The sequence below is a fragment of the Magnolia sinica genome, chromosome 2, assembly GCF_029962835.1.
Source record: "Magnolia sinica isolate HGM2019 chromosome 2, MsV1, whole genome shotgun sequence".
Lineage (NCBI taxonomy): Eukaryota > Viridiplantae > Streptophyta > Magnoliopsida > Magnoliales > Magnoliaceae > Magnolia > Magnolia sinica.
This window is the reverse complement of record NC_080574.1, coordinates 126556144-126628232: the sequence shown is the minus strand read 5'-3', so window position 1 is coordinate 126628232 and position 72089 is coordinate 126556144. Positions and strand designations below refer to the sequence as shown.

Genomic DNA, 72089 nt, shown 5'->3' with positions numbered 1-72089 from the left:
TTTTTTTTTTTTGCATCTTTCGTCACTTCAATATTAAAAAGTATTTAAAAATTTTCAAATCCTATATCCCAAACCTTTAAAAGAAGACTTTTTTAACTTTTTTTTACATCATTTAAAATATTGCCTATGATGATTAAATCATCTATGTGAATAATACATATAATCATTTCTTTGTATAATGCTTTACAAAAGTGCATATATACATTAGTGAAAGAGGAAATAAAACTACTTGAAAGTATATATATATAAACCAAGTGGAAATAAACTCATATGTGCTTCGTATGGGCATAAAGTGTCGGAGTCGATACTATCATGATTGAGCTAACATTGTTCGCTCATGATCGAGGTGGTTGACTTTTTCTCTAAAGTTTATAATTAGTTAAGTGAATTATAACTTTTACATGAAGTTAGTATCACAATTCAATATTCAACATCTGTAGCAACCAATACAACATTAGTTTAATTTTTTCTTTTTTATGTCATTCTTTTAAAGTTAAAATTAATATAAAAAACTAATACTGAATGAGATATAAATGGGTCTATAAAACAATTTACATAACAAAATCTCGCAACTTTATTTATATACTATAATTATTAAACACACTTTATAAATGATCACATTCACCTTTCTCAAAATATACTTCATTAGATACATATGTGGCTTTCCCAGCTCCTACAATATTAATTGATGACACTAACTAGATATAACAAATCTTGACAAGTAATGGTGTAACACCCCGAATTTTTGCTATTTTGGATTGCTAAAAATCCTTAATTATATATATAACTAGCCACATCGTCACTTACTGACCCTTGACGCTCGAGGTGAGCTTATACATAGTTGGTACCGATAAAGAACCGTACAAATAAAATTAATCGATCATAGAAAACCAATGAATCCAACTGATCACTTAAATATCAAGTTTAGCCCTATGTTTTTTCACATAAGGCTTGACTGACCTACCACCGACTAATCAAACAATCGTTACTAAATTAGAGATCTACTCAAATCCGAGCTAACCATGAGTCGAACCTTAATTAATAAACCAAATCAACCCAGTTATTCTTTTAACCTAAAATCGACAGTTTAGAGTAATCATGATTGAATCACCATTCTTGCTAATTTCGAATAGGCCATACTATGAACTTGTTTAATTTAAACCTTAACAACTGCTAGAAATCTCCTTACCCAATTTATTACAGAAATGTCTCGATTACTCAAACAAGTTCTAGACTGCTCGTTAGTAGGCCACTTGTTCTGAAATTTTAGAGTAATATCTATCTCATTGAGCTTGTGGTCTACCGCAGACAATGGATTCAAACGACACCTTGAAACAGATGATTTGTGCCGCCCAGTAGGCACTTGTATCCCAAGTATTGATTAATTTAAAACAATAAATTAGGACATTTCAGCCATCAGATTTCATCTAAATTTACACTGAAAGCTGAAGATATTTCTATGCACTCGTCCATAAAATCTGAATCCCGATCGAGGAACGGTGACCGTTGACTACAAATCGGACCCTTACGATAAAACTCCACGTCTGTTTGCCGTCAAACTTTGCATAATCTTTCATCGAATCATGGGGCACCTATCTCATAAATTAAATGGGCCAGGGGGCCACCAGGACAACTCCAAAAGCCATCAGTGGGCCCCAAAGGGTCACATGAGGAAGTTATTAGCACCTAGGGCCAATTAGATAAAAGTTTAGGCTATAAAAGTCTTCAAATCTTTCTCTCTCTTACTCACACAACCATTTCCAACAACTAAGAGACAAAGAGAGAGGAGAGAGAAGAGAGTGTGAGAGAAAAATGGGGTTGTGAGAGGGAAAGGAGTTAGGAATTTGGGAATTCCACTCACCTACCTCCATCATTCGCTGGGAACCACGGTCCTACCGCCGTAGAGACGAGGTGTGGCTGATCTAAGGTAACAATCACAACCTCTCTTCTATTTCTCTTAAGCTAGGGTCGCAAGTCGTCAAACCATTCTAAGTGTAGACCATTATCTTTATGTGGCCAATTATCAATCCTAGGATGAAGTTAATGATTGTGGTTACTGAAATTGTTGCACATGTGTGATGTGTAGGAATTTCGTTAATGAATTCTCCTTGTAGTTTGCCTAAACATGCATAGGAAAATTAATGCTCAATTCCAAGTCAAATAGACTAGACTGAATTGAACATTGCCTTCCTCCCTTAATTTTTCTTCTTTTCATGAATGATTGAAGTTGGATCATCCCCAAATTTGATTGAACTTGGAAATTATGCTGCATGTTTGTCTATGCATCAGATTTTACTTGAATGTTCACTATTTGTTGCATGCATGACTGAATTTCCGCAAATAAGAGTAACATGTGATACTTTATTATTAGGAAATCTAACCCTATATGCATGCATGTCTAGTTACTACCATTAGGAGTAGTTCGCATTCCCTCTTTGGTACCTTGCAAACTATGTCATGATTAAATGCATGTTTCCTATTACTCACCTTCCTATGCACTCAATATGCCTTACCTCACATGAATTGATATGTTAGCTGTAATGCAGCCTGCATGTTCGTTAGAACGCCCAATAGATTAGAATTACCTGATTTGTTGCATATATCCGTTCCTATAGATGTATAGTTGATTTATTAGTATTATTAATTGACTGTGGTAATTTAGTTAATTGGGTTGGCCAACAAAATTACAAATATTTACAAGGGTAGCCCCATTGGATCGGCTGCCCTGTGCCAATCAGACCGATCCAGGCCGCAGATGGATAACTAACAGTAGTTAGACTATGTGGGATGCTTGCACCCAGTGCCGGTTGCGCTGTACTTCACTTGAGTCAGCCGAATTAGTCCACCAGTTAGCCAACCATGTATGGTCACACCTGCCTAAATTTGAAGCACCCCATACCCTTGAGAGGCCACTATTAACCGTTAATGATACGATCCCTAAGATTCATGAGCCGGATGTGATGGAATGGGACATCGTATCCGAGCTGTCAGCTTATGCTGGGATGACGAGCCTCCCCATAGTGACCAGTGAGCAACCAAGTCTCGGGAGCCAGGCATAGTGGAATGAGACACTGTGTCTGTGCTGTCGGCCTACGATGGGGTGACGAGCCTCCCCGCAGTGACCAGCGAGCACAGGAAGTGATAAGTCCTTGTTCGAATGAACCCTGTTAAATTACCCGACCGATGGTTCCGTGCGCGAGTACCGTTCGAACGACTAGGGCATTGATGAAATTGGGTGATGAGCCCTTTCCCTTATGGTGATTTAGTTATGTGAGAAGCCCGTAGCTCGAACCTGAGTGATCATACTCAGTGTTGGGTGACAACCCATACCGAGTTGATCCTTAAACCTTTAGATATCATGTCTTACCTTTGGAATTATTAATTTGTGAGACAAAATGATGATACCTAAATTTGGATTAAGGATCGTATGCTCAGAGCCACTACGGCTGCCTTGGGCCAAGTGATTTAGGTAAGGCTATTGATTAAATGGATGTGTTTCAACTTCTCCAATTTTGCTTGATGAACGGACTTAATTAAATACTCGGCTAACATGAATATTCACACATTGCATTAGTTAGGTTGGTGATTCGGCAGTTAAGCTCACATTAAGGGAGTGTTTGTCATTTGCGATCGTAAGATGGAGTCGCTTGAGAGAGTGTTGTTGGTGAGGGCATGCATCATTCTATAATACATGCATATTCACTAACAAGAGTAGTTAGGTATTGGTGTTTGTATACTTTTCATTAATTTTTCCTTTGGAATTGATATTTTGTATAACTCATTGCTAATGACACCCACTGAGTTGATCACTTACTCCTACTCTGGGATGATATTTTAAAAGACTAATAGACCCTTCTTTAGATGTAGGTGTCACGGACCTCAACGCGCTGGATGGGGCATGTATAGATGAGGAAGAGGACCTTTCCTACTTCCAGCTTTCGGGCGGATCCCCATAAACTGCACAGGATTTGTGATGGGCCGTTGGGGTGAGAGGATAGTTGCATACCATTTTTGGACTTTATATTTTGTATATTTTGCCAGACATTGGCCTCATACCTCCCGTATGATATTTCCTTGTTGGATTTGCACTTTCTTAGTCGTGTTTTATTTTAGTAGCTTAGCTATGGTTTGTGGTTTATGATCCATTTGATCTCTCTATTGCTCATTTTGTTTGATTTATACCCAAAATTACTAACTCTTAAGATATAAGTGACACCTAGGAACTTGGGAGTCGAGTATTGCTCGACTCCAAAAATTTGAGGTGTTACAAATGGTTAACATATTAAATTACCAATCATCTTTCGATAAACATATGGATCTATAAGTATTTCTCATTTATTTTTTGATAGCTTGTGATTGACTTTAAGTGGTGTCGTAATTGATTTTGATCATAACATACTAACTTTGAAAGAAGATTCAAACCAATTTTTTTTAAAGATATATATATATATATATATATATATATATATATATATATATATATATATATATATATATATATATATATATATATATATATATCCATCTCTTATCACTTCAATACTAAAAAAGTATTGAAGATCTCCCAAATCTTATATTTCAAACTTTTAAAAGAAGATTTTTTTAACTTTTTCATATTTTTTTGAATATTGCCTGTAATGATGAAATCATTTATGTGGACAATACATATAATCGTTCTCTTTGTATAGAACTTTATAAAAGTGCATACATTAGTGGAAGATGGAATAAAACTACTTGAAAAAAATCTCTAATATTTATAAACTAAGCTTTAGGTGCTTGTTTTAAGACATAAAGTGCCTTCTTAAGCTTGCACATGTGCCTCAGCTTTTTAAGATCATCACATAACTCGAGTTACTCTATATACACTTATTTATCAATATCTTTATTTAAAAATGGATTTTTCACGTCCATCTATTAAAACATTTAATAATTTGTAGCTAATAAAGCTATAATAATATTTAACTTGAGATTTTAGCCACAAGACTATATATTTCATTATAACAGTTCTTATAATTATGAGAGAAACCTTTAGCCATCAAACGTGCCTTATAATACTCAATTTTTTATATAACTTTTTTGCTTTATTTTATATATCCACTTGTAACTGATAGCTTTCATTTCTTAGAAGCTTGATTAGATCTCACGTATTATTCTTATTCAGTGTATTGATCTCTTCCTTCATAGCTTGCCGTTATTGATGATAATCAATTACTTTTTCGAATTATATAGTGCGTAAGAATCTATAACATATATCATGTAATTATAATGCATACCTATGACTAATATGTAAGTCTTTTAATAATTTTCTTTTCATTATTATGATATTTTATTATATATTAGGACTTAATAAACACAACTTTTTTGGTTAATTCCATCAACTAAAATCTTTTCACTAATGTAAATGATTATGAACGGTTTTGTATTTAACTCTATATCAAATAAAAGTTCTGAAAACTCTACCTCATTATTAAAAACTTGATACTAGCATGAATTTTCATCAAAATTCATACTATGCTCTTGTAAATTTGATGATATTCTGAATAATAACAATAATATGCTTTTTTCATATATAAATATTTGAAAAATTACAATTTATGATTTTTTCATAAAGCTTGTCATAATTTAATCATTGTGTTTTACATATACTATGTATCCAAATACCGTCAAATCTTACTTATTTTTGAGGACTTGACGTGAGACCTTAATAATCTGTCGCAACAACATACAATTCATCAAATATATGACAGTATGAATGACTTCACCTCAATATACTTTAGGAAAAAAAGTCACTGTAATCAAAGTGGCCCCAACTACTTGTCAGTTCTTTCTCTCAACAATCTTTTTTTTCCCATGATGTTCTTGTATTAGTTGCCTTTTGATTTCATTTGTTTTTAAAACAATGAAATGATTAGACACATAGCATAACACGTCTTCTGTGCAAACACATGCCTCACACATATGATTCTCATTGTACTTTATAGCTGACATTCTATTGATGAATCTCTTTCCTGAATGTCTTCGATTCTTTGAAGGTTGTGGTGACCTAATTTTATATCCTTACAAATTAACAACTTTGAATAATAAATTCTTTAAAGATAATTTCATTGTAGGTGCAAATAGTCGGCTCAATTTTCTTCCACAAGCAATGAGGAGGGGGGAGAGGCATCCTAACCTTTTATGGTCTTGAAAAGTCATGCTCATCTGCGAGTGTATTACCATTGCCGAACACCGTCACCGTGGCCATAGTCTATTGCTGCCGCAATCATGTAATTTTACATCATTATTTTAAATATGCTCAGTCATAAGATGCTTCATGATTCATAACAAAGTTGTAATATTCTGTCTCTAGTGTCGTCACCATTTAAATCCATTTTTCGCCATTATTTTCGGCGATCCATCATTAGGAATTGGAAGATGGCGAAGCCATTACATCAACCAGTAATGCCTTTAGGGTTATTTTTTTTCATTTCTTTTGCATTTGGTTGTTGGAGTCTCCAGTATATTCTCTTTGACTGTGATTTTTAGTAGTGGCCGATCGTCTTTGAAGGGCATGGATGAAGGTAGCGTTATTAAGGGTCAAGGTTCTGGCCCCCTTTCTACTTTACAACGCCTTCATAGTCCCTTTTAAGTTACTCTGAAGGGTTGTAAAACCTTTTTTTTACTCTAACGTACATGAGTGGCTTGTGCAAGAATTTGGGTAGGCCCTGTCTCTATGGTCTACTTTTGGGACTAGTGTCCGATTTATTTGGGTAAACGAGTTTTTTGAGCATTTTCTTTTTCAGCACTGGCCCTGATCAGTAAATTTAGATCAGAACTATCTATTTTGCATAAGTTAGCCATTTATTTAGATTATTCATCAGGTAGATGATTAACATATTGATTTATTATCTGAACCTTGAGTATTCCACATGGACCGTCCATCTTTTGAATATTAGGCTCATGCTTGGAGTAAGAGACATTTATGTATATATTATATAAAGAGTTTCGATTAGGCTCAATTATGGGCCCATTATCCATCTCAAGTTGCTAACATGGATCGTTGGAATGTAGAAAAGTGAAAGTTACATATCCATTTTATCTTAAAGTTCCACGTTTCCAACAGTCAAAGCCAATTGACTTATGGGGCCAAATCAGACCATCTTTTACAGATAATTCTTTGAGGGCAGGATTAATATAGCAATCCTCGGTCTGAATTCATGATATTAGATCTGATAATGTTAGCCACTATAGTGACTCCAACAGTAAAGATTTTCATAAATCCAGACCTATAATATTGGGATTGAGTTAAAGGATTGCATACAGTTGTGTTCGCGTTTCTTACAAAAGGTGATGAAAACATAGATGATTATCATCTGACAGGGATATGAATGGTGTGAAGTAAATGGTGTTGGTAATGTAAAGCTGAGAGACTTATCTCACATGCAGGTATTGAGTGTCTTGGGTTTACATAATTGGCATCCCTTAGCTTCTAGTTTAAGAAAATCACTTGCATGTCATAAATATATCCCACGAGAGGAGTAGTAATGATGCGATTGATTTTTGCTAGGATTGAATATTGGTTGGGCCCATCTTTATCTTAGTTAATTCAATCGAATGCCCCAAATTAATTGAATTGATAAATTTTGCCTGATATTCAAAATTATTCATGATGGTTTCATATAAATTTTTTACTAATGTGAGTTTTCTTTTAATTAATCAGTCATAATTCAAACTCAAACACTTTATATTCCTGCCTTAATTGGATCCAATTATGTTCAATAGAAAGAGTCCATAGAGATTATCCTGGTTTACCTGTAGTTGGACCTTGCCTTGGGAAAGCCAAAACTTTAAAAACATTTGATAATACTTTTATCCATGTGATTTCTAAGTGACAAAGAGAATACAAGGATGATCACATGATGAATGGTTTGGATGTCATTTAACTCATGTTAGGCCCCATACATTAGTTGTATAACTTTATAAAACTTTGCATTAGATCCGGCCAAACACGAAAATCCATATACTTCCATGAGCTCCCGGAGTAAATTAAGTGAGACCCTAGATCCACTGAGGTGGGTGAGACTCTTGACTGTGGGGCTCACAGTGATGTATGTTCCTTAAATCCACACCATCCAACCATTTTGAAAGCTCATTTTAGGGCATGATCCAAAAAATGAAGCTGCTCAAATCTTAGGTGGACCACATCATAGGAAACAGTCAGTGATTGAATCCTCACTTAAAAACTTCATGGATTCCACGGGAATGTTTGTTTTGTCATATAACCTATTGATAAAGGTCACAAACACCTAGATGAAGAGACCACACAAATATCATCTTGATCTAAAGTTTTTGTGGCTCACAAAAAAGTTTTTAATGGTCAATCATCACTATTTCTTGTACTATGGTCCATCTAGATTTGGTACTGTTTCATTTTTTTGGATCATGCCTTAGAATGAGCTTTTAATGTAGATGAACAGCATGGATGTAGTCACATACATCACAATGAGCTCCACAATCAGGAGTCCCACTCTTATAATATGCTCCCGAAGCTATAACGACCCCAGTTCTATTAGTTAGTTGTATACTTGGGTTTCGAGAACCGGGGCATTACAAGATGGTATTACACAAAATGGACTTGGGGAAATGAACCTATACAAACTCTAAATGTCTCAAGTTGGGATATTGAGATTAGAGATTTGAACCTAGGTGAATCTCCCCTAGATTGAGGAAAATTTTGAGAATGTATAGACCCAAACTTAGGTTACCTTAAGAATCATTAGATTAACTATTCGAATTTGTGTGAAATTCCTTTAGGATAAAAAAATCTCAGTTATAAATAACATTGTCACAATATTCAACAAATGAAACGAACTTCAGCATCATAGGAAAATTTTCTAACCACCATAGTGTACATTAAATTGAACAAAAATACTTCCTAAACTTAATCTTGGAGTAAACTTACTAGGAATTGAAATTTGAATTCCCTAAGATATCTTTTTAGTTAGAAACAATATTCTTACAGTTAAGAAATAACTAGGGGTGTGATCATAGAATTTTTGATAAATTTTCGACCATAGATTGCGGATATTAGAAGTAGATTTGATAAATCTGAATATATTTAGCAAATTTTGAATTTAAATTTTTATAAATTACCTTGAAATTTTTTGGATAGTGCTTAGACAATCAGAGCGTGCAGTGAGAGCATAACAGGCCACATAGACTTATCCTTTATAAAAATAAAAAATTACATGATATTCCTAAGTGTCTATAATGATCAGGACAACGAATTGACGGAATCAGGTTTAAGCGAAGTATACGCAGTTTGATCTAAATCCTAAATCCTAGTAAATCCCAATGATCTCACTGTCCTGATCAGGCAAAAGATCATTATATCAGGCTCAAACATACTATAACGTCTATTTGTGTTACCCCAAGTACTGAAAACAAAAATAATTATTTTACTCTAGATAATTGGGGGACTATAAAAAAAGAAGAAATGAATAAAATTATTCTTTATGTATTATTTGTCATGTGAATAAATTCTTAATCTTAGAATATACTGTAGGAAGTTATGATGATCATAGGCATTATAATAAATTCCTAGTTTGTGCAGGTATTGAAAGGATTTCTAACCTTTAGTGGAACCCAAAGACGCTAAATGATCGGTTAAAGTTGAGATATATGGGGTAAGAATAATTTAGAAATAGCCTATTTACATTTAAGTTATGATAATAGGCTTAGGCATATGGAGATAGGGTATACCATTATAATAATTTTATACCATTAGGATAATGTTAATAATTGAGATGTACATTGATAAAATCTTGAGTGCGAGATTTTCTTTAAGTAGGGTAGATTATAATGACCCCAGTTCTGTTAGTTAGTCGTATACTCGAGTTTCGGGAACCGGGGTTTTACAGAAGCTCCCTACTTAAAAAATTCAAACTAGTCATTCACAGTACACGTGGCATATATGTACACTGACTATTGATGTGGATGGGCTATACTAGATTGCACATAGCCCGAAACAATGCTGATTGGATTATTTTGGTCGATCTTGACCTTCTGGGCTGATTGGATACGTACCTTAGAAGGAATCCTATGTCCAAGCTCTTGTACTCTAGTCCTGGAGATTTATGTTGTGATGTATACATAAATCACACAATGTTTGGATTTTTTATTTTTATTTTTTGTACACATTTATGCATTAAAATTCTACAATTAGAACATATATAACTAAAATCAAACCATCTATTTTTTTAGGACACTCTATCTATAAATTATAACCCAACCAACAAATTGATTAAACTATCCAATCCTACGATAAATGAACATATCCATGTTGAATTCGAACCATTGGTTGTTTCTCATTCTCTTAGTTATCACCCAACGGCATGTTCCATTTATTTTATTATGATTTTTATAAGTTGAACTAGATAAAGTGAGGCTCACAATTTAGACTAGTGGTTTGAGTTATACTTGTGCCAAGCTTATAGTATCCAAGTGCATGAGCATTAAGCACAATGCTCAATTCATATATTGAAGTTTTTAATACATCCAATAATACTTTCAATGGTGGTCATTCAACAATTGAAGATTAGCATAGATTCATGGTACTGAAACAAAACTGGACTGTTCAAATCATTGTCTCCTTTCAGAATGTTGTCCAAATGTGCCGATACATGGTTTAATGCAGAGTCAAGAGGAATTCGAGAAATGAATTTAGTACATTTAACTGGTCTATCTTTAAGTGACTTTCTATCAGGAAATGACCAAAATATTTTCTCGTGAGAAACACACTAGACTGGCAAGAAGTACCTGAGGCTACGTGTGCACGATGTGGATGAGATCCATACCATCCATCAGGTGCCCTTCCTCCTGTTGATCTTTGGAGATAGAAAATAGGATCTGTTTAAAACTCAAGTAGGACACACCATAAGGAAGATTTGGGATGGGATGCTCATTGTTAGTTATGTATGGGCCCACAATGATTATTATATGTCATACAGGTGGGCCACATAAGTGAATAAATTTTACATTATTTTCAATATAAGGCCCACTTTTGTTTTAGATCATTATGATTTTTGGGATAAAGGCTTAACATTGGATGGGGCACCGATGGATGGGATAGATTTCATCCATTTGAAGTCGTCCATTTACATGAGCAAATCGTACATAAGGCACATGACTAACTTTTGGCTTTGCTTTTTAGAGACATGGGTCTTCATTTTGCCAACTGATCTGTCCACCATGCGTGCTCTCATTAGAGCCCATGTGTTTAGATGGTCTGATAATCTGAACTGTCCATCTTCTGCATACTAGAGAACAAAATGTATAATAAGAATTATTCTAACCATTAGTTCGCAGATTAATGTCAAGAATTGTTTCAATGGATTAAATGTAATTGTAAAAGTTGAATATCCTCCTATAACTTGAAGGTAAAATATTGCACTATAAATTACCTATTGTAGCTATTACAAGATGGATGATTCTAATAATCGGATGATAAGAATCATAGATTAATCATTATGAGTCATATTTTAGATCCAAAAGTATGTGTATCAAAATTATGAAGCACTCGATTTCTAAGATAATGAGGGGTGTCATGCCTAATGTGGATGTGAGACCCGACCTGAGTTCGCTTGTGTGCATGTGGGTGTAAGTATGCATTCCGTCCATCTTGATCCCGCAGTCCTACCGGTTGAATCTCAGCGACCCGTGACCCTTGGATAGTATTTGCAGTCATCCGTGAGCCCAGTCGTGAAGACCTGACACATTTTAGGAGTTTGTCATGCCCGATCATGAGATGATGTCGCTGAGGGAGTGCAGGTGAGGGCATGCATTATTACAACATACCATTCTTGCATTAACAAGAGTACTTAGGATATGAGTATTGTACTGCTTTATAATTACTACTTGATTGAATTGATAATATGTTAACATTTACCTTATAGCTCCACTGAGTTGATCACTCACTCCCACTCTAGGACAGTGTTTTAAAACAACAACCAAACTGCGTTGTAGTTATAGGTGACGTTAAGGCTTACGAGATAGAGCCTGACATTTATGATGATGAAGAGGAGTTCTCCTACTGTAACAACCCGTCCAATCGGTACAGTGTCCTGGGGCGTCCACGTAGGATTTTCCGCGGGACCGAACGTTTAAAACATACGTGGTGGGGGTACCATAAGCTAATTAACCTAGGATTAGCCCATTTGAATAAACCAGATAGGCCATGGCAAGATCAAGTGCCGGCCGCCTAGCCGGATGACCATTTACTCTGAGCAACAGCTCGTGCGGGCTATACCGCGATGCCGGAAGGTCAGAAAAATCTAAAAATTTAGGAAACCATAGATTTCACTGGGCTTGTAGACCAACGCAGACCGCGGACCCAGCAGACACTCAGAAGTGGGATTTGGCACTGACCAAATGCTCCTCACCCACGCAAGGACCAAAATCTGGCGCTTGCAAATGAAATCGAGGTTCCAGGCTATCCAACCATTGGATCTCTTCCATATTTACGGTGGAGGTCTAATGGATTTTCCTACACCCGTCCACCAATTCTGGGACCCGATCATGGGACTGTGACCGTCGATCACAAATCGGACCCGTACGACCAAACCCCAAGTCCGATTGTCTCCAAATTTTGCATGGCCCTTCATCGGGCCATGAATCACCAATCCTAAAAATTCATAGCCAGAGGACCGCCAGGATCACTCTAATCGCCAGAATGGACCCCTCAGGGCCGTTTAAAGATCAGGACCGTTGACTCAAACCCCACAATCGTCCATCCGTTTGTTTTTAAATTTTACACGGGCCCTAATCGGGCCATAGGGCACCTACTCACCAAATTTGGTGGCCAAAGGAGCATTAGGGCCACACCAACCCCAAAAATGATCCCTAGTAGGCTAATTTGGGAATTTGAGGAAACTTGGGGCTAACGGGCCCAAGTCTAGAGAATAAACCCTAGCTCCCATAACTCTCTCCCAATTCCTACAACTACCAAGAGAAAAAGAGAGTAAAGGAGAGTGAAGAAGAGGAAAGAGAGAAGGAGGAGATCCAAGGTGGACCCTAGATCAAGGTGGGGCCCCAAGAAAGCCAACCCTTCCAACTCTTTGCCTCCCTTATAAGGAGAAACTCTCCTCCTTGACTTTAACAACCGACCGTGGGTTGCATAGGTAAGGTTTTCACCATTCTTCATAAAATCTATGTACAAAGGTGGGTTTGGTTTGGAATTCTAACATGCAAAAGCTTGGTTTAGGGATTCCGACCGACCGACCCGAAAGCCCTCTTTCCTAGGGCGTTTTCCGAATCTCCAACGAACCATTGGTGCAGACTATTACTCTTAGGTGGTCTAGCACCAATTTTATTATGAGTTTAATGATTTTGATTGCTTGGTTGATGTATTTAGAGAATATAGAGAAAAACCTAAGAGTTTATGCTTATTAGAGTGGTGTGGAATTGTATGTTTTATTTGATTTCCTCACATGATGTTGTTCTCGCTTCTTACATGACTTGGTGTAAATTTGATGATTACTTATTGATGTCTTGTTGGATTGCTCATATGATGATGCCCTATAGTATGCATGCCTTAATTATTTCCCGTGTAATTTGTTTTCCATGAGTTGTAGGAAGTGAGCAACTTCCTCACTAAAACACACGACATACATGCACCATTACTCATAAATTGTGATAGCTTACTTATTAGATGACCTTGAATTGCATGTTGAGGTGTGAGAACGTGATGATGATTTTGCTAGTTGATAACCCTGTCTGTTGACATGTTGTGGACCACCATCCAAACCCTAGGGTTGGTCAAGAAATCAAGGAGAGTTGAGGCGGTCTCGTTGGTAGGACTGCCTTGAGGCTAACTCGTGGATTTGGGCGAGTGCGGGTGGGCGACAGTAGTTAGACTACATGGGTTGCTTGCACCCGATGTTGTTTCGCCACGCACTCGCCTGGACTCATACGGCCTAGCCTACTGTCTGACCAACCATGACTGTTAACCCTATTTGCTCACATCTATATGGAACCTGTGACACCCTACAGCCGAGGTAGCCCATCAATAACCCACTAGAAAATGGTCTACAGCCTCGTGAGCCGGACATGGTGGAATGGGACACTGTGTTCGAGCTGTCGGCCTACGCTGGGGTGACGCGCCTCCCCGTTGTGACCGCGAGTGACCCCACATTCAGCACCCCCATGTGCTTGAAGTCGGGGATAGGGAAACCCGACGGGGTCAAGGACCGCGGGGTCTCGGCCTCATGCATTGGGGGGGCCTTGGCCTCGCAACTAGTTCAGGGCATATGATCTGTGGGGTATGTCAGATTTTCAAATCTGCTGGATGAATGGACTTAACTAATAACACAGCTAACACGATCGCATCGCATCGCACTAGTTAGGTTAGCGACTCGGCAGTCGAGATCGCACTAAGGGAGTGATGGCATTGGCGATCGTTAGATGTTGTCGCACGAGGGAGCGTTGTTGTGAGGGTATGCATCATGTCATGCTACATACATACGCATTAATAAGATTACTTAGATGTATGTGATTGTCTACTTTTCATTAAGACCATATTAAAATTGATGCATATGATAACTTGAGATTAATAGCCCCCACTGAGTTGATCACTCACTCCTACTCTCGGATGGTATTTTAAAACACCAACCAGACCCTCTCATAGATGCAGGTGACTCAGTACTGGAGGAGCCTAGCGAGGCGAGCTTGGACGAGGAGGACGAGCTATCGTACTTCTAGCTGATGGAGGTTCTCCGCCTGCTTGATCGGCGGGATTGGGATTGCCGGGCGTTGGGCTCGATCTCATTCTTTTGAAACTTAGTATTTTTTTGTAGTTGGTTGGGGCAACGCCTTGTACGACCCATTTATGTTTTGGACTTATATATATATATATATATGATAGCCCTCTTTCATTTCAGCAGTCTTGTGTGTTCATGTTTCATGTTCAGGGAATTTTCGGCTGTGCTACTCAAACAGATTTAATGCACATTAATGAAAACCTGATAATAGTGACTCCCGGGAACTCGGGAGTTGAGCGGATGTTCGACCCCCGATTTTCAAGGCGTTACACCTACATGCAAATCTCTTCTTTTGTGCACCATTGACATACACTTTCACCACCCTCTAAGCTTCTATAAGCTTATGCACGATTGATGCATGCGGGAGACTTTAGGTAGGCACCGTAGCAGCAGAGCGTGGAGTAGAGTTGAGTAGTGAGGACTCCAGTGTTGCTGATTTCTCTCTCTTTTCCTTTTATTCTCATGTATATCCTTTTAGACCTTATGCATGATTGTAAAAGTTCAAATTTATAGTGGATTTTGCGATGTGTGCCTTTGTTATTCTCAGATGTACTTCCTGTGATCTTGGGTATGCTCGTATTGAAAATGATTATACTATTATGAAAATTCTCCTTGTAGGATCCAAGGATCGAAACCTGCCTCAGGGGCCGAAAATGGGGTACTATGGAGGCTGCTACGGCCAGAACCGGCCATCAGGTTCCTTATGATTCTGGTTACCGAGTTTGGGGCGTGACAGTGGATAAGGCCAAAGTTTTCTTCACTGAAATAGAAAACCAATTCAAGAAATTGAATAAGGCTGAAGTGGGTTTCTTATTGAACAAGTTAACCCGTTCATCGTATAACGGAAAAGGAAATATTCATGACATATTAACTACATACACATATATGGTTAATATGTCATATATGAATATTAATGTTAGAATTTAGATTGTTAATGTTATTGTTATTAGAGCTAAGCATTGGACCGAGTCGGATTGGATTGGGTCCAATTCGATTTGGTCCAAAACTACATGGGCTGACCCGAACTCTATCCGATCCGATACCGATTCTGGGACATCTGACTTGAACTGATCCGATGTACGGTTGGCTCGATCGAATCGAGTTCGACTCGGTCAGGGAAACCAAGTTGGATCGGGTAGAGTATGTTCAGATCGGGTTGGGTTTGTGGGTTAAAATATGAGGTATGTGTTATATCCAAACCGTCCATCCATTTGAAGAGTTCGTCTTAAGGCTTGAGCCAAAAAATAAAACAGATCCAAAGATCAGTTGGACCACACTGCAAAAAATAGTGAGGGATTGAACGTTTACCATTGAAACCCTTTTGGAGATCACGGAAGTTTTGAAATAATATGAAATTTATTTTTCCTCTTCATCCATGTATTTTTAATCTTATTAATAGATTAGATGGAAAATAAACGTTATGGTGGGCCCTACGAATTTTTTAACGGTGAAAATCATTATCCTCGCTGCTATTTTCAGTGTGGTCCATATGAGCTTTAGATATGATTCATTTTTTTTCAAATGCTCTAAAATGATCACAAAAAATGGATAAATGGTATGGATATAATAAATACATCATTGTGGGACCCATGTAATTTTGATCTCATTTGAGCCGTTCGTAGAACTCGGAGCTCGAGGCGCATCTTCGCTCGTCTTTGCATGAGACGTATCTACACAACTGTGCTTGTGTTGACGTGCCGTGCATGCCACGTATCTACACAGCTCCACCATAGAAAATCAAAGGCATGCTCACCTACGCACCTTTGCACACGTGTCATGGGATTTTAATCCGAACAGTCCATAAGATGTGAAATCCCATGAAACCCCAAGGGATGAATTTTCACCCTGATCTAAGATTCTGGTGGGCCATAGAAAAGAGAAATGCAAATCAAGGGAAGAAACTATTTTCATTTTTCATGGCCCACCAAAGTTTTGGTTCAAAGTAAAAATTGGTACCAGGGGGTTTCATGAGGTTCTGCTTCACATGGATCGTTCAGATTTTTAAGACTCATCACGTATGATGAGTTCTCAAAAAAGTTCGTAGGACTTTCGTGCGAACTGGTTAGCAGCGGAGCATTTCTCATCGAAATCATATCTTGTCCAAGAGATATGAAGGAGGATATGGTGAATAGTATATTAGTATCTTAGGTGTTGGTGTGGGGTCACCAGCCAAACCGCAGGTGCATTTGGAAGGCACACATGTATCATTAGGCCTTTACATGCACCACATGTGTTGTGCGACATTTGATACGATGGTCCTCACTATTAAGATGAATCTATGGAAGAATCAGGGCATTCCACTCATCAGGGATGGCGCACGAGTATGTTTGATGTGGACTGTTGGTAAGTTTTTTTAAACCACCTACTCCTTTTTAATGAGAGTGGCCCACTTGATAAGTGGACCACCCTGATTTTTCTCTGAGACCATATTCATGTTGAGAGATACCTTATGTACTATTCAGATGTCCAAAGGACTCGCCATACTTGCAGTTCTGGGTCCAGCAACCCTTGTAAATGCATTGAATGATGGTTGCATAGTAACTTAGTGCGTTATAAATAAAAGTACAAACAATGGTATGTGTTTTGCACCATTTGCAAAATGGTCGTAACTCAATCACCATAGACGATGCACACCAGTCCACGTTATCTAAATTATGGTCTACCCTACAGATGGATAAATATTCATAAGAAGCACTTTGGATCGGATCAGATCCATTCGGTTTGGATCGGTCCGGATTGACCACGATTTGAACTCGATCTAAAAAAACTGTCGGATCTGAATGACTCTACTCGATCCGCACCGATCCAGGCTGTCGGTTCAGTTTGGAATGGGTCGGATCCACCGGATCGGGTCAGACATGCCCAGCTCTAATTGTTATTGACATTGTTAGTTATCAATTATGTGATTGTAAATATTAAATTGTTAATGTTATATTATTAATGTCATATATATATAATATTATGATATATTAATCTTAGATTATTAGTTAATATGTCATATGTGAATGTTCATGTTAGAATTTAGATTGTTAATATTATTGTCATTGACATATTATTACTTATCAATTATGTGATTGTAAATATTAATTTATTAATGTTAATTTTTTATTATTATTATAGTTAATATCAATGTTAATGTTAAATTAATATTAATATTATTGTTAATTTTTTATTATTCAATTAGTTAGATTATTTTTTTCTGTTTTTTTTAAAATTGTATTATAAATATAATTAGTTGTCTATTAGAGAATTTTTATATTGCAAGGCATAAATTCAGTGTGTTTTTAAAAGCATAAAAAATTTTAAATTGTCCCATTTTTTAACAGTTTAATGTTGCATGAAAGCATTTTTATCTATTTAACCTTAAATGGGTGATTGATTTAGACATGTAAGTAATTTTAAAAAATTCAGAAGGGCATTTAAGTAGACGCCACTTTGTGTTAATAAGTGCCTAAAAGTTATTTTCATATCTTTATATTTATATATGATTAGTGAGGAAGTCCCAACTACCCCAGGTGTTGGTGTGTTGGCCACGTTTTCTTTTATTGTGGAGGATATGGGTCTTAAGCTACAACTGCAACCAAAGGAAAGAAAAGACCAATTGTGTGGGATGATTTTAAGGTAGTTATAGTTAATTGTGTGGTGAAGATTAGATGTATACATTGTAAATCATTACATACTAAGAATCTTGGGGGCCAACTACTCATTTAAAGAGACATAAGTAAAGTTGTTCAAAGAAATAAAAAAAATCTTAATTTCAGGCCAAAAATTATTTTCATTTAGAAAGTCTGAAGGGAACGAGTCTTAAGGTAAACTTTTCACTCATAAGTTTTTAAAAAAAGAAATCAAAAGAGTGGTATACAAGACTTGTTATCATTGATGAAAAACCATTTAGAATGATATTAAAAACCATTTAGAATGATAGGGAGTAAAATTTTCATGGGATTTAGTAAATTCATAATCCTTAAGTTGATAAGGCCTCTTGCGCTACCGTGAATATGGAGTGCATGAAGATGTACACGAGTGAAAAAATAAAACTGAAAGTAATTTTTGCATCAGTCTCAAAAATAAATATGATTTTTTATTTATGGATGGTGTCTAATCAAAGAAATGAATACTTTTCATTAACCTAACGTTATATTGATGAAGATTGAAAACTTTGCAATATAATTTTGAACTTTTACTACATTCCTCCTCAAACTGGTTTGGTTATTTCAGATTGCATCTATAACTGTCTATGAGGTTTGAGCATTAAAAATAAAATTTCTTTAATAATTTAATTAATGCTTCAACAAATGACAGTGCAATTTCATTCTTATGTAACTAGTTTAAGGCAATTAACAAATTTTTTTCAGGGAAAAATATTCTAGGTTAGGTATTGTGCATACATACTAAACTTAATTATACAAACATGACTAAAAATAATTGACTATATTATAAAGAACATAAGAGAGGGTTTAAAATGCATAAAGAGTCACCTTCAAGATTGAGTATATTAAGTAATTATATAATCCAATGTTTGAATATGATGGCTAAAAAAATGTTGAAGTTAGATATATGCACACGTTGGAATTCGATTATTTAAATGTTAGATTCGGTTGTGAAATTGAAACTTGCATTTCTGAAATATGCAGCGTGTGATATAACATATCATTGGTTGCCTATTGAAGATGATTGGAACAAAGTAAAATAAATTGAAAAGTTTCTCAAAGTTTTTTTTTTAAAAAAAAACTACACGAATATATTTTCTAGAAATAAGTATCACAGAGCAAATGTTTTTCTTCCATCGGTTTGGAAGATTAAGAAAGCTCTAAGAAAAGTGTCGATGAGGGTCTATTTTTTTTTTTTTTTATAACTGATGATACTTGGTATGCAAATGAAGTTCGATAATTACTAGGATGAATGTCATTTGTTAATGACTTTAACGGTTCGTGTTCTTGATCCTCTGTGCAAGATGAGATATGTTATATTTATTTTTATAAAGATTTATTTTGATCAAAAGGTAATAACCGAATCCTCTAAGGTTTATGATGCAATCGAAGAATTAATTGTACATTGCGTACACAATCACATTAAGTGATAAATAAGTTAGAACTCTTGGTAGTTTTATAAGCGATGACAATATGCTTGATGATGAATGTACGTGTTTCTTAGCACAAGAAGATATATAATGAGATGAAAGAATCAGAGTTAGACTTCTATCTCAAAGAGTCAATCATAAGGGGTTAGGATTCATATTTCGATGTTTTGAAATGGTGGAAGATGAGAATTAGTGAAGCAAAATACTTTACATCATCATCGATGGCATGAGACATATTGTTAATTTTAATGGTAGCATTAGAATTTTCATTTAGCATGGAGAGTAGAGTTGTGAGTAAGTATCGAAGCTCTCTTTCACCAAAAAGAGTTGAAGTATTAATTTGTACACAAAATTGATTGCGCCCTATTTGGGGAAGTAATAGTTTTGATATTGAGGAAGAGGATGAGGAGGAAAACGAGTCTTAAGACGAGACTGCATATGCAACAACAGTAATGTAAAGGAGGTTAGGTTAAAAATTATTGTTAATTTGTTGAAATTTGAAACTAATATAATGTGTTATGTGTATTTTGATGTAATGTTGATTGAGGTTATAAGTACAATACAATAATAACTTTTATTTTATTTTTATATTATGATTTTATTTACATTATAATTTATATTTTATTATTGCCAAAATACTAATTTCTCCAATATATAAAGTGTAGATATGTCTTCAACTAAATCATTGACCGACGTTTGAGACTATGGTTCCTTAATCTACTCTTCAAAGTTCGAAAAATTAAAGATTTTGTATCATTTGTGTGAGCCAAGTTTATTAATAAAATTAATTGGCTTAGGTTACACTTCTCATGTCGTTGTGGAGATGTAAAACCGTGTTCTAAAACTCTAAAGAAGGTCTAACTTTTTTTACGCCCTTATTAATTTGAATAAAAAAAACTTTCAAGGCAGATGGGGAAGTCAAATTATTAGTATGGCAAGAAGAACAATTCCAATTCACCTTTAAATATAGTATGGAAGAGGCTTCTAAACATCAATGATATTCTTACAGACAACATGATACCGAAGCAATATCAAGTTATCCAAATTAAAAAATGAAGAGTAACTAACCATCCAAGTTTCTCTCCAATTTTGATGCATTTTATAGGGTGTTGCGAAGTACATATAAATTTACTCACAAAGAAAATTTGAACAATTTAATTCAAACTATACAAAAACATGATGAAAAACGCTTCACCTTTTAATTCAGGAGTAGTGAACGAGTACGTATATGCAGAGTTAAATTGCAGATCAAGTTATGTAAACGAATCTCCTCCTGTACTAAATAATGATAGAAAAGAAATACATATAATGTTGTCATAAGTTTGTAGTTGTAACATTTTTATTTTTCGGTTTCTAAGTTATTTTTTATTTTCAGTTTTATTTTGTTATTGATTGAATGCAATGTACAAGTATAAGCTTAACTTGAAAGCTTGACCTCAAATTCAAACTCAACTCGAACTTGAACTCGGCTTGATTTGGCCCTAGCTATTGATCAAGCCAAGTTGAACTGGCCAACCAGGCTTGCTTATCAAAGCGAGCCGAGCTGAACTCAAGCTGGTGGCAGCTGCTGATCGAAGCAAGCTGAGTTAAGCCCAACTAGACTTGGTTTAACTCAGTATCCAACTTAATGTTTGTGTAACATCTACTTTATCCATCTGTTGCACCAATCCTGATACAGCATGAACCAATAAATGACGTAGGGGAGGACGTGAGGTCGAGCACCGTCTTCCTCAAGAGGATAACTATTCCGAATCCACAGAACTTCTCTGGACTCCTCACAGAGACTTCTCGAATCCACGAGGAAAGAAAGCAGAAAATAGAAATAAATTTTAATAAATTCAAAATTGATTAATGAATAATTAAAAACGAGTTCACAACCCTTTAAATAAGGGTACCAAGCAATGTGAAAGAAATCAGAATCAAACTACAACTCAAACTCCTAGAATCCGTGACTTACTATAAATAATAAACTTACTATTTATAGACGATTGTGATGTCTACTAGTGCGCAAGGTTTTCGGCTAAAAATAGTAAGTGTCCTATTTAGCTTCACCAAACCGTTTTCCTAGTTATTCTAAGCTCTTTTCACGTTGGGCGCAACTCCTAAAGCCCAACGGATGAAGAGTTATAATCAAACTAAAACTTATTATTTATAGTAAAAATAAAATTAAAACAGGGATACAACCGTTGATCAAGGGGTTTTTCACAATTTCGGGTTGCGCAACCTGGCATAGTGGGGTTGGTTGGCTAAAGTAGCTCGTTCTACCCCAAAATCATATATTTTACGTTAGATAACTCATTCCGAATTGCGAGATACGCCCGATCTAAGGTTTGATGGTCCGAATCACTTCTGTCGTCGACCGGGCCTTTTCTGATCCATCTTGGCCATGAAACTGTTTGCGACCCGCTTTACATCAGTCCCCTCCACTTTAAAAGAACTCGTCCTCGAGTTCTCATCCTGCGCTGGTTCATGATACTTAGTCAGGTCCGCGACGTTGAAAGTTCGTGAGATTGCCATGTTATCTGGAAGATCAACAACATAAGCATTGTCATTGATCTTTCGGATGATTGGTATCGGTCCAATCTTTTTATTCTTTAACTTGTTGTACGTTCCGGTCGGAAATCGTTCTTTGCACAGATGGACCATTACTTGGTCGCCCACCTCGAACACTTTTTGTCGCCGATGCTTGTCCGCTTACTCCTTGTACTTTTCGTTCGAGGTGTGTAGCTTGGTTTGTACCTCCGCATGAATGCCCATGATCTTGTCAGCCATATGTTTCACTGCAATGCTTATACCTGGAAGCTTGGGCAGAGGGACCAAATCTAGTGTGTGGCGAGGTACTCGTCCATAAATAACCTCAAACGAGGATTTTCATGTTGAGCGGTTCACCAAGTTGTTGAATGCAAATTTCGCTTGAGACAAGGCCAAATCCCACTGCTTCGGTTTTTCTCTTGAAATACATCGAAAGAGGTTTCCCAACGTGCGATTCACAACCTCAGTTCGACCGTCAGTCTGCGGGTGGTAGGCGCTGCTGAACTGAAGTTGTGTATCGAATCGAGTCCACAAAGTTTGCCAAAAGTGGCTTATGAACTTCTTGTCACGGTCAGAAGTAATAGTCTTGGGAACCCCGTGTAGCCACACAATTTCTCTGAAGAATAGATTCGCCACGTGTGTTGCATCGAGAGTCTTCTTGTATGGAATAAAGTGCGCTATCTTGGAGAAACGATCTACTACCACGAACACCGAATTCATGCCACGTTGTGTTCGTGGGAGACAAAGCACGAAGTCCATAGATAGATCATCCCAAGGGCCATTAGGCACGGGTAACGGAGTGTAAAGGTCCGTATTATGAGATTGGCCCTTAGAGGTCTGACAAATATAACAACGTTGGACTGTCTTTCCCACATCACATACCAATTACGGCCAGTAATATCGTTCTTCCACAAGAGCTCATGTCTTGTCTCGTCCAAGGTGTTCATTGAGGCCACCTCCATGTAGCTCTTAGATTATCTGTTCCCTTAGCGAATTGTTTGGGATGCACAATCGATTTCCCTTGAAAAGGAACTTATCTTGCATATGTAAGTCGCTGGGGTGACCTTCTTGGCATCAAACCCATGCATCCTTGAAGTCATCGTCATCGGCATATATGTCTTTGAGGCGCTCGAACCCGACAACCTCATTGCTTATAGTGACTAACAAAGTTGCACAGTGACTCGGTGCATCAGCTACTTTGTTCTGTTGCCCTGACTTTATGTTTTAGTATGAACGTGAATTTTTGCAAAAACGAAATCCATCTAGCATGCACACGGTTAATGTTAGCTTAACTATTAATGAATTTGAGAGCTTGATGGTCCGTGTAAAGTATGAATTCCCTTTGAATCAAATAATGTCGCCAGTGCTGCAGTGCCTGGACCACTGCGTATAACTCGATCTCATATGTAGATCACTTCTTACGTGCATCTCTAAGTTTCTCACTGTAGAAGGCTACCGGCCTACCTTCTTGAGACAAAACTCCCCTAATTCCGACATATGAGGCATCACATTCGACTTCAAACAGTTTGTCGAAGTTGGGAAGTACAAGAACTGAGGTCGTGGATAATCTGCGCTTGATTTCGACAAAGCTCCTGTCAGCTTCGTCAGTCCACTGAAACTGCCATTTCTTCATGCAATCTGTGATTGGTAACACAATGGTACTGAAATTTTTCACGAACCAACGATAGAATGTCGCCAGTCCATGAAAACTTCGCACTTCGTGAATATTTGTAGGAACCGGCCATTCTCTGATTGCCTTCACATTTTCCTCATCCACCCGAATGCCCGTGAATGCTACGACAAAACCTAGGAATAATAGGCCATCAGTCATGAAGCTGCACTTTTTTAAATTAAGGTACAGTTTATTTCTAGTGAGCACTTGAAGGACTTTCTTGAGGTGTTCCATATGGGTGGTTTCGTCTTGACTGTATATCAAAATATCATCAAAGTAAACCACAACGAACCGCCCAATGAAAGGTTTCAGAACTTGGTTCATCAATCTCATAAATGTGCTAGGCGCATTCGAAAGACCGAAGGGCATGACTATCCATTCGTATAATCCTTCCTTGGTCTTAAAAGCCGTTTTTCACTCATCACCCGACCGTATTCTAATCTGATGGTAGCCGCTCCTTAGGTCCAATTTAGAGAATATTTTTGCACCCTCTAGCATGTCCAGCATATCGTCTAACCGTGGTATAGGAAACCTGTATTTTATGGTGATTTTGTTGATGGCTCGGCTGTCGACACACATGCGCCAACTCCCATCTTTCTTTGGAGTTAATAGAGCTAGTACATCACATGGACTCATGCTCTCTCGAATAAGACCCTTACGGATCAACTCCTCCACTTGTCTCTGCAGAATCTCGCACTCATTCGGACTCATTCGATAATGGGGACGATAAGGTAAACTGGACCCAAGGATAAAGTCGATATGGTGTTGGCTATCCCGCATGAGGGGTAACCTATTGGAAAGGTCATCGGGCCAGATTTCTTTGAATTCATGTAGCAGGGGCCTTAGTCTTTCAGAGATATTAGTAGGCTCGAGTTCTTCCCCTTTTACAATTAATGCATAAGTTTGTCCTGTTTTCTTGGATTCTTCCACGAAGTCCCGTATGGTTAAGAGAAAACGGCCCTCCACTTAAAAAGTTTCAGGTGGTCCTTCTAGATCCATAGGGGTCAATATGGTCTTCCGGCCGTCCTTGACGAAGATATATATATATATATATATATATTATCTCGCCCTTTATGAGTGGCGTCAGGGTCAGATTGCCAGGGCCGACCGAGTAGTATGTGACATGCTTCCATGTCAACCACATCGCATACTACTTTATCCTTATAATGTTTGCCAATTGAAAAGGATATGGTGCACCGTTGAGTTATCTTTGTTTCGCTGACCTTCTTGATCCAACCGATTGTATATGGAGAGGGATGACGCTCCATTTTCAATTGTAATTTTTTCACCATGACCTTGGAGATGATGTTCTCGCTACTCTCACTATCAATGATCACGTCACAAACCTTTCAATTCACCGTACACCTAGTGCGGAAGATGTTATGCCGCTGTAAATGCACTTCTTTTCTTGGCGCATATAATAGTCGCCTCACGACGAGCGACTCACCGTGATCTTGCTGAACCCAACCTGAATTATCTGCCTCGTCCTCGGTGTTATGCTTCTGTTCTTCAATATCTGAATCTTCATAAGCGTTATTAGCACTACCATCATTGATGGCGAGGTTTGCCACTTTTCGCTGGGGACAAGTATTTGATAGGTGGTCCGGTTGGCCACAATGATAGCATTTATCGGGCCTTGGCCGAGCATAGGGGTTCGAGATTCTACTTGGACCAGCAGCAGTTGATACGCCCCTTTGGGGTCTAGCTTGCCCGCTTCCCTGATCTCAGTTCTCAAATGTAGAAGGTTGAGTGTGTGCTCCTATGGGCTCCTTCCCCTTAGGCTGTGCAGTTCCCTGGGGCAGACCTGCCACAAGGATCCTTGCAGTGGGATAGGTTCGTGTGTTAGAATGTTCAAGTTGCGCTTCTGCCCGAGTAGCCAACTTGATCGCATCATTCATCGTCCAGATGGACTGCATCTGGATCCAATCCTGGATAGCCATAAGCAATTCACCGTTGAATCGGGCGACTTGCTGCGATTCAGTCTCAATTAAATCGTTATGCGCCGCCAAGCGGTAAAATTCTTCTGCGTATTCTCTCATCGACCGACTACCCTGTCGACAATTTTGGTATTGTTGAAATAATACCTGATCGTAATCGCTAGGGAGGAATCGGGCACGTAGTAGCTGTTTCATCCGCTGCCAGGTGCGGATTGGTGCTTTCGACTGCCTAGTTCGCGCGAGTTACAATTGTTCACACCAAGCTGAAGTTCCTCCTTTCAACTTGTAGGCTACAAGCTTGACCTTCTTTGCTTCAGGGATGTCCATATAGTCAAAAAATCGCTCAACTTCAAAAAGCCAATCGAGAAAATCCTTAATGTGTAATTGACCATTGAAGCTAGGAATATCAACCCTCATCTTGAATTCTCGATCCGTTCGATCTACTCGATCGCCGCCATGTCTGGGGTGTTGGAAGAGTATGTCGTCGATTTCCTCCTCACTGGAGCCCCCTTCCTCAGGAATGACCCTTGGATGCACTGCTGGTACTATCCTGCGATCAGGGCGATTAATTGGGGGTGGATGATTGCCATTAGGAACACGGAGTTGCCTTAGGTTTTTCGCCAAGAGATCCGTTATGTGGTCGATGGAAGCCTGCAGCCCTTGCATGACTTACTGATTCTCTCGTTGCGCTACTTCGAAAGCTGCCGTCGTTAAAGGTAAATTCCCTAGAGCACCGCCTATGGGATTATTGCCCGACCCATCGTTAGAAACCATCAATCCGAGGAGAAACCTCGTTCTGATACCAAACTGACGTAGGGGAGGACGTGAGGTCGAGCACCGTCTTCCTCAAGAGGATAACTATTCTGAATCCACGAAACTTCTCTGGACTCCTCACAGAGACTTTTCGAATCCACGAGGAAAGAAAGCAGAAAATAGAAATAAATTCTAATACATTTGAAATTGATTAATGAATAATTAAAAACGAGTTCACAACCCTTTAAATAAGGGTACCAAGCAACGAGAAAGAAATCAGAATCAAACTACAACTCAAACTCCTAGAATCGGCGACTTACTATAAATAGTAAACTTACTATTTATAGATGGTTGTGATGTCTACTAGTGAGCAAGTTTTTCGGCCAAAAATAGTAAGTGTCCTATTTGGCTTCATCAAACCGTTCTCCTAATTATTCTAAGCTCTTTTCACGTTGGGCGCAACTCCTAAAGCCCAACGGATGAAGAGTTATAATCAAACTAAAACTTACTATTTATAGTAAAAATAATATTAAAACAGAGAAACGACCGTCGATCAAGGGGTTTTTTGCAATTCCGGGCTACGTAACCCGGCATAGCAGGGTTGGTTGGCTAAAGTAGCTCGTTTTACCCCAAAATCATATATTTTACGTCAGATAACTCATTCCGGATTGCGAGATACGCCCGATCTAAGGTCCGATGATTCGAATTACTTCTGTCGTCGACCGGGCCTTTTCTGATCCATCTTGGCCATGAAACCGTCCGCGACCCGCTCTACATCAATAAATTAGATAAATGAAGAACTCAAGTGGGCACATCATTCGAAACAGTGGGAATGCACACCCACCATTGAAACCTTGGGTTCAACCGAAGTTTTCGATTAGTATGATATTTTTGTTTTCAGCATCTGGTAGTGGGACTCACCTTATCAAAAAGTTTGGATAGCATATCAATATCATAGCGGGCCTTAGGAAGGTTTAAATGGTGGGCATCCCAGGTCCATTGGTTTCAATGGTGTAGCCCGCTTGAGCCATGGATCTGTCCAATTTTTAGATAGACGCACTAACATGAGTTGGAGAAACTAATGGATGGAGTGGATGGCACACTGGCATTACGTTGGACCCCAGAAAGCTCTTTGTTACACTTGCCACAGGAAATTCATCGTCACCACAAGTATCCTTTAAGGGTATTTTCGTCATATAATGAAAAACATTAGTCTATCAACTATAGATAGAGTAAGAAGAACAGGAATATGGTACAACTCCCTCTGTATCGCACGTGGAATGGTGATGTATTATTACCAGGCATCTCATTAGTCCTATTATAGATGACAAATGCTGTAGGATAAAAACTAACAGGGTTATCTGATTAGTGGCCTTTAAAGCAACGGTTGGAGACAAAAGTAGTGAACCGATAGATATTCGTGGCGGAAATTCAATAGAAGTAATAGATGGGATTGTCCAGTTGCTGTGGATTTTGAAGCCTGAGCCATAATGACAGACCTGACAATACATCACCTTGCAATGCATGGCACAGGGAGATGCCCTACTATATTGCTGTATGTCCTTCTCACTCTACTGTAGAATCCCCAATAATCAATTGCTAGGGACGTAGTTTGGCTAGTGACTCCACTAGCCAGCTAGCCGGTATGCCTGTGAGGTTCACAATTATCTATGTGATTTATCCAGTTCATCCTTTTTGCTAGCTCATTTTAGAACATGAGTGTAAAATTGAGGCAAATCTAAATTTGAAGTGGACCATAGCACAAGAAATAGTAGGGATTTAATACTTACTTTTGAAAATATTTTAGTAGCCACATAAGTTTTGGATAAGCTGGTATTTTTGTTTTCCTTTCGTCCAAGTCTACGGGACCTTCTAAACAGGTTGGATGGCAAATAAACATTATAGTGGGCCTTAAGAACTTTTTTAATGGTGGGTATTCAATCGATATTATTTTCCAATGGTATGTTCCACTTGTGATTTGGATTACCTCTTTTTTAAATTCATGCCCTAAATATAAGATAGCAAAATGGATGGACAACGCTGATAAAATGCATATATCATGCTAGGGCTCACATAACTTTGGCATCAACTAGCTGGCTGGTGTTGGGGTCACTAGCCAAACCCCATCTCATTTGAGAGTGGCAATAGGCTCCTTGTAGGGCTAGGGATTGGGCTCCTCAACTTTTCGGAACAGCCACCCTAGGCTTAAAATCTAGATCTGGTGTTTAGGTTAGCTAAACCAATGATGGACGATGAGGCTCGATACATTAACCTCTAATCATCCAGTAGCCATTGTTATAAGAAAGAAAGACTTAAAGGCACTTGTACGCCATTCCCATTTAGTGCACGTGTATCTTAGGGCACTCTTATACTTGAGGTCATGTTTTACTGATAAAAAATCATTTATATGATAGGACTCATTGTGAATAGATGAGATGCTTGGACTGGATCATGTAAAACCCTTAATCACTTAAAGAGTGTTTTAACCTGTTTTTATTTTTCACTTAATTAAGGGCCTGTTTGATTTTCCATGATACTGGTGAATTCCTGGTAAATAAGTAATTATTACTTTTTCACTTGTTTGAAGATGAGTGAGTAATTCCACCTAGAACACCGGTCTAAAAATGTTTGACTTAAATCCAAGGGCCCCACCGTGATGTATACGATATATCCGCGTCGTCCATCTATTTTATTAGAATAATTTAAGGAATGAGCCGAAAAATAAGGAAGATCCAATGCTCAATTGGCCCACGTGAAAGGAAACAATTGACTTAATTTGTCCACCGTTGAAAGTTGATTCTTTTACTGGGCTCATATTGAGGTTTATTCACCATCTAACCCGTTCATAGGGTCACATAGGCATGGATAAGTGAAAAACATAAATATAAGCTTGATCTAAAACTTCTAAGGGCCCTAAGAAGGAGGTTTTTAATGGTAGGCATTTGATTCTCACAATTTCATGTGGTGTGATCCACTTGAGCTTTCGATTTGCCTAATTTTTGGGCTCATGCCTTAAATTCAGCTGGCTTAATGAATGGATGGTGTGGATAAGCCACAAATTATGGTGGGTCCCATATTTATTTTGCAAATTTCTCTATTTAAGTATTTAAAAAGTAACCTGTCAATTCAGCATTGGGAAAGATGAAGTAATTACCTTGGTAAATAATGATTACTCATTTACAGGGTAATTACACTTGTGCCATAAAATCAAACAAGCCCTAAGTGTATCTCTTGCCTTCATGTGAGTCAAGGTATGAGTGAACATCTTTCAAATGCTATGGAATGACTTAATTTATATTACTCCACATTCCTTCTTTCTATCCTATATATATATATATATATATATATATATAGAAAGAGAGAGAGAGAGAGAGAGAGAGAGAGAGAGAGAGAGAGGGTTCTATGCGTTCCAGTTCGCTTTCCAACTCATGGAAACTTCCTATGAGGTTGAGCTATGTGGGCCCCACCATAATGCGTGTCGAACATCAACACCGTGCATTTGATGGGTACCCTTTAAATTATGGGATATCCTAAAAATTTGCCGTATACGGAACTCAGGTGGGCCATGCCATCTAAAATCATATGAAGACATGACTAAAATATATAAAAGCACTTGGTGGGGCCCAACTAAAATTTGGATGCGTCTGAAACTTGGTCTGACCCTTCATCCAAGTAGGACACACATAATGGATGGGCTGGATTTGTGAACCACATCTCGGTGGGCTCAAAAAATATTTATGAATGTTTTACTGGAGGTAAACTCCTCTCAACTTTTGTATTTGGTGTGGCCCACATAAGTCACGGATTACTTGATTTTTAAGCCCTAGGCCCACCATAGAATGGTGCATCTGACTGATGGTGTTGATGTTCGACATACATCATGGTGGGTCCTACACAGCTCAACCTCATGGGAAGATCCCATGAGCTCGACCGCATAAAACCTTTTCCTATATATATATATATATATCAACTTATCGTTATAAATTTGATATGCTCGTGCACCTAAAATATCTCATACATTGAAGGGCCCATTGGTTTAAATAAATTGTCCTAAAAGAGGGAAGCAGATTGGTTGGTGTACCATACACATAATTGTTGTAGGTACGTGTCCTGTGAAGACGAGCACTCACGCTCCCCGAGCTCAAAGGAGATCAAAGTTACATGGCCCCGCAGTGATGTATTTATTATATCTACACAGTTCATCTATTTTTAGTTGTCATTTTAGAAAATTATCTAAAAAACGAATCATATCCAAAGATCATGTGGACTACACCACAAATAGCAGTAGAGATAATGATTCTCATCGTTAAGCAATTCGTAGGGGCCACCATAACGTTTATTTTCCATCCAATTTGTTTATAAGATTACAAAGATCTAAATTAAGAGGGAAAACAAGTTTCCTATTGATCCAAAACTTTTGTGACCCCAAAAAGGGTTTCAATGGTACACATTCAATTCCCTACTGCTTTTTGCAGTGTGGTCCACTTTATAGTTATATCTGTCTTATTTTTCGTCTCAAGCCTTAAGACGAGCTAGACAAATGGATGGACGGTTTGGATATAACACATACCGACCCACAAAACTTGCTGACGTGAATACAGTAGTTATACCGCTGGTGCGAGGTACACTAGCCAATCCGCTTCCCTAAGAGAGTGCCACATTACAGCAATATCGCGAAAAGTGAATGAAGTTGTACCGGGAAGTTCTTATTACCTGGTTTTCAGCTGCCGGTTTTCACCGTGACATCATCATTGCGTCATGCTCGTTCCAATCTTTACACTATTAAACTCACCGGTTCAAACCGTCCGATCACCTTTACCGCTTTGTGCCAGTTCGGACTGTGGGTACATGCTCTTATACGAAGCTATCCACACCACTCAAATTGAATATCACATTAGTTAAGCAATCCTAACCATCCAATTAATGTCTTTTAAATGGATGGTTGAAAGAAGATAGTGATTGGTTCAAATTCTAAGGAAATAATCAGATGGTTGACATTATCTTACCAGAACAATTTCATGCACGATCAACAGTTGGGTCAGAAATTCGGACGGTCTAGACTGCCACACCACGCATGCGTACGTTTGAACAGTAACCAGTCACCACGATTTTGAATCGTTCCAAAACTAGGATTAAAGCGGCTTTTGGATTTCAAAATTTTAATTTTAGATGATATAGTACACGCAGGCCCATCTTTGAATAGTATACACAAGTTCTAAATTCTCACTAAGTGGGCCTATTTTCAGTAATCCAGACCATTCATCTTTTCAATCTCACGGTAGATGAGCATGTTTGAAAAATCACTAAGATTTGATGACTAAGGTAATCAATACTAGGATCTCATCTCAGTTAATTGTAAACCGTTGTTGCATTTCTCTTAATAATCGCCCATATATGGACCACATGTTGAAAGGCTAAGAACGTCCAGACGAAGATACTGTTGAGGCATAGTCCATCCATGATAAGAAACAAAGGACCCACTATCTGTATCAATCGAATCGTGGGCCCCACTACTCTGTTCGAGGAGGGGGTGCTAGGTGCTGGCCGGTGCTGGGCCATGCATCATATAATAATTCATATCATGTTGTCTTTACTGGAAGCACGTGCAACCAATCCACAGCTCCCACGAAATAATTGTCATGAACGTAGGTTTACCAATTCCACACGCGTGTAGATCCGTACACATCCACACGCAGGTACACGTGCCAATGTGAAACATATGAGAGATCTGAGCTTTCCACAAGGTTGGAAATAATACTTACATCTTTTTCCAAATCAGACAATTTTATATTTCAGGTGGGCCACCCACAATGTACAAAGTAAAATGACGGTTAAGATTATTTTTTTTGTAGCCATTCATTTGTTTTAACAGGCTGTGTCCCGCCTGATTTTAATGGAAAGCTCAGATATAACACGAGTGCAACATCGTGACACGTGTCTGCATGTGAATGGGTATAGCTCCCACACGCGTGTGGAGTAAGCAGAAGTCATTACGTAGAAAGAAGATAAGTAAAAAGTTCCATCTTTACAGATTCAATGGTGGTAGATATCTGATGCAGCAATGGCATTGGGCAGCCTCTCCCTATCAAAGGGTACACCTGTCCCTCAAAGCCAAACTGTTCTGAGGAATTACTGGTGGGACCCACACGATGTGGATGTGTGGGGCCCACGAGGCCTACGGCCGTGAATCACAGAGGTGTCATGATGAATGACAACCACATGACATGCATATAAAGAACCATACCTCCTCTCACATAATGCCCATATCTATATGGCATGACAACAACCTAACATGGAGCAACGGTTTCATCGACGTGAAAACCCATGCTCCTGTGTAGATAATATCTTCAGGTGAAAGACAAAAGGAATAGCACACGTAAGAAAATTAAACAAAGGGAAATTAAGGTGGTTTGCAGGACTACCGATAAATTATAGTCCTTTGGCCCCTTCCACCGGGACGCGGATTTCCGGGTTAAAGCCTATCGGGGGATTAGGTGGGATGGGGTTCATATGGTCCAGTGCCAATTCCACTCGATGTTTGGAAAGAATGGAAAAGCTTGGAATTAGTTCAGATGGAGTTGCATTGGGTCCTGTGCCAATTTCACTCTATGTTAGCAAGTTGTGTAGGTCCCACCATGATGTGTGGGCTATATCCACACCGTCCACCCATTTTTCGAGGTTATTTTAGGGCATGTGCCAAAAAAAAAATGTAAATCTAAAGCTCAAGTGGACCCCACCATAGAAAGTAATGAGGATTGAATACTTACCATTGAAAACTTCTTTAGGCTCGTATAAGTTTTGGATCTACCTCATTTTTAGGCCCATGCCATAAAATGAGATTACAAAACAAATGAACAGTTTAGATATAACACGTGTGTTATTCTCAGCAATTTCAAATGATGGTGGGTATATCTATTCAATGTACCACCTTATTACCAACAAATCATGGCATTAATCTTATCCCATGGCAACAGGGGACAATCCCTGCCATGGGTAATAATTATGTTTTTTAATCCCATCCCATCTAATCCCTTCTAATCCCACCGCCCAAACATTAGTTCTTGTGATGGGAATCCAGGGGGGGCCCACTGTGATGTTTGTGATATATCCACTCCGTTTATACGTTTTTTGAGTTCATTTTAAGATGTGAGGAAAAAAAGAACCGGATCCAGTGCTCAAGTGGGCCGAAAATATGAGAATTGAACATATACCGTTGAAATATTTGTGGGTTCTCAGAAGTTTTGATTTGTGTTTTCAGTTCATCCTATTAGAAATGACGTGATGAACGGTATGGATGGCATGTATACATCACTGTCGACCCAGGGAGGTTTCAGTGGTATGAATTTTCCTCAACACCTTTTCCTTTTAGTACGGCCCACTTTAGTCTTTAATCCTTCTCACTTTTGTTCTCATTTCCTAAAATGAGCTAAAAAAGCGGATGGATGGGGTGGATTCCTTGCAAACATCACAGTGGGCCCCACCTAGGTTTCCAGCGCGCAAGAAATCACTTTAGAACTTCCTGCCAAAGGCTCTAGCATGAAATCCGCGTCCCTTCCACCGTAGACGCCGCCTACCCCCGCTCTCATCCAAGAATTCGAGTGATTGGATAATCTAGTGGGCCCAGCCGCAGTTCAAAACATGAATGGTTAAAACTAGAAATGATTTGATACTCTCGTAGAGTCTGATGAGTGATATAAAGTCACTTAAATGTTATATATGTGGCATGCATTGATTCAAAGTAAGCTCTCTAAATCATGGGTCAGTTTAAATCTATTATGAATAGATATTTGCACTCATTTAATAATAAATATCTGACTAATAGATTTGTGGACATTTATTAGACAAGGTCCCACACATTGAGGTTAGGATCGTTCAACCAATCTAGTTTTGGGACAGTGACTTGTTGTAACAGGTTTCACAACCCTTTTTGTTTTTTTGTTAGCTTCTTAGCACATCGACGGTCAGTTCACACTTCACTGTTAGCCACCCCTACCAGGAACCGTTACCAAGACCTTAGTGTTGAACGAGGTATCTTTCACTCAGTCCACAACCTAATCTATCTAATTTAAGTTTTATAAATGCCATGCCTACAATTTCCTAGAAGGAGGCTGTGTCCTGCCCCGCTTGGATGGAATCCATACATATGAGGACTTTGTGAGGCCCACCCTGATGTATTGATTTTATCCAAGTCATCCATCTATTTTTTTTTTTTTTCAAATCAATTTAGGTTATGAGCTAAAAAAAATAAGATAATTTTATTTTTTCAGATCAACTTAGGTTATGAGGCAAAAAAATAAGATAAATTTAAAACTCAAGTGGACCACAAAGTACAGATTAGCCCACCATTAAAATTTTCTTAGGCCATCGTATTTTTAAAAAAAAATCAAGCTGACATTTGTGTTTTTTGCCAATCAAGTTTGTGAGACCTTATAAATAGGTTGGATGGTAAATAAAAATCATGATCAGCTTCAACAACAGACATCATTATTATTGCTCTATTCTATGGTATGAGCTACTTAAGCCCTAAATCTACTTCAATTTTGAGCTCATACCTTAAAATGATATGTGAAAAATAGATAAATGATATAGATAAAAACCATACATTATAATGGCCCCACGGAGCCTTTGCCAGGCCAATTTCTATCTAAGCAGGGCAAGACACAATCCGCTTCAATTTCCAAGTGCATGCATTTAGAAACTACATGTGTAGTATGCATGTAATTTAAACTAAACTATATAAATTATGGATCTCATTAATTTAGATATATCATGAATACACAAATTGCACCTAATCATGTGACTAATGGATTTTTGGGTATTTATTGAGCAAGCGTCCATGTATCGAGGTTAGGATTGTTCAACCAATCTGGTTATAAAAAATTATGATTTAGTGATGGTGAGTTTCACAACTTAGTAGGTTTAATTTCTGTAAGTGTATGCCATGCCTACAATTTTTAAGTGGTGTGGTTGATGTATTGTTAATAGAAAAATTGTATTTGTTGATACAAAAATCTAATCCGCCCTTTCTAAGCCTTCGAGTACTTGTAGAGGAAAAATACAAAGGAGATCTCTGCTAGAGTGGGGGACCCTCTAATGCCAAAGTCAAGAACTAGGTCTAATAGAAGTGGTTCAAGGGTAGAGACAATATGTGTACGTACTTTTCGCGTGTTGTAACTGAATTAGGATTCATAACGCTTAAGGATTCTCTCGATATCCTTGGCGGATATCCCGGGATCCCGAATAATCACGGATTGCACTCTACAATCTTTGGAGAAAACTTCAGACTGCTCTCCTGGATAAGGTCGGACTGCATATGCGGATAAGGTCGGGCGCCAATCGAGAATAGAGGTAGATTCATCCGACCTTTGAATAAGGTCGGACGATAAAGGTAACAACGCATAAGGTTGGCTGAGCTCATCCTCGGCTGTGGACCTGTCCTTTCAGTTAGGAAGAACATCTTTATAGAACATCTTTGTGATGTTTAATTTCTATAGCTTTTAACTTCTTCATGAGTCTTGATAGCCTCTTCAGATAGTTCCTCAGGAAATCCATTCTGAGTCATTCCGACCTTGGTCATAGCGACTTATGTCGTGCGACCTATGTTGTGCTGACATTTCTCTTTAATCGAGCGATCAGGTTTCTTATCATCTGCTACGCATTGGGCCGTGCCAGATCTCAACCTAATTTGCCTATCTAGGTTGGTTTGTTTTTCCCCATAACAGTACTTATTGATCATCTTGCTGGTGGATTTATAAGCACTTATTTGGCAAGTGTTAATTATGGGTATACCATGAGATAATGTATGTCATGTGTATAGATGAAGAGCTATACTTGAGTAGAGTATCAAATAACTTCCCATGGGCCAATGTGACACACTCTACAAGTTCATTGCGGGCTGAGTTTGGTTCACCTGATGTGTGCGAGTTTCAAATATCAGCAAACCAAGATGGAAACTATCCAAGTATTTCCGAGAGAGAGGATTGCCTGTGACCACGGTCGGAAGCTGTGTGAGGCCCACAGAGATGCCCATGACTAATCCCCTCTGTAGATCAAATTTTCAAGATGACAATAGGACAGGTAGCTAAACTTCAGACAGATCCAACACTCATGTGGGCCATACCACATAAAACAATGGGGATTGAAGTGCCACCATTGGAAACTTTGTGAGGAATGAAAAAGTTTTGCATCAGGATATTTGTGCCTACAGTTTATCTGAGTGGTAATATCCCTATGAACGGTTTGGATGGCATATAAACAACATGGTCGGCTCCAGGAAAGCTTCAACGGTTGTTGTTTCTGTTCCCACTGCCTCACCCGCATGAGTTTTAGATGCCTGCCTTATTGCAGTCTTGTAAAACTGATGGACGGAGTGGATTTTCCACAGGCATCTCTGTGGGTCCCATACAGGGGGCATAGGGAAGAGGATTGCCTGCGACACCGGCCACACGGATATCCCTGTGGCACGACACGGCCCAAGCTGATCTGTGGGGCCCATCGTCATGTATGATTTTTAATCCACGCTGTCCATCCGTTTTTCTAGATCATTTTAGGTCATGAGACTGGAAATAATATAGATCCAAAATTCAAGTGGACCACACCATAGAAAAAAGTGAGGATTGAGCATCCACCATTGAAAACTTCTTTGGGGCAACAGAAATTTTCAATCAAGATGATTTTTTCCCCTTCATCTAGGTCTTTGTGACCTTATGAACAAGTTGGATGGCAAATAAAACATCACGGTGGTCCCTAAGAAGTTTTCAACGGTAGGCATTCAGTCCCCACTGTTTTCTACATGAGCTTTGGATCTGCATCATATCTAGGCTCATGCCATAAAATGATCTGGCAAAAAGGACGGACACTGTGGATAAAACACATACATCATGTTGGGCCTTACAAATCTTGGGCCACGAATATCAGCTTCCATTCCGGGGTGGGCCCATATTTAGTTGGCTTTTGGACTACAATTTCAGGTACTCCTGCAAGCTACCAAAAAAAACTTTCAAAAATACCAGTTTAAAAAGAAGCTATATCTTATTCCAAACCCCTCACATCTGTCGCTGAACAATGTCCCCAGCCGCCATGGATCAACCTCCCCTAACTTACCGGCGCCGGGAAGAGCCGGAATTCGACATGAGAGATGAGTTCTTGAAGGCTTGCATTACAAGGGAGAATACCAATTCAAGAAGATTCTCAGCTTCCAACTTAACTAGTTTTAGAGAAGAAGCTAAATCATTTAGACACCCTACCACTATCTCTAGCACAGCTTCTTCTCCTGGTTACACCCCAAAAGGTACTCCTACTTCTACTTCTCAGATACACCATTCTTCGGTGTATATCAACGTTGAAGATATTTCATTTTTTCTTTAAATCACGTTCTCTTTCTCATACCCTCAACAACATCTTGCCAGATCACTTCGACCCTTCTACGTATTCGTTTACAGCTGCACTCAAAGGTAAGGAAATTTATTATAAATAAGATTGTTTTTTTTTTTTTTTTTTTTTTTTTTTTTTTTTTTTCATTTTTTCTTTTAAGATTTTTGGTTTTTGATGAATGCATGCGGGAAAAATAGTTTGATTGGGTTTTAAGTATGTACAAGTGGACCCCATTTGAATGACCGAAGTAATGAAAGTCTATCAGGTGGGACAAAATATCCTAGCCGTTCAATTAGCGGCCAGCAAACTGATAGTTGAGAAGGAAAACGTATGGACGGTCCATGTTCAACCAGAACATAGTGGCAAAAGATTGGATGGCTAGGAGAGTTTTGATGAATGCATGCTTACAAAAATCAGTAGTTTGATCAGGTTTCAAGTTTGTGTAAGTGGGACTCATGGTTCACTTATTCAATCCATTGACATGATGTGCCCCACTGTAGATAACCCAAGTACCAAAATCCACCATAGATTGTAAAAAAAAAAATAATCCTGACCCTTCAATCAGTGGTTGGCAACAACAGTTGAGATTTTTGAGACATGGGCCATCCACGTTGGTGCTGATCATATTGATGGTTTTAATAACTGGATCATGGGTCCCACATATAGAAATTCAAGATCCAGATTGTATAATAGCTTGTTACGTTGGGCTATGTTCATGTGGGCAGCTTTGCAGGCAAGGTCAGGGTCAGGGTCAGGGTCTGGTTGGGAGTATGTGTATGGGAACCCTTTGCACTCAAAATGGAATGAAGCTGAGAGGTATATATGCAATCCCCTCTCAGGACAAGTTCCATTGGAATGCTTGTCTGCCAAAACATTGAGCGGAAGGTCCTTTCCTACTTCAACTAGGATTACTAAGTCAGCCCCTCTCGTATTCGCACATGCGCGTCTCGTGCAAACGCGGACTACCATAACACATGAGGAGGAAGAAGACGAAGAAACTCCCACGTCAGGTTTGTAAGACTGTACCATTCCTCAGTGTTTCTTTATCTTTTGTAGCTTTATTTCAGTGGGACCCATTCATCATGGCTGGCGGGAATCCCAGCGTGCATTCCGAAATAGGGTTTTGAAAATTCTGATTTTGGATTTTGTGCTGGGATTCCAGCCTCAGTTAATGGATAGGCAGCATGAAAATCCCACTTTTGTGTATGTCTTGGGATTCCGGCCAAATTCATTGGGAAAGAGGGAGACGGGTGCACGGAATTTCAGTGCACATTCCGCCCAGACTACGGAAATTTCTCGGGAGATTTTCAAAGATGGTGGCTTTCCTTGGATATTAGCTAAAAATCTCGATGAAAATAAATTATTTTAAAGCAATTTAAAAAAAAAAATAAAATTTCAAGAAATATATTTTTCATAACAAACTAACAAAGTTTTGGGATAATATCGAGATAATTAATATCATGGAGTGTATATCTCGCTATATTATCGCGACATTTTCAGAAGGCTAGGCGATATTTGTCTCGCTGTCCACGATCCTGTCCGTGTTCATCTGTCTTTTATCCTTTTTATATACGTTTTATTTGATACTCTGGCAGGGTGATGGTTAATACACAGCATAAATAATCTCAAATTAAACTGCTCAAATTGAGGGACCCACTATAGATGTTTTATCATCACAAAATCAGATTGATTGAATGATCTTAGCCTCTGATTAATGGACATTTGTACAATGAATTTGGGCCATTGAGTATTTTTAATTTCTACTGTCCACTATCCAAAAATCATTAGTTAAAAAAAATTTAAATAAGTATTTTATATATATATATATATGATCTGTCTAAATAGGCAGTTTAATTTGAGTGACCTTCATGCCACGTGTACAATTTCTTAGTGCATGATATCAAACTTTTTATTTTTGCTCTTAGAATAATTCTTTTATATTCTCATTTGGTATAAAAATCATACAATGTTGTACTCTTGTGTCACCAAAAGTAGAAACAAAAGGGTGTATCTATCAAAATAAGTGGGTACAGATATCAATTATTAGTAATTAAGTGGGCTATCTTTGTTGTGGGTTTTGATGGTAGAGATGGAGCCTATTCAGAGGATTGGACGAAATGGACAGATGACAAGAGATGTGGGAACTCAAAGTACCCCACCTTATCTTAGTTCAGGCAATACTAGCCCTGAATCAGCTCCACCCCTTAAAGAGATACCACTGACAAGCTGTGAAGTAGTAGGAGGAGAGCCGTTAAGCTTTCATTTGAAATCAAAAGCAATGGAAAATCAGGTACGTACATGAAAATTCACAAAGATAGTGTTTTGATTTGCATGTAATTACTTAATATACCCGGGTTTTTAACTCTGACAAGTGGGTCTGGTAGTTCAGTGATCCTGACCGTTGGTTCGTTGGGCCCCAAAGTGGATGGACTATACTCCAAAATTGTATTCGATTGGACAATCTTCAGATAAACGGTTAAGAAGAGGAATAAATAGCGATCCAGATTCAACTAAAAATGTCACAGTATGGGTGTTTGGGAATATTACAATATGAGATTTTTTTTATATGTATAATCCATCCACGGTGGAATGCAACTAACGGTCTGGATTATTGAACCCTACCCCCACTTGTCAGATTGGAAGCCTAAATCGGAAGCGGATCGGCTGGTGTACCACACACCAGCTATATAACTGGTGTAGGTACGTATCGTGCGAAGACGAGCGCTGAAGCTCCTCCAGCTCCGAGTTGTACAAACGGTTCAAAGGAGATCAAAGTTACATGGGCCTCAGAGTGATGAATTTATTATATCTACACCGTTCATCCATTTTTTGAGATCATTTTAGAGATTATACAAAAATTGAATCATATCCAAAGATCAACTGGACCACACCACAAATAGAAGCGGAGATAATGATTTTCACGATTAATACATTAGTATGGCCCACCATAACTTTTATTTTCCATCCAATATATTCATAAGGTCACAAAGACCTGGATGAATAGGAAAAACAAATTTCATATTGATCCAAAGCTTCTGTGACCCCTAAAAGGATTTCAATGGTAGATTTTCAATCCCCCACTTCTTTTTTCGGTGTGGTCCACTTGATAGTTATATCTGTATTATTTTTCGTCTCAAGCCTTAATATGAGCTCGCAAAATGGATGGACGGTTTGGATATAATACATACCTCATGATGAGACCCACGTAACTTGCTGAAGTCAATACACCAGCTACAGCAAATCCGCTTCCAGAGTTAAATTGATGAGGACTCGTACAATCTTTCAATGATCCATTTGTTGGGCCCCAGCATTGCTGGTCCTATCCCAATAGAACAATCCTAACCTTTCATTTTCTGCCCTTAAGAACCAGGGTCCCACGTGTAGGGTGTACGCACTGAGAAAACGTAAATACTGTGAATATTCGGGGCAGGTTACAAATCGTGCAAGGAAAGCTAAGTGACCCGAGGATTTGAAAAGTGGGCCACGGCTTGTTAGTGTAGACCACTGGCGTTTGTGTTCCATGTTGGATGAACAATTTCTAGAAAATCTTCAGAAATTAAAAGCTTGAATTTGTGGGCTGGGAGTAGAACGGTTATGTAGATATTACCATGGTTGATATTCAACTGAAAAATGTCCTGATATTGGTGGACAGGATCTTTCAATCAGGGACTTTTGGGAAATGGTCTATCTAGAATGGGAACGAAAGATCAACGGTCTAGATTACTTAACCGTGGGCACTACCGAGAACAACTGAAAACCCATGCTTGCTATGCCCGTCTCAGATGGCCTCTTGAAATTTACTTGGCCATGAAAGGTGAATTAGGTGTTGAGGGGCGCATCATCCTTGATGACGTGTGGTAAGATTTGATTGGTGGATCCGTGCGTTGTTAGATATGGACTCCATTAAAGAAAGTCCGGATCCTTTGTTTGTTTCGAAAGGGATTTCATGTTTGCATGTCTTTGTATTGGACCACGTCATCACTGTCCACGTATAATGCATTTAGGGCGTATTTAGATTCACGGTTTCGAGTGTATGGTATCGTATTAGAGGGGTTGATGGGACATGTTCCTCGTTTGGAAACGAACGGCGGGCGACGCATTCAACGCGCGCGAATGCGCCCGAGAACCACTTTACATCATCGATGAGATTGTACCGCACAACCGGCCGGATATTCAATCAGACGTAAATAGGAAGAAAGCATTTTCTTCTTTCACTGTGTTACTGGTAATGCCCAGTATGACCGTCTTTTAACAAATCTACACCATCCATCATCTTCCTCTCGACATTTAAACCATGAATGGTGAGCTTTGATAATCCAATGATGTGGCCCACTAAGACAATTAAGCTGAAACAACAGCCGAACGGTCTTCTTTTGATCATTGTAGCGATCATGATGAAGTACATGGCCATGAAAGGTCAACATGTTTTTGATGGATTTTTCTCCCTCTACCTGATGAACGGTTCAGCTCCACCTTTCACTGCATGATGGTGGCCCACAACAAAAAGACGGAACCTCTGTTTCGCAACAGAGTCGACGTACGTTGACTCTGTGAAGTTTGGTGACCCACTTATTGAAGCTGAAAATTCACTTCGTCCATTGGATTTAGGATAAAAAACCATCCGGAAAGGAGTGCTTTTGGAGTGAAATTAGCGTGGCCCATGAGGGTGTTTACTCCGCCGTCCATTTCATGTTTAACGGTTGAGATTTTGCAATAGTTTGCATAAAAACAAAAGGATATATACCTAGGCAAGGGTAATGCCCACCCTCTGAAGTGAATGAACGGCTCAGATCATTCTATGGAACAGTGAGTGAGCCCCACTACACGCACGTATATACATCGTGTGGCCTTTATCTGATCGTTTCCAAACATTGATCTGACATGAAATTCTATACATGCTAGAGTAATACGTCCTATCCAAACATTGGTTAGTGGCACGTCTCCGCTGGATGTATTCTGAATATCGCCCAACGTATACATGAACAGTACCAAATACAATACAAGACAACCAAAACGTGAATCCAAACACGCCCTTAATGCATTAGTTGTTTGAGAAACTCAATTGAAAAGTACAATTATTAGCAAAAATTATGCATTAGATTTTCGAGAAACTCAATTAAGAAGTACAATTATTAGCAAAACTTATTATAGCATAGGAAAAATAAAGATATAGTATGATAAAGATGTACAGATATACTTGACATTTTTTAACCTACAAGATGATAATACAGGAGTAGTTGAAAGAATTTGAAAGCAAAATTAGAGAGGGAGAGTCACTTAGGAGGTTGTTCGAATGGCTAAGTGGAACCTGGTCATTATCATTGATATCAAAGATTAAGTGGCTGCTAGGACATCTGAAAATTTTATAAGAAAGTCTTGAAAAAGTCATGCAGTGATGAAACAAATAGTAATCCTTAAAACATGAGAAGTATTTAGATTATTAGTGTAAGACTATAAATAATAAATGAATGCAACAAGAAAAGATAATGTTATTAAAACTAAATCAAATCTATCTTTTAATTCTTTTAATTATTAGTTATTTACCTTCCTTAGTTTTATCTTTATTCTTTATTCTTTATTTTCTTTCCTTTGGCATATTCTTGATATTTACCTACTATTTACATTATTTAATGCGTAACATTAATCAAGTACTCATTAACCTTAGCTATAATCTGAATCTTTACTTGTATGTTAGATTTAGTTTAAGTATCAAGCAAAGTTTTTCATCCAAAGATCTCTTCTAACTATCGCTTGATCATCTTAAGCAATGCTATACAAGTAGCTAAATGGAAGACCGATCTTATTAGAACTTGATCATATACCGTCAATTTCTAACATATCTACCTATCTTAGTGCTTGGGGTTAGAGTTGTTGGGTTTAAATTGAGCCGCACATTAAATTTTGGCACACCCGCACTAATCATGTGACCGAATTGGAAATAGAACCATAACATAAGTTTGGCATGCACAACAGACCAAATAACATGAGCTAGTATGAAAGTAATGAAAAAACGAGATGATCCATATATCTTTTTTAAACAATGATGGTTGTGCTACGTGATATGTAAATGGTGAATCACCATATATTAGAACAGTTACCAGCTCAGGCTGAGCAGTCACAAATTTAGGCCAAGACCTTTAACAGATGGATAACCAACCAGGTTGGAAACTTGAATATGGTGTTTTCTATATGTCAGAACAGTTACCAACTCAAGTCGAGCAGTCACAAATTTAGGCCGAGACCTTTAACAGATGGATAGCCAGTCAGGTTGGAAACTTGAATATGATGTTTTCTAAAAAAAACAAACACCTACCATGTCGCAACAAAATGTGCCTCAACCAATCTTTGATATTAGTTCTGTTGGAAGTCCGGTGTCAATAACGTCAGCACCGCAGTTACTTCTTTTATGATATAATATTCATCCACCTCTAATCCAGGAGATACGAAACGCTCTGATGCTTGTTGAGTTTTGACAACTTGAATGAGAGGTCAGGAACACCATTCTTGAAAAAAGAAATTAGGATATACCTAGAAGGCAGCCTCTCTCTAGGAATCTACTATATCATGAAAGTCAAAACTAAGTAGGCCTTGAACCACCTCCAATGATTGAACTACACCGTTTGAATCGTGACCAAATTATTTAAATGATTTAGGATGTAGCAAGCCAAGTTCTAGGCCGTATTACCACATCGGTCAACCATAAGCCCTATTCATAGTTAATTGACCAATAATCTCCATTGTCATGGCCAAATTTGTCGTTCTTCACATGATAGCCGAGTTCGACCAAGACAATCGAATTTGTCGTTCTTCGATCATGATAGCCAAGTTCAATTAAGACGGCCAAATTTACCGTTTCTCAATCAAGATAGCCGAATTTACTGTTTTTCAACCAAGATGGTCGAGTTCGGCCAAGTTGGCCAACTTTGATGTTTTCTGATCAAGATGGTCAAATCGGTCAAGATGATCAAAATCAATATTTTTACATGACCGAACAATTACATTTATTATGCCAAACAACGAATTAATATAGCATTCACTCTTTACCAAAGGTGAAACGATGTGAGGGGCAATGTTATATCATATTTCTGACTGTTCTTGGAAAATCCAATTGGAAAGGACCTGTGTTGTACTAAGGGAAAGATATAACATAATAAAGATATTCAAAGATGCTTGATGTGCTTTTTACTGAATTATATTTGATAGGATGACAAGATAAAGAGCAGTTAAAAAGAATTCAAAAGTAAACCAAGTGGCTGAGAGTCATTTAGAAGGTTGATCGACTAGTTGAGTTGGTAAGAAAGCCTGAAACGGTTAATAGAACATATGACAAGTTTAGAAAGAAGTCTCTAAAAGGTTATGTAGTACTGAAATGGTTATAATAATTGTTAGAACGTGGGAAGCATTTAGATAATTAGTTTAAGGCTATAAATAGCTAATGAATGCAGCAAGAAAAAATAGTCTCATATCAACCAAACTAAATCAAACCAAATTTATCTTTCAATTATCAATCATATACATTCCTCAGTGCAATCCTTATCTTTATCAGTCATTAACACTCCTTAGTATAAACTTTACATTTATTTTCTATTTATATTTCTTAGAGTAATCCATAGTAGTAATCAAGTAGTTGTTAAAGTTAGCTGTAATTCGAGTCTAAGCTCATATGTTGGATTTAGTTTAAGTATTAAGCAAAATTTTCCATTCAGAATGGCATTTGGCGGTTGTTCTTTACGGTTGACTGTAAGATTTTTATTTTTTTATTTTTTTTAAATGTATTGAAGAAAAAAAGTCTTTTTATACTAAAAGTAGATTTGTAACCCATTTTTAGTAGCCGAACCCTACCATTTAACTATCACATTATCATCTTAATTAAGTAACATTGTACAAGTAGTTCAATAAGCAAGTAATTTTATTACAACTTGATTATATACAGTCGATTTTTAATATATATATATATATATATATATATATATATATATATATATATATATATATATATTTCAATACTTGGGGTCATAGTTGTTTGGATTGAATTGAGCCGTTTATCCAATTCTAACACTCACGTAATAATCACGTCACCGAATTTGAAACCCAACCACAGTAGTAACGTGACTCAATCATAAACGAGGCAAACGAAAAATCTGGTAGGTATTGACACATTTTGGACAGCATATATACAAGCCTACCATTTAAATCTAGCCACATCACTATGCCCGGTCATATCTAACATGTTTCCCGGCCAGTACTTTCTTTAATAAGACGGACATCTTTTTTAACCTAATATGACGGCATTTAATTAGGTAACCAGCTAGAGAAAGAGACAGCTCACATGGAGCATGATTGGAAGTTGTACATTGAGTTGGCCCCATCTTTGATAGCCTCCTACCGCCTAATCAAAGCATATCATGTGAGTAGTTGCCAAAGGAAGCGGATTCCCTTGTAGGAATGTCCCTAGCGAAGAGGCCATTTGGAGCAGGAAGCTGATTGCTCGTGGCACTAATAACCTTGGGGCATGACCTGATAGAAGCTCCACCATGTTGTATATGTTTTACCGTTCATCCATTTTGCTAGCTCATTTTAGGGCATCATCCCCAAAATAATTCACATTCGAATCTCAAATAGACCACACCAGATAAAACAATGGAGATTGAATGCCCACCATTAAAAACTTCCTAGGAGCTACTTAAGTTTTGGATCAAACATATATTTGTGTTTACCTTTATCCATGTCACAATGACCTTATGAACAGGTTCGATGGCAAATAAAACATTATGGTGGGCCCCGTGAAGTCTTCAATAGTGGGCGTTCATTCCCACTGTTTTTTGTGGTTTGTTCCACTTAGAGCTTTGGATCTAAGTCATTTTAGGGAGCTGGCAAAATAGATGGACGGCATGGATAAGACACATACATTATGTTGGGCGCCGCCACTGAGAGGGTGACACATGCAGCAGCCGTTCAAGGAGAGGTTTGGTAAAATACATCCGGATGTGCTGCATTAGCATAAATTGGGGCTTTAGCCTCTTGACCTGGGTTCATTTTCCAATGATCGAAACCGTCTATATCGGGTATCCCAAAAATAAAAGCTCTTAGGCTAAAATATTTTAAACCCATGATCATTTGCCCCTTTTCCTTCCCAGATGGACGGTTTCCATGAATTTTGAATAATTCAAAAGGTTGAGATACTTTCGTAAGAGAGTTTGTCCTTTGGTATCCTCTAGCCACGCGAGGCTTATCATATAAATAGTTTGAATCATTTAAAAGAATCCCAATCCAACGGTTATAAGTTGAGAATGTATTTTAGCAACCTAGGGTTCATGAAGAAACACGTTAGTGGATGTTGCCCTGCCGTGGGGTCCACATTGATGTATTAGTTGTATATCCAAGCCGTCCATCAGTTTTTCCAGCTCATTTTTGGGTTTGATCCAAAAATTGAAGCAGATCTAAATCTCTAAGTGGTCCACAACACAGGAGAAGTGGTCATTGAACGCCCACAAATGCATCCACCGTCCGGTGATCCAGACCGTTGGTCTGATTCCGCCTGCACTGTAAGAAGCGTAAACAAAAATCTCCTAGGTTAGAAATTCTAGGCAGTAATGCTGGGCCGTTCTCGAAGGTATTCACAGCTGTATTCTCATCTTGACCGTCTATTTTCATAGCAAGTTGAGCGGTTCTGGGTTCCTCTTCTCGAGGGATTTTATTAATAATCATTCAGTGATAGATGGCCCAGATATACTCATGGACTTAGGTCATTGAACAAGGGCCGTACTTATCCTAAATGACAACCAGAGTATAACGTGCACATCCTTGGGTCGAGGACCACTAAATATCTTCGTTCAGGAACTGATGACGTAATGCAAGCAAGCAGGTCCGGCGCAATTTCCTGTCTCCTGAAACAGTTGTTGTATATATGCAGCTGCTAAGAGATAATGCTGTGGGCCCACCATATGTACGTGACATCCACTCCGTTCATACGATCCAGCTCATGTTATTACAAGAACCAAAAGTCATGCAGATCCAAAAATCAAGTGGACCGCACCACTGGGAAGAATGTGGATGGGACGTCTGCTATTAAAACCTTATCGGGACCACTGAAGTTTTCGATCAGACTGATATTTGGTTTTTACCTTCATTCCTGCGGGAATCAACTTACGAACGGGTTGAATAGAACATGGACATCAGGTGGGACGAAGAGGGTGTCGATGGTAAGCATTCCATACGTACTGTTCCCTGCAGTGTGGCCCACTTGATTTTTGGATCGGCCTGATTTTTGGGATCCCGTCCAAACATGAGGTGTCCGAAATGATGGCTGAAGTGGATGTCTCACACACATACAAAGGTGGACCCCACATCTTTTTGTTGCACGGGCTCCGATTTGAATGTTGAATAGGGCCAGCCCGACTGCCCGGCCCGAAACAGTTCAAATACGGGCCGAGACTACCCAAGCCCGGCCCATTGTCAGCCTATGTCTAGGCTTGCTGATCCTCCACCCCATCACTAGTCTACGTACAGACCTATACGCACACTTGTACGAGATCCGAATTGAGAATTAGGTGGGCCCTCGTTGTAGATATGATTGTCCAAGATCAGGTCTATTGGACAATTCTAGCCGCTGGATTTGAACATTGAATGGCGACCGTTAATCAAGTTTCATCAACCGTTCAAACTTTTTCCTAAAATCCAGCCGTAGAGTTTCACCAACGGATGTGATTTTAGCACCAAATTAGCCCAATGGTGGGATCAGCATGACGAGCGTCTTGGAACTCGCACAGTTCTGATTTTCTTTCACAAGTCTTTGGGAAGGGCGTGTACGATTAGCAACGTATCTTCGTTGGGAAAGCACGAAAGAATGCAAGCGCACTCGAGTTCGTTTTGCCTCTATCTCTGCTCAGGGTAGCCCGCATGAGTCGCCCCTTGGGGCCCACATGTAGAGTTGGTCTGATAATCTGAACGGTCCATCTTTATAGTGCTACTACAAATGAGCTATGATATCATAATAAATCTTTAAGAATGATTTTAACCTTTGATTTTTGGAGGTGAATGTGAGCCGTTGGAAATTTTCTTTCAATGTTCTATATCCATATACACATAGTGAGGACTGAAATCATCCATTTTGTGTAATTTCCGTTCGGTGACCTGTACAGAGAGTATACATAACATGAATAGTGTTCGATCATCAAACCATTTCAGCATGTGGGCCCAGTGGGGCGACGCTTGGTGGTGATTCTAGCCGCGACATAGGAAAAACGAACTCAATTCACCCTTCCCTCCGTCCGTTTATTTGTTGTTGTGTAAGTTCCCACACGTGTAGACAGCCCATCAACATGCAAACCACACGTGCCAATATGGTACATGTGTAGGTTTACGATACTGCTTTACATCTCCAGGCATGAAGGTGGGCCAAGGTTGACAATACAAACGGATGGCTGTAACAAACTTTTAGCGGGCTTTCCCTTTTTTTTTTTTTTTTTTTTTTTTTGTACATTGTGGCCCACCGGAGGAATGAAACCGCCTGGTTTTTGAGCTAGAAGATCTAATTAGTGGGACCCACCTAATGGAAACCTCAGATCTTGCACGCCTCTGCAAAACTTGCAGGAATGCTTCCATTCAGATTGACAGAGCTGGAGATGGCTGTGCGCTTGGTAAACCTGTTATCCATATACGCTGGCAGTGTGTAACACTCCGTACACATGCAGACAATCACCCTAGACATGGCATACAAAAACCTCAATCCAAACTGTCTAAGTTGTTGTCTCTAATGGAAATGGCGCACGTTTAAAAATCTAGATTGGGAAGATAATCCTAACCTTTGATTTATAGGTTATGATTCATCCACGGTGGAGCCATGATTTGGATGGTTTGGATTAATGGATAATTATTCTACTTGTAAAGTGTCTGCTTAAACGTCATATTCTGTTAGAGTATCAAGTAGTTTGTCTATGAAATTACATGATTCTAGAGCCGTTAAGTTCGTACAAGTGGAGCCTATGGTTTAGTGATCACAGCCGTTGACAATAAAACTTTTTGGGTATCATTCATCCAATGAGGCCCAACCGACCAACGGTCCAGATCATTCGAACTATAGGCCCCGGTTATAGGAACTAAAAACAAGATAACATAAATGGTAGGTCCTCCAAAGAAGAAGTGTGAACTGACAGCGGGGTGTACTAACAAGCTAACAAAAAGAAAAAAAAGAAAAAAAAAGAAAAAAAAAGAAAAAAAAGAGTGAGAGAAAAAGTAGCCACATTTGAAAATCTAAGAAGTACGAGTATGTGTGGTGTTGAATGCAGGTAGGAAGCAAGAGAGAGGAAGAGAGAGAAAGCAAAAGGCTGGAAATGAAGAAAAGAAAGGAAAGGATATGCCTAGGGTGGGGTCTTTTGGTAAGAAAAGATGGAAAGAAGAGCGTGATTGCAAATACAAACAAAAACAGTAGCAGGCTAAGGCCGTGGAGATTTTGTTCTGAAGGAGGAAGAGAAAAGGTGAAATCCAAAAATCCCGCAATCATCACTGCCTCTTTATCTACGTGAGTAATCAGAGAAGAGAGAGAGAGAGAGAGAGAGAGAGAGAGAGATTCGCAAAACAACTGCATGTTCTTTCTAGCTTTCGTGAAAGAGCAGACAGCTAGTATTCACGTGCATGATTGAGATCGTTGCGCTGGACTGATAAGATAAGTGGTCCTCGTTTTTCATAACTGTACGCGGATTCTCAGTGTTGAGTTGTGGGGCCCATGGTTCGTCTATCCATACCATTAGTCAGTTGCACCACAGGGATTAGATGGTTGAGAAGAGAAATATAACAGCGGTCTAAATTCAAATGGAAATGGTTGTCCTCTACAAGTCCGTGCTTTGGGTGGGGCCCATCGGGGTGAATTTATGATATCCGAACTGTCAAGCAGGTCTCCCACCGTAAATGTCGGACACCCAAAAAATCAGGCGATCCAACTGTCATGTGCGCCACCACGTGAGTTTATAGGTTTTTGGACGGTTGTTTGCTGTTTTCATCGGTAGGGTCCACGTAATGGTTTTGTACACCTGATCTTTTTGGAATCTCATCATCACGGTTGAATGAAGTAACGAACGGGTTGGATGGTATAAACACAACATGTTGGGACGCACCATGAAAATCAAAGGACAACCATCCAAAGACGTCCAAATTCACTTGTTGGCCCATCTAACAGTTGGATTTCCCGACTTTTGTGGCGTCCAGCTTTTATGTGAGGCTTCCCACCTTGCTGGACTGATTGTATGGATATTCTATAACATACAAACACCCATGGCCCCAAAAGACAGCACTTGTAGAATAAGCTTATTCTACAAGCACTTATAGAGGAACCGACTTCCTGATGTGGATGGCTGAGATCTTTCGACTCCAGAGGGTACGCTCCATTCAGTGAAGGCTTCATTGGTATAGATTACTTAACATGGACTCACTTGCCAGAGTTGAAAACGGGTTGAAAACAACGACTCATATGGGTGGATCCAATCAGAAACTCATCATCTTCTATGCCTCGTTTCAATTATTTGGGATTGGTATGTATCTTACTACATTCACCTATAATACGGGTAATAAGAGCACAAAACTCTCACGAGCATAATATAAAAAATTACAATAAAATACTATTTAATAATCAATTACATAAATCTAGCCGGCCCATTAACTATGTGAGCCATGCACCCTGAGAAAAAAAAAAAAAACAAAGTTCCAAAAGAACAGGTGTGGGCTATATTTTGCACAAGGTGGGCCAAATTGGACCCATGATTAAGTGATCTAGACAATTGGTGTTGTAGGCCACGGTGTGGATGTGCACCTGTTGAAAATCAGTGGTTTTAAAAATAATAAAAATGAAAATTTAAAATTTTCAAAATTTTGAGATTTCCCCGTCAAAATACTTTTTGAATTTTTTGAATTAAAAAGTGCGGTGTATGCTTTATCCCACATCGAAAATGCAAAGAATAGTTTTGTGGTTTACATGAGATGTTGAGAAGGGTATTCTTACTTGAAGCTTTTTGGAGGAGATGAAATATGGGTTGCTTCGCACTGGAACACACGCACGGGCATGCGCGCTCGGGCACAGGTGTGGGCAGTGAGGCAGTAGTGGCGCTAGATGGCGCTTCGCACTGGAACACATGCACGCGTAGAGGTGGGCATCGAGCCGAGCCGAGTCGAGGTGGGCCAAGCTTGGCTTGGCTTGTCCATGATGTACTCGAGTTCGAGCTCGAGCTCGAGCTTAGCCTCGAGCTCAACATTGAAGCTTGGCTTGTTTGCCAAAGCTGTCGAGTCGAGTTCGAGTCGAGCTAGTGGTTCGAGTCGAGTCGAGTTTACCTCGAGTCGAGCTCGAGCTTGTTGGGTGAGAGAGTCATGGATTCTGTTCTTGATCCTCCTCCATTGATAAAAAAATTCAAAAATCTTAAGAGAATCAAAGCAAAACCCGATGAAAAAACTAAACAAAGCTTCGAATCGGATGAGGAAACCTATAAGAACCGATCTGTTCTTGATCTTCTTCCACCAGCAGAAATCCAAGTACTAGAAAAAAAAATAGAGCAGAACATAGATCAGAAATCCAAGTAAAGAGCTTTAGCCAATCAGATCATTGGATTTCCTTGAAGCTCTAACAAATCTGAGAAGAACCTATCTCAAATTTCTTGGGTTTCTCGTCTAAGAAGTAGATCTCAAGATATTGAAATCATACTATTGTGGAGTTGAAATGAAAACTAGTGGTGGTGGTCGGGGCGGGCGTGCAGCTAGCAGTGTGCAGAGAAAGAGAAGAAAGGGAAAGGGAAGGGGGTGCGTGCGGTCGGGTAGAGACTCCAGGGTTTTTCTTTATTTTTTTATTTTTAAGTTTAAACTTAAAACTTATATTAATATTATATATATATATATATATATATATATATAGAAAATATTTAATATATTTATTAATCGAGCCAAGTCGAGCTCGAGTTCGAGCTTCGAGTCGAGTCGAGTCGAAATGCCCTATGGTCGAACTTGGCTTGAACTCAACTCAAGCTTCAAATAATTAGCTTGGCTTGGCTCGAATCGGCTATTCAAGCCGAGTTAATCCGAGCTGACTCGAGCCGAGTCGAGCGAGCTTTTCGAGCTAGCTTGACTCGTGAACAGCCCTATGCACGCGTGTGCTCAGGCACGGGCGTGGGCAGTGAGGCAGCAGTGACGCTAGATGGCGCACTTTGCACAACGGGTCTAAACCTGAGGCCTATATAAACTGGATCATTCCAATCCGATTTTATTATCTCAACACACCATCTCTCCCATCAAATCATATACAGTTCGTAGCTCCATTTTTGAATACTGTTATCATCTCCATCGTCTAAGTCTGACTGTTCCATAGTGGACCTATCGTGTTGATAAGGGGGCGAATCACGCTTTAAGGACAGCGTATTTTATACGTGATTCAGCCTAGTGATAAATTTTTTTTTTTTTTTTTTTTTTCGATGTATCCAAAAGAAATTTTCTAACAGCACCAAATATCCTCCTATTGAAAGAATCCCGACCGTACGTTCACTAGGAGATCAACAAATACACGGTTTCAGAGAAAAATTAATATAGCAATGGTTCACATTCAACAAAAAAGTAAATGCCCAATATTACACAATTGGGATATTCCAATCTGGTCTATTTCGTGTGTGGACCATGCTGAATTTTCAGATGTATGTGTGGGACCCACCTTTTGGTCATTGAAATTGTTCACATAATGGGCCAATGGTAGATGGGCGATACCCAAAAGTCTTTCCAATTAGAGAATCCTACCCATCCAATATTGACTCAATTAAACGTGGACCGTTGGTTGCTTGTGTTCATTTTCACTGGATGGCTATGATGATATGCCAGGAGAGCATACTGTGATAGGGCCCACTAGGCCGATGGATCATGTGGTGCCTCATATCTTCATCATCCTACAAAGATAACATGATTCTCAAGCACCAACTTCATACTAGTATGACCCTTGTTTCAGTGATCCACAACCATTAATCCCATTGGCACACCATATATCAGCAGCCCAACAATGAAGCTGATTGAGTGATCCCTATCCTGGTCAGGCCAGAAACAAACATTATTAGTTGTTTTCATACTCAAATGGGGAGGTTAGGATCAACCAATCATCCTTATTTTTGGTTCATATCCCTAATATGATGACGCCCACCAGATGAACGGTCGAGATCTTGCATGCATCAACCTTGTTTACCCATGGAAATTCCTCACATGAAGCCAACCCACCTATAGCAACCATCTCGTACAATTTAGAGCGCACCATGTGAAGATGGTGGTCCCAACACGTACCATATATAGATGCATGCTCAATTATTTTATTACAAGCATCTCATCACGTGATAAATGATGTTTAGGTCGATATTCAAATCGTACCCTCAATAAAGAAAGTGGGCCACTCAAGGAAAGTGGGCCCCACTTACTTTTCCCAAATGAAGGAAAGTGGATCACCCATCGTCCATCACGACGGATGAATCAAGGCAGATTAGCAGATTGGTGGGTAGAATTTTGTTTCTAATCCCTATGACTTAACGTAATACATGGGAGAGATCTACCGAACGCCACTCAGCATAAAAATTTCGTATATATATATAATAATAATAATAAATCGTTACAAAGGTCCTGATCATGAAATGGACTCTCTATCGACCATTGATTTCTTGGAATGACAAGATGATTAGGTGTGGGCTGGCCTGGTTCATTGGTTTTAATGTACTGGTCCAATGTGGATGGAGTCAGGCCGGTGATCCGGGCCGTCCAATTCCCATCATTACACCCAAATATGTGTAGCTGTATATGGGCCCCTAAAGGATTGGGTGTTGGTGAGATATTGCAATATCTTTTTTGATATCTAACTTAATCATTGGATATAGATATGGGTTTAGGTAAGTTTGATATTAATTAGATATGGATATTATTCCAAAAAGTCGAATTTAAGTTGGGTAGTTGGGTAATTGGATATTTGACTAATATCTAATTAAAAAAATAATAAAAAATTAGTTAAATGGTTAATTAAATTAATACAAATATTTAAAAGCATAAGGACCATTTTTATAATATAATTAGTTAATTGTATTTAATTTTTGAGTTAAAATTATTATTATTTGAGTAAATTATAAAAATGTCTTCAGGTAATTGGGTAAAATTTTCATATCCATTTTTTTTTTTAAAAATAAAAATTGAGTAAGATATGTCAGATAATCAATGGGTTGAGTGATGGGCACTTTAGTGGGCCCCACTAGAGATCAAATTTCCAATGGGAACATGTTTCAGGCATGATTTTACGTTGATCCCTCTGGTGTGTCCCACCTGATTTTGTTACCGGGATTATTCTTCGGCTGTATGGTGGCCATGATAAGGCACACAAGATACACGGTTTTGATCAAGTATGAACATCTTGGGTGGGCCCCACATGCCATGTGCCGTTGTGATGACCGTTTGATCAATTACAACTGATCTGCCAGCATGCCATTTATTAGGAAATCACTACCATTAAAACTTTTTGCCCCAATATGAAGATCACCCTCATCAAAACTTAGGCTGATCAGATCACTAAGTGGGCCACACACTGTGTGTTGAGTCAGACAATCGACTGTTCATTGATTCCAACAGTATGGCCCACCTGATGAAGGTGCCTGTATGATTTTTGTGTCAATAAATCTTCATCGTGGGCCTACTATATCTATGGTAAGGACGTCCCACACAAATTGCATGTTGGACGGGAAATATTGAAACCAGTTCTCTTTATCATAGTCTATAAAATGGAGGGTCAAGATCGTTTATATAAAATTAGTGAAAATCAACATTCTGATCCTTCTCTTTGTTGGTGTCCATCAAGGATCGCTTATAGAAAAGAAGTTCAAGTTGCATCTAGATTCAGTCATTCGATCGGTCTGATTTTCATGGTGGCCCATGAAATGTGTCCTTCACCGAATAGACGATCCAGATCGACCCGTCAGATTATACATGTGTGAAAGTTCGTTGGCCAGAATTCTATCTTGGCATGTGGCTAGGATATATAACTAGATTCGGACGGTTCATCCGCAGCGCCCCACCGTGGATGAGCTGCAACCCAAGTTCACATTCGTTAGCCAGAATCCTCGTTGTAGATCACAGGGACTTCCAGGATGAACATAGACCGTTGAGAAAAAAGGGCAAAGTCTCTCAATCGGCTGGTAGGATCATCCATTTGGTTTGATATTTAAGGGACAGCGCACCGTCCATGACAGTTGGACAAGCAAATGAGCCTTAATAGGTGAGTTTGATCAATGATTAATGGGCCAGTCACCTTTTGGATGGACATCTTTGAAATTTGATTAATTGGGTGATTTTGGATCACCTTCAATGTGCATGATCGAACCTTTAATTAAGTTTCTCGGATTGAACCTAATCAAACAATAATGAGTGGGCGGTTGGAGAATTCAAACAATGAGATTTTTAGCCTATGGCCCATCTAATAGATGGTGGATTGATTGAACGGTTTAGATCAATGAGAAAAAGTGCCAGTTTTAGAATGATGACATGCTCCACTTACTATAGAAGTGGAAGGTCCATCTAAGAGTAGGTGATTGATCAAACATCAGAGGTGTTTCGATTTACCTGAGGTTTGGCCTGTGCTCAATCCACGAAGTGGCCTATTGATTCGACGACTCAGATGGGTGAGCACCGAGTCTGATGAATCCAACTAGCCCAAGCGTTACCCCATAGGGCTGGGATTGCACTCGAGTCATAATCTTGGATTGATGACTCGTCTGAGTCGACTCAGACTTGGTCGAGTCAAATCCAGTTCAGCACCAAAAGTAGAGCTAGCCACGAGATGACTCGGCTTGGCAGTCTTGACTCATCCAACTCATTCAGACCTAAATTGACACCAATTGGGTGGGTGAGTCGATCCGAACCGAGCAGACTTTGTCCAATATCCCAAACCCGACTCATCTCTCTCTCTCTCTCTCTCTCTCATATATATATATATATATATATATATATATATATAGAAGATACTGTGTAGCCAATGAAGATGGTGCAATTCCACAAGGTGCACTTAGGTTCTAAGCTTTGATTTCAGCACGTGAATGCCCACTGCACCCAACCCGACCCGAATTGACTCGGTTCCGGTTAGTCTATGATAAACCTGGACTTAGATCAGGTTAGGCATGCTGGATTTGGCACTAAGTCGAGTCAAGTTTGGGTCAGGTCTATTTCAAAACAGGGTCAGCCCTAACTTGGTTCGAGTCAACTCGTTACCCAACTCTAACTACGAGTCAAAAAACTTGGAAAAGTCACCACATGACTCATCCGAGTTCATACTCGACTCAGTACCGAACGAGTCAGTCCATGTCCCAAAGTCTTGAATAATGGTCATAATCGGACCCGAGTTGAGTCAGGCCCATACGAACCCCACCCTAGTTGGACCCCCACTTTCAATGCATGAAAACGTTAGAACAGTTAGAAGTAGAGTCCACACATCATGGCCCATCACTTTCCAAGTGGACCATGCTTCGCATCCAATGACAAGGGGAATACTAACAGTCCGGTCGTCTGCATGGCTTTTTCCTATCTAACTGACAAGGGCCCACCATTTTACTTTTAAAATGATAGGATCCCTTCCCCCAACGGCAACGCAATGGGCTAACTGTTCTGATGCCTGCATGCCTCTTTCCCCCTCCTCAAACAGAGATGTTTAGTATGCTGGAGTTTTAAGTTTATACCAGTGGGTCCCACCTTTATATATACACATCATCGTTGGGGTAGGCCCAAACAGTTTTGGACCTTGCCTCAATACCTCATAGTCTGGAAGATCTTAGCCATTCCATCTTCCTGATCAGTTCTTTCAGGTGTGTGGGATCCATTTTTATATTTAATTTCTCAAAGAGATCCGCCAGGTGGTGCCCATCAGATGAACGGTTTGGATTGGTGAAATATGGGTCCCACTTCTGCACCATTGATGTGAAGGAACACCTTACAGACAATGCCCTCAAAATAGACTATTTTATAATAACTGGGCCTAAGTTTGTACGGCACGTTCAGGCTTTCAGTTTGTAAAAGTGGGGTTGATGGAAAGTGATCTGAACTGTTGATATTATGAGTCTCGATGTGGATGAGCCGTGCACCAAAAAACCATGAGATTAAGAGATCTCAGCCATAGAATAGTTAGGATTCTCTTGATTGAATGTGGACCGTTGCTGTATTTTTTTTCTTAATCACTTTTCCAAGGTCCACAAAGCAAGGCCCACCTTATGGAAGGCTTGTATTTCACTCAAGCGTGCCATATTATTAACACGTGTGCGTAGCAAACTTTATTATAAATCGGGAAATGGGAAGCACCATCGAAGTACCTTTTGAAACATTTGTAACGTTTGTTCGATCAGGACACAAAAGACAGCTCGGTTTAATCAGACAGTTAGGTGTGGTGGTGGGCCCAACAGTTAGAAATTCGACCAATTAGAATCCGAGAATCCCAAAAGAAGCTGGTGATATGGCAAATTAGCAACAGAATTGAAAACATATCCCTTACCAACACCCAAACACTCCCCGCCATTTTAAATTCAATTCACAATCCAAACCTCCCCCTCACAACCTTCACCCAAACATGGAATATTCCAAGTCCATTTCTTCGCCTAAGGTTAACCACCCTTTTCATTTTTTTTGCCTTGTTTTGTACATAGTGCCATGTTTGGATGTGCCACTTATTGCAATAGTGTTGAAATATGTGTTTTGGGTCTTGGACTAGCAAAATTCTTCAACCCGTCAGGAGGGCAACATTTGTATTTTGAATATGGACGATTGGTCCTTTTTTTTTTTTCTAACTGATTGGTTTTTCTCTTAGATGTGTGACCCACCTGATGGTGGGCCAAACTGATTTTTAGGCTGGGGTATGCTTACAATGGACGCCATTTGATGAGTTGGCCAAACTTGTGGTGGGACCTGCCTGATGACATGGCCAAACTGATTTTTGGGCCAGGGCATGTTCATGGCACGTGTGCATGAATCAACTAGTATTTTTTCTGAGTAATGTCCATTGCACACACAGAACTCATTGGGTGGTAGAAAGCCAGGCATACGCTTAAACCAATCCAGACAGTCCAAAATAATGGTTACCATTACAAATGGAGATCACTTTGATTGGAAAATCCTAACCGTTCAATTGGCACCCACTGAATTGAGGACAGAAATCAAATGGCCAGCAGCCAAAATTAAAAGGGAGTCATGCACGGTTATGATCCATCTACGGTCCTGATTGGCAAGAACATTGAAGTCCACCTTGGAATACTTATGCATCCAAACGCAGCTTAGATGGCCTCCTAACTTTCTTCACGTTTCCATGAAGGCTTTGAAGCTCTCAAGTTCACAGTCTTCACTCCAAATGGTCTCTGGCCGCAGTGTCCGATCCGGTCAATCTCAACCATTCAAACTCCATACTGAGGTAACGGTATAGATTCAACGGCGAACATGTGCTAACGTGGGTGTTCGTCCACAGATTCCGAGTTGGATATCTAGTTCCAAACACTTCTAAATTTCGATAATTAGCTATCTTTATACTCAAGCTGATTGATTTGTGGGCACCCATTTTACATTTTGAGATTGGAAATGGTGCACAAGTTGTAAATTTCAATACCCATGATGGAAAATCAGTGCATGAGAATCAATCAGGTGGGTATTGATGTGAATTGCCAGTTTGAAGATTAAGCAATCTTGGTTCTCTCTCTCTCTCTCTCTCTCTCTCTTTTGTCCAGTCTAGAGGACAAATGAAGGAACGGGCATTGATGAAAAGATTACAAGAAATGGACGCGGAGAAGGCGAAACATCGGATTCCAATCGCACAAGGATTGCCATTGACTACTGATAAACCTGAGGTAGATAGTACCTTACACCTTCACACACTTGGGCACGTGTTCATGCATCTCTCTCTCTCTCTCTCTCTCTCTCTCTCTCTCTCTCTCTCTCCCCCTTTTCTTAATGGAATTAGCAATTTTCCCAATGAAATGTTGTAACTACAGATGGTACACAAACCTCCAGTAAAAGAACAGACCAAGCCAATGGATATCAAGCTTCGCACACAGCAACGAGCTTCCCTACGGGCAGGATTCAATGATCTGGTGAGGCCCACTTACGAGAAACTCCCATCTCCTTCTCTATTCTCATCAATCAATTTCACTCATCTTTCACAATGTGTATAGGTTGCATTCAAGATGAGTTGGCTGGAGTATCAGCAAAAACAACTAGAGAAGATGAAAAAGGTAGGGATGGTAGTGTAGGACATGTCCAGGTCTGGCCCACATCTAGCTTTCTTGGGAGGCCAAAGGCCCACTGGCAGATCTTGGAGATTTTATGACCGGCCAATAAATAATCTTTGTTTTAGATATACATAAAAGGTCCAACATGAGAGCCTGCTGGTAGGGATTATTTGAATAATATTATAAGGATTAGGGGTTCATATGGGTCGGGTCGACCCAACGGGTCTTTGGAGCTGGTCCTATAATAAATGGATTTGGATATAAACATGGACCCACTTAGCTTCATCAGGGTCCAAAATATTGAATGGGTTGGTTTTGGAATATGATTAAAAGACTCGGTGATTGGGACTGACTCGTTTTGTCCGACTCACTCCCTTGATCTGGATCGGGTCTGACTGGGTCTGAGTCAACTCGGACGACACATCAGATTCCACCTGAGTTGACCTGACCCAACCCACCATTACTTCCAAGTGTGTTTTAAGGCTGGAAATGGGCTGAGCATGTGACTAGAAAATTCAAAATTTTGAATAGAGCTAGACTTAAGTCCTGGCCCAACCAGTTCAAAATCCAGGCCTAGGGTTCACCCATTTTCAGGCTTAAGGGCCAATTTGGAAGACACTATTATTATACAACGAACAAATATCTAGAAATGCTATGGTATTTTGGCCTTCTAATCCCATGTTTGGGATCGAAATCTTTTGTTCGGAAAAACTGTATGATGTGAAACCAGCGTTGGATGGATACTAGAATTATAATCAATGTATTAGATTTCATAATTGATGGGGCTCGCCTATATTCATATGCAACTTGAGTATCACTTGTAAAGGATATATATGGATGACTGTGTTGATATAACACACGTGCATCAACATGGGGCCATCAATATTGTGGATTTAAAAATCCACCACAAATCCCATTGGATTTTATGCTGGGAGTGGAGGGTCAAATACCTGAATTGATTAGATCATTCTCATTGATTCCAAATTCCGGATGAAATTTATGTTCCACAAAATTTTGTAATTTAATACCACCTAATCCCAGAGTTCCAAACAGGCCCTAACATAACTGGGTGGAAGTTGGTCTCCATTATGAAATGGGTTGGGTCCGGAATCTATCAAAGTTGACTTAAACCAACCAAAATAGACCCGGCCAGAACTCAATACAGAACCAATTCTTAAAATCCCTTCATAAGGTAATTAAGGCAAGTGAATTTAAAGACCCACCTACTGAAAATTTTAGTTGAGTAACCTGGACCTAATCCAAACCCAGCTTATTTGGACTTGGACCTGACGATAATTGGGTATAAGCTGAAAATGAGACTCCAGATGCTTAAACCGGTCAGGTTTTGAGCTCTGCTCAACCCAACCCATTTGCCCCCCTAATCAGTACTTGACCAGCAGACTGGTTTGGGCTTAGGCTATGCTTGGCTATTTGGGCGGGCCCGGCCCATGTTTATAGATCATGGACTGGGCTTGGATAGATTGGTTTAGAATAAGAATCACCAAATCACATGTCATTAAGATGATCTGATGGAAATTCTAAGTGGGCCATGCAGATTATTGAAGAAGAAGAGATTAAGACATTGAGGAAGGAAATGGTTCCAAGAGCCCAACTGATGCCTCTTTTTGATAGGCCCTTCTTCCCTCAAAGGTACATGTATTGCTTTAGGCTTTCTGAAGTTCTCCTGTGATAGTTTGCTGCCATTTAAAAATTGATGGTAACTCTCCTTACACGTGGCATTCAAGTAAGGATATCCAGATCATCCAAATTGTGAGGAGTATGGTGGATGGATTAACCAAGCAATCCTAACCATCTAATGGATGACTATCCAATGAATGGTTAAAAGTAAAATAGTGAGCGGTCCAAATTTCAATGGAAAAATCAGATGGTTACCATCATCATCTTCACCGTTTAATTTTCTTAATATGCTCCATCAACAACTGGGTCAGGGGCTTGGACGGTCTGGACCACTGTACAACTCTGCAACATGTATGGTCGAAAAATCACCACCACTTTAAAACGGTTATGAGTTATCACAGGAGTCTAGCCCGGCTTTTGAACTTGTTGAATAGAGTTTGAATTAGTCTTAGTTAATTCACAACTACATAATTTATGTAGTTGTGTGAAGTTAGTCTTGGAGTTGAATTGTTATATATACATGGTTGGATGTATCAGGTACTCTCTCTCTCTCTCTCTCTCTCTCTCTCTCCACAAGTTTGAAATCAAATGGCCACAGTCAAATTCATGGGTTCATTTTCATCTACACAAAGTTAGAAATCAAATGGCCACAGCCAAATCCATAGGTTCATTTTCAGCTATTATAAGGCCTCATGTGAATAACAAACAAAAAACCATTTTTATGACATACGTGCTCAGTTAAAGGTTTTTTGGCCAGGTTTCCCACCAGGTTGGGCACACACGCTCGGTTAAAGGTTTCTGAGCTAGCTATATTTTCCACCGGGGTAGGCACACACGCCTAGTTAAAGATTTCTGGGCCAGGTTTCCCATTGGAGCGGGCACATATGCCCGGTTAAAAGTTTCTAGGCTAGGTTTTCCATCGGCTGCATTTCTGCTCACACATACATGGCATAGTTCAACATACTTAACAATAGTCTATGTTGGGTAAAGATATATAAATATTTTTTCTTTTCCATTCCATCAGTCATAAGACTAAAGAAAAACACAAAAAGATAAAAATCAAACTAAGATATTAGCTTTTTCAAACTTTCATAGATTTATTGAAATCCGGATAATATCTAATGTTACCTACATGATTAATGGATAAGATGGTTATGTAACCGTTCAACTGGCCTGCGGTTTAGATCTTGCATACATGTGGTGCTGTGGTATATTTGCACGGTTGTAGCAAACAACTGCCTCCAAAATGATAATTTCAAAAAAAAGAAAAAAAGAAAAAAAAAAGAGGTGATAAATAGGCGCACCAACGGGTGGAACAGGGCATGTTCATAGTGTTAGCTACGCCTAATGAACGCCCCAGATCTTCTGCACATGTGACATATGCGTTACATGCTCTCCATCTCACCATTCCTCTTTTCAAGGGCTAAAATATTCGTACATTTGATCTCTTGTTATTTGTGTGGACAGATCAAACAGGCCTTTAACGGTTCCAAAGGAGCCCAGCTTCTACAGGCGCAACTACTGCAGTCGAAATCTCTATACTTTCCAGCAGCCTCTTAACCAAAACATGAAGCCTATCAAGTGATCAACGGCTGAGATACGATGAAACAATCATAGGGACTTTGTGTTCTCATGGTGTGTGGATCATGTTTCAGGGTACTAAGATTGTAGCTTAAAAATCAAATTAGTGGGGTTTGCATAGATTTGAAAATTAAATGATCTTGTAAGCTTTTCCTAATCCATTTCATTGTATTTTACTGCTGCAATTGTCTGTTTCTCTAATCACTGTTTGCAAGCTTTGTAGGGCTATAAACTGAGCAGGCCAAATGAGCTGGGCTAAATGGGCTGACCTGACCAAGCCCAACCATAACAAATTAATATACGATGACTATAGATACATATACATGATGTATGTACCTGTATAGAGCCGGGCAAGGGACGACTCGACTCGTCCCACTCCTTCAGACCCAACTTAATCTGAAGTGAGTGTAGACTTCTTCCAATCTGAACTCAAGTCGAATCGAGTTGGGGTCATAGAGTTATATATATATATATATATATGGAAATGGTTCGATGTGGTCAACTTCATTGGAACTTCCCATAAGGTCGAGCTGTGTGGGCCTACATCATGGTGTGTGAACATCAACACCATGCATTTGATGGGTCCCCTTTAAATTATGGGATATGCTAAAAATCAGCTGTATAAGAACTCAGGTGCGCCGTACCATTTAAAATCATGTAAATACATGCTTAAAACATATAAAAGCACTTGGTAGAGCGCACTTGAAACTTGGATGTGTCTGAAGCTTGGCCTGACCCCTCATCCAAGTGGGACACACATAATGGATGGGCTAGATTTGTGAACCACATCTTGGTTGGCCCAAAAAATGATTATGAATGTTCTAATGGGATGGTATCCCCTCTCGACTTTTGTATGTGGTGTGGCCCACACAAGTCATGGATTGACTTGATTTTTAAGCTCAAGGTCCACCATGGAATGGTGCATCTGACTATGGGGTAGATGTTCGACACACATCACGGTGGGCGCATATAGCTCGACCTCATGGGAAGCTCCCATGAGGTCAGCTGTGTGGGCCCCACTATGATGCGTGTCGAACATCAACACCGTGCATTTGATGGGTCCCCTTTAAATTATAGGATATCTCAAAAATCAACCGTATACGGAACTCAGGTGGGCCATACCATCTAAAATCATGTGAAGACATTCCTAAAATATATAAAAGCACTTGGTGGGGCTCACCTAAATTTTGGATGCATCTGAACTTGGTCTGACCCCTCATCCAAGTGGGACACACATAATGGACGGGCTAGATTTGTGAACCACATCTCGGTCGGCCCAACCAATGATTTTGAATGTTTTAATGGAAGCGTAACCCCTCCCAACTTTTGTATATGGTGTGGCCCACACAAGTCATGGATTGACTTGATTTTTAAGCTTGAGGGCCACCATGGAATGATGAATCTGACTATGGGGTAGATGTTCAACATACATCACGGTGGCCCACACAACTCGACCGCATGGGAACTTCCCATGAGGTCGAGCTGTGTGGGTCCCACCGTGATGTGTGTCGAACATCAACTCCTTGCATTTGATAGGTCCCCTCTAAATTATAGGATATCTAAAAAATCAGCCATATACAAAACTTAGGTGAGCCATACTGACGTAGGGGAGGACGTGAGGTCGAGCACCGTCTTCCTCAAGAGGATATCTATTCCGAATCCACGGAACTTCTCTGGACTCCTCACAGAGACTTCTCGAATCCACGAGGAAAGAAAGCAGAAAATAGAAATAAATTCTAATAAATTCGAAATTGATTGATCAATGGTTAAAAACAAGTTCACAACCCTTTAAATAAGGGTACCAAGCAATGAGAAAGAAATTAGAATCAAACTACAACTCAAACTCCTAGAATCCGTGACTTACTATAAATAGTAAACTTACTATTTATAGACGGCCGTGATTTCTACTAGTGGGCAAGGTTTTCGGCCAAAAATAGTAAGTGTCCTTTTTGGCTTCACCAAACCGTTCTCCTAATTATTATAAACTCTTTCCACGTTGGGCGCAACTCCTAAAGCCCAACAGATGAAGAGTTATAATCAAACTAAAACTTACTATTTATAGTAAAAACGAAATTAAAACAGGAAAACGACCATCGATCAAGGGGTTTTTCGCAATTTCGAGCTGCGCAACCCGACATAGCGGGGTTGGTTGGCTAAAGTAGCTCGTTCTACCCCAAAATCATATATTTTATGTCAGATAACTCATTCCGGATTGCAAGATACGCCCGATCTAAGGTCCGATGGTCCGGATCACTTCTGTCGTCGACCGGGCCTTTTCTGATCCATCTTGGCCATGAAACTGTCCGCGACCCGCTCTACATCACATACCATCTAAAATCATGTGAAGACATGCCTAAAACATATAAAAGCACTTGGTGGGGCCCACCTAAAATTTGGATGCATCTGAAACTTGGTTTGACCCCTCATCCAAGTGGGACACATATAATGGAGGGGTAGATTTGTGAACGACATCTCGGTGGGCCCAACCAATGATTTTGAATGTTTTAATGGGAGGGTAACCCCTCTCAACTTTTATATGTGGTGTGGCCCATAAAAGTCATGGAACATCTAACTGATGGGGAAGATTGTTGACACGCATCACGGTGGGGCCCACACAGTTCCCATGAGGTCGACCCCATAGAACCATTTCCATATATAGACACACACACACACACACACACACACACACACACACACATTTCAGATCTACACGTAGATTTTGAGTTGTGATTTCAGCCTGTGGAGACTCGGTGCACTTGACCTAGCTCGGTGTCGACTTGACCCGACTCGGTACTTGTGACCGGGTCGGACTCAGTCTGGATTAGTCAAAGCTTAGACCCAGACTCAAATTGGGTTAAGCATGCTTGACTCGGTACCGAGTTGGGTCGAGTTCAAATCAAGTGTATTTCAAAATCGGATCGAGTTGGATCAGCCCTAACTTGGTCCGACTCAATGCCCAGTTCTATACCTATATATTAATTGGGCAGGGCTGAGCATGCTTTTAGCCCTACATTCCATTCTTAAACCTGAGTATGGTTATGCTAAGTTAGACCGGGGGGGTCTACCCTTATCCAATTACTATTGACCGGGTTGGGCCGGTCCGTCAGTATTGGACTTGATGAATTTTAAATGGATCAGGCCAGCCACATGATAATGGGTTGCAAGTCATGCTTGGACCAGAATCCTTGACCCCTTTAGTAAAAGGGTCGGACTCAGGCTAACACTGACCTGACCCGAACCCAGCCCATTGCTTCCCCTACTCATATTTACTATAGATACACAAGATGTATTTTCAACCTTTTCTTTTTAGTTTTTATACGGATACAAGTATTTGTAGAATATCTATAGTACAATTTGAGCTTTTAGTTTATACAATTTGGGCCCATCGTTAGGTATTCCAAACAGTTGATATTATGCATTCCCCATACAAAGAAAATTCCTGGGTTGGAAGATCATTTCCATTGGATTTTGGTCATCCCTGATAATTTATTTGATCAAGACGAGTTGAATGATTGGATTTCTTCCACATTAACGATTTTGTCCATGGACGTACATATAAGTGCCAAACCTAATAATGGTTACGATCACTAAACAATAGGCCCACTTCTACAAACTGAGAGCACTAGCATTATGTAGAAATTGAATAAATCTAGCATGTAGCCCCCCAAGGTTCCTGTACCTCAATCCAAACCCAACCCAACCCAACCCAACCCAACTTTAGGTTAGGAATTCTCAACCCAAGCCTAACTCAAGCAGGGTCAGTCGGGTTGGCCGGGTTGATACGGGCCAATATTTTCGTTATTACATTAGTCTATTATATTTTCAATACACATCTTATTTTTTGTACATATAATTTTATTAATTATATATGTAATTATTTATTATAATGAACTTCATTTTTTTCTAAACAAACAAACTAAAATATTGGATAACTACTATTTTAAAAGTCATATTGTGTAGCACGCAGTTTATATGGGAGAGAATTTTGGCAGATCTTGCTACCTTGAGTCATTGAAATGACTTGGACCATTGAAACCCGATTGCGCTTAAATTTCTTGTGCCTTCAACACTCGATTACAATTTATAAGTAACTTATATATCGATTGGGTTCGGGTTGGGTCGGACAACCTGAGCCCGACCCAAGTTTTATCAGGTTGGTGTTTGTATAGCCCAAGCCCGAGACCGAACCCAATACATCCTACCCAAGCCCAACCCAATGTTGTGTCGGTCACGGGTCAGTTAAGTTGAACCCGCCCGACTTTCAGCCCTACTAGTATGTGGAGTTGGCCAAGATTGTGGGCTTGGAATTCACATCTAGGCCGTTCAGTTCATTAATCAAGCCCTAAGATCAGGTGCAAGAAGCCCTTGACGGTAAAAGATGTTCTATTGGTGGGCCTAAGGAATCAGGCCCGGTTCAATCCACAAGCTAAACTCAGGCCAGAGCCTGGCCCTTGTCAGACTAGGCCTAGAAACCCAACAAGCTAGCTAGTCTGGCCTATTCCTGGGCCTAACCACCATAATGCAATTTTAGGTGGATCATACACCCATGTAGAAGTGGGCCACACCTAAACCATATGCCCACAGTGGACAGAAACTGTTCAAAAAGTTCGATGATCAGATGATCCTAAAATTTTAATTATTTACCCCCCAAATGGACGGTTAGCAGGAAAATGGTCCATAGTCCAAATTTCAGTGGGAATGTTTCAATTGATTGAATGGTTAGGATCGTCCAATCAGAGTATTTTGGACCACGACAAATCCAAATAGTGCTCATGATTTGGGCTGACCATGACACAGCCATTCATCACAAATCAATACTATGCATGGTTTTACAATCGGTGAATCCTAGCCATCCCATCTGTTGGACCATCAATTCAGAACAAGGCCCATTGTGCTGGACAGAGCCTTTTTGCTCTCTTCTCTCTCTCTCTCTCTCTCTCTCTCTCTCTCTCTCTCTCTCTCTCTCTCTCTCTATATACACACACACAAACACACACACTGCACGTGGTTGTTTTATCCGTCAATCTGACCGTCCAACCAGTGGGCCTCATTACGGATGGACGATGTTATGAAAATCATACCTATTGTAAGAGCATAGCCAGCACATATATTTACTATCTATGTTTACCATTAACTGTTTTTCTTTCTCATGGTCGATCTGAAAGCCACCATTTTGATGGTTAGGATTATCCCATGGACAATCCCGATTGAAAGATAACCTTGCCATGTATAATGGAGCAATATGTGTCTACCATCATCTTGACTGCCAGAATTTTCTTTTTCGTTTTTTTTTTTTTTTGAAAAAAAGGAGATATTTACGTTTTACAGCTTTGATAAGCGCACGTACACGCGTGTGCAATAAAGTTGTGTACACGCCACACATGTGCTCTCATGGGCCATACGTGCGAGATGATCTAATCCATCCATCAGGTTATTCATCATTGAAAACCACTGTACCATGCAACATGAGAAGGATTTTTAAGGTAATGAAGGGGCATCTAGGTATTTAATTTTACACTGTTAAAATAGAGCTAATCCAAACCGTTGATCTAAGGAGATGCCCCGTTGATGGTGATTCTTTTATAAAATCTCCAAGATTGAAGATCCTAAGCTTTTCATGAGTGGCCGAGAAAACAAGGGTCAAGAGATTATCAATATTCAAGAGGAGAAGAAGATCCAAAGGTCGGTGGCCTGTTTTTTTTACCCATTGTGGCAGACTAATACTCACAAATGCGGCCATATTTGGGTGATCCAAACCGTTGAATTAGTAGCAACCTGAATTAATGTCTTATCAAAAGAACTGTCAGCCGCAGATTCGGAATTAGCCAAGGTTACTCTAATCCCAGATACTTAAGCCCAAGCGCGCCCTGAGCCCATGAGGGACAAAAAATGGATGGCCTGAGTTTAACCCATTAAGTTTATAATTATTTACCATCTATGGAATTGAAATAATTATTTAGAAATTTTTATTAATTGCTTCTAATAATTTGTCTAATATAAATTAATAATTAAATTTTTTTTTTTTTTATAAAAAAAAATAGTAAAACTTTTGAATATACCTTCGAAACCATAAATATGTCCGAGCCATTAGCCACATATGCTAGCTCAAGTCGAACCTGAAGTGGGCCAAGCCTGATAGGCTAGGTCGGCCCATTGACAGTCCTAGTATTTATAAACATGCCATGTTTGTTTGAAATGGATTAGCCTAAATACTCTGATACAATGACAATCACTTTCTTAACAGTGTAATTAGTAGATATTCAAATTTCGACTTTTTCCTTGCATTATTTTTATTTTTTTTGTTAAAAATAAAAATATTTATTATCAGTAAATAATTTAAAATTTAGGACCCGTTTGGTTGATATTTGGTGCAACTAAATGCACCTTTAGATATGTACATACAACATTACTTAAAAGCTTAATGAAATTTTACAAAATATTACCTCATTAATATAATGTTTACATCCTCATACCTTTTTAGAAAGGTTTTTAATAAGTTACTTCATTAATTTAAGTAATTATTATTAGAGTACTTTTCTAAGATGTCTTGACAAAGTTGGAAAATCCAATGGAAATTGGCCGGGGTTGGGCCACATAAGCAAGGGGTTGGTGGCTCAGGTGAGCCCCACCATCATGTTTACGTGAATCTACCACGAACATCAGGTGAGTCACCCCATTCTAGACCTAGGACTGAAAGCTCCATCCATGATTTGAGTGGATCAAGCAATCAGAGATAGTGTGCAATGCAATGCTCACCCTCTAAATTGTTTCCCTTGGATGTGGCCCACCTGAATCACAAATGAGTCTTCTTTTTTTTTTTTGCCTGGGCCTGTATTTTGGTGTGCCATCTAATGGGTGGAGTGGATTTTATATAATCATCATCTTGGGCCCTATAAAATTCAAGGGCAGACGTCTCTCTCCCAAATGTTTCCTTTGGTGTGGCCCCACTTGAACCACAAGTTAGCTCAATTTTTTAGCCCTGGACCTAACATGGGATTACACATCTAATGGTTGGAATGGATTTCACATACACATAATTGTGGTCCCCTTAAAAAATCAATGTTTGACATACCTAGTCTAACTACTTCCTAGATTTTTGCTGATATAAAAAAACACCCACCCATTGTTTTTTATGGTACATGGGAATCACCCCGATGTACACAGGAGACCCATTCCAACCATTAGACGTGTTATATCACCTTGGACCCAAGGCCAAAACTGAAGCTGACATGTGATTTAGGTGGGACACACCAAAGAAAATAGTCCGAGAGAAAAACATCCACCTTTGATTTTTATAGGGTCCATCATGAGGTTATATAAAATTCACTCCAATTATTAAATGCATGCCAAAATTTAGGCTTAGGCCCAAAATTAGGTCAACCCATGACTCAAGTAGACCACACTAAGGTAAATAATTTGAAGGGTGACTATTGCCTTATACGTTACTTCCAAATCTATACTCCACCACTTGAATCATGAATGAGCTTTCTTAAGCCTAACACGGTATAACACACTGATTGGCGTTGATTTCATATAATAGTTACGGTGGGGGGTCACCTTAGTAATTGACCCCTTGCTCACTTTGCCCAACCCCTACTTCTGGTTAGAAACTTAGGGACTAGTTAATTTTTTATTTTTTATTTTTTTATTTTTTTAAAAACCATTGTAATGCTTGGTAAATAACCCATGATTACTCATGCTTGTTATTCTGACTTTCTTTCCAATGTTGACGTTTGCAGGCAGCTTGTTTGCAAAGCTTTCCACTCCTTGCTGGATTCCACCATAATATGATGTAAAACTTACATTATTATCCTTTGTAGTCGATTGAATAAACCAAGCTGGTGGATAATAGTAATCCATCAGACTTACCACCAACTTGGGTGGAGGAAGGTGTGTTGAGTTGGCATAATTTCATAGGCCCCACCATGATGTCTGTGCTATATCCACCACGTCTATTCATCTTCTGCGATCATTATATATATAAAGAAGCAATGAAAAAATGAAATTAACTACTCCATAGAAAGCATTTGGGATTAATGCCTACAATTAAAAACCTCCTATGACCCACAAAAGTGCTGGATGAAGCTAATATTTAGGGTCATACCCTAAGATGATATTGCAAAATGAATGGACGGCAAGTTATATATGTATATATATCTTGTGAATACATTTATGCATATCAAAAAATTGAAGCCGGGATTTTATTACATACATCTTTGTTAGGACTAATGTGGTAGTGATGATCATTACCCATTTATACAACACTACGGTGGAATTCACCCATCCAAACACGCCCTAATAGGATTTGGGCATGGAAAACCCACAAGGCCCCACTATGATTTGTGTCTTATCCATGCCGTCTATGAGTTTTGCAATCTCATTTTTAGGGCATGATCAAAAAATTAAGGTAGATTTAATGCTCAAGTGAATCACACTATATGAATTAGTGGGATTTGAACACCTACTATTGAAAACTTATTTAGGGTCATAAAA

General features: G+C 39.2%; 1 protein-coding gene across 4 annotated transcripts; it reads left to right on the top strand.

Annotated features, from left to right (window-relative positions):
* The first annotated feature begins 37803 nt into the window (after positions 1–37803).
* Positions 37804–63797, top strand: LOC131237575 (uncharacterized). 4 transcript variants are annotated; one of them, XM_058235411.1, is made up of 10 exons: positions 37804–38059; positions 38178–38222; positions 38868–39152; positions 40230–40432; positions 59877–59999; positions 60141–60239; positions 60321–60380; positions 61933–62027; positions 62496–62552; positions 63483–63797. In XM_058235411.1, exons 1-10 carry the CDS (start codon positions 37834–37836, stop codon positions 63598–63600), a joined length of 1311 nt encoding a protein of 436 aa, XP_058091394.1. In that variant the 5' UTR covers positions 37804–37833; the 3' UTR covers positions 63601–63797. The 4 variants fall into 4 exon arrangements, with proteins under 4 accessions (XP_058091394.1, XP_058091397.1, XP_058091395.1 ...); XM_058235412.1 differs by having other exon boundaries at positions 37805–38059; positions 59877–59996; XM_058235413.1 differs by lacking the exon at positions 62496–62552 and having other exon boundaries at positions 37806–38059.
* Positions 63798–72089: the final 8292 nt, after the last annotated feature.

What these genes read in the sequence shown, in the direction of transcription:
- LOC131237575 (XM_058235411.1), top strand. Translation starts at nt 37,834, where the DNA reads ATGTCCCCAGCCGCCATGGATCAACCTCCCCTAACTTACCGGCGCCGG. An exon ending in AACTAGAGAAGATGAAAAAG is followed by an intron (nt 60,381 to 61,932) that starts GTAGGGATGGTA and finishes TGGGCCATGCAG; the next exon opens with ATTATTGAAGAAGAAGAGAT. An exon ending in AGGCCCTTCTTCCCTCAAAG is followed by an intron (nt 62,028 to 62,495) that starts GTACATGTATTG and finishes TAATTTATGTAG; the next exon opens with TTGTGTGAAGTTAGTCTTGG.